The sequence below is a fragment of the Staurois parvus genome, unplaced genomic scaffold (genome assembly GCF_062004578.1).
Source record: "Staurois parvus isolate SC_StPar_1 unplaced genomic scaffold, SC_StPar_1.0 ptg000148l, whole genome shotgun sequence".
In the NCBI taxonomy this organism is placed as follows: domain Eukaryota; kingdom Metazoa; phylum Chordata; class Amphibia; order Anura; family Ranidae; genus Staurois; species Staurois parvus.
In genome coordinates, this window is record NW_028317944.1 from 2,457,132 (window position 1) to 2,529,220 (window position 72,089).

Genomic DNA, 72,089 nt, shown 5'->3' on the forward strand with positions numbered 1-72,089 from the left:
AAAGAAGCCAGGTATGAAATATAATTTGCTGGCAATTTTAAATGTGTTTTCTTTTGTAAGTGCCAGTGCTGCTGCAGTACTTTCTGTACATCATAAAAATGTGTCCCTTCATTGGCCAGATTATGGTACACCCCCCCTCCCCCTTTCCCCCCAGGTATGTTATTTAAAGGAATTTGGCATTTTTTTGCTTTAAACATTTAAAAAAAATACACTGCTCCTGGTTGAATATACTTTTTTATGATTTATATAGGTATATATTCCCTGGGGCACTGCCTATGAGCCCAGAAAATTTGAATTTTTAATTTGACTCCAATTGATATCAATGGGTTTCAGGTTCGACATCTGAACTTCTTTTAAGTGCGCCAAACCCAGCTTGAACAAAATCAGAGCTCATGCCTAGTTGGAGCATTTCCTGATGGAAGTAAAGATTCCTCTGGTGACCTCCACAACTCAGCTACTCAAGTCAGCTGTTTATGCATGGCTCTTCACAGCTTCTTTAAAGGGTAAGGACATTTTCGGAAAAAACAAAGTTTTCTAAACAGTTCCATACCTTTATAACTTTCCACTCTCCATTGAGTTTATCTAACCCAGGGGTAGGCAACCTGCGGCTCTCCAGCTGTTGTGGAACTACATTTCCCATGAGGCATTGCAAAGATTACAAAACTGACAGTTACAGCTATGACTTGCAGAGGCATGATGGAACTTATAGTCCTGCAAAAGCTGGAGAGCCGCAGTTTGCCTACCCCTGATCTAACCCATCCTCCCCCTTTTGCATACTTACCTAGTTTTTTTTTTCACCAATACCAGCCATGGGACTTTGATGTGACAGGCATGTGACTGCTATGAGCCAGACTTGCAACAGTTAATCACATGACTGCCATAAGACCATCATGTTACTGCCTTAAAATAGCTATTTGACTCACATGGGTCCATCATGTAACTGCGATGGACCTGCCATGTGACTGCCATGCCCAAGCTGTGTGACTGCCATGCCCCGGCTGATCATGCCCCAATGCACTTCCATGACTGTCATAAGCACGCCATGTGACTTCTATTAGCTAATCATGTGACTATCAACATGTCATGAGCGAGTCATGTGACTGACATAAGCTAGTCTAAATATAGTCTAGAGTCATTCGTTTTACTGCTGTGAGCCAGCATCATGATTCCCATGAGCCAAGCATATGACTTACATGAACCTGTCATGATCCAGTCATGTGACTGCCACGACCCAGCCCTGTGACTGCTATGTGTCATCTATGTGATGACTATAAGATAGCCATATGACTCCCATGAACCAATCATGTGACTCCCATCAACCTCTCACTTTACTGGCATGTGTCATCTTTGTGACTGTCATAAGCCAGCTTCTGTATGTGATGCCCATTTGCCAGGTATGTGACTCCCATGAACCTGCCATGAGCCAGCCAAGTGACTCCTATGAATCAATCATATAAGTCCCATGAATTTGCCATGAGCCAGCCATGTGACTGCCATGAGTTAATCTTATAACTTCCATGAGCAAATCATATTACTGCCAGCCATGTAATTCACTTGAGCCAATCATGGGATTACTATGAAACTGAGTGATAAACTCAAAAACAACTGCGTACACAATCACACCTAGAATACTGTATGAAAAAAGCCAGACAGCATTTAACAAGTGTTTCAAACCTAGTTTAAAAAAAATCTTAAAAAAAAGGTTGTATCAGAAACTATACACCTGTGTAATCCTTAATGTTGATAACATACATTTAAAAATGATATAGTATCAATCAATCCTGTGTATAATTATGTGCAAAGGGCCTTTAACACATGAATCAGCATTACGATATTTAACATAAATATGGATGACATATAATTGAAAAAATAATGTCTTGCAATCTAAATAAAACAAATATGTGAATTGTGGAAAATATACTATGAGCACCAATAGTGGATATTCCCAGATGAAATATTATACTGCAACATATCAAAAAGCCTATCAGGTGATCTTCTTTCCCACACACTTATCAAGTGCCACTGCAAACTGTCCCCTTCTTCACCTCATGGGAGACAAACTGCTCACCTTAGACAGAATTAGACCTCTAAAATTATAGGAGACCTACAAGGTCTAAAGGGTTAACAATCTTCTATAGCACTATTCCAAAGAAATAATCCATGATTGCAGCAAAGGGTTAACATATCTCGCTTTGAGGAACCAAACATAAATGTAAGGCAGCAGAGACCACAAACCATAGTGATTATTAAACGGATAAAAATGGTATAAAGTGAGCGCTCCTGACCAAGCAGCTATAGCACTAAAGGTAATCACAGTGTACCCATAAAAAACAGAATAATAACAGAGTGCAGCGCTGAGAAATAAGTGAAAAAAGCAAATAGTCCGTGGTTATTAACTGAATATAAATATATAGTCCCAAGAAATAGCTAATGAAGACCAGGAAGCAATGGCAAGAGTGCGCACTCACCGGACGCGCATGGAAAATGCGCATAAATGAATATCTCCTGGAATCCTAGAGTAGATGAAGAGAGTAAACTCCAATCTGTGGATCAATCAGCCTGGGAGGATATATCAGAGATCCGGAGGTCCCCTTAAAGGTGGTATAGTTATCAGCCAGAATCCAAAAGCTCCGTCCCTCTGGTGGTGATAGGTGAGCACTACAGGGATCCTGCAAATGGATTTAGCTCCCAATAGGAACCAAAAAACAGGTGCCCATAGTGTAGTATTTAAAACAGATTTATTGGATAAAACTGAAGTGACAAACAGGGTAGTAAGGCTGTGTACAGTACATGTATTAAAGCAGAGTACGCAGCAATGGTACTGACCCTTATTTAAAATGGCCGCGGGGCTGTCTCGTGGCTCCGGGCGGAAGATGACATCATGCTCTGTCGGTTCCTCCTAAGGCCTTTCGTGCCCAAGCACATCATCAGAGGGTATCCCCTCTGATGATGTGCTTGGGCACGAAAGGCCTTAGGAGGAACCGACAGAGCATGACGTCATCTTCCGCCCGGAGCCACGAGACAGCCCCGCGGCCATTTTAAATAAGGGTCAGTACCATTGCTGCGTACTCTGCTTTAATACATGTACTGTACACAGCCTTACTACCCTGTTTGTCACTTCAGTTTTATCCAATAAATCTGTTTTAAATACTACACTATGGGCACCTGTTTTTTGGTTCCTATTGGGAGCTAAATCCATTTGCAGGATCCCTGTAGTGCTCACCTATCACCACCAGAGGGACGGAGCTTTTGGATTCTGGCTGATAACTATACCACCTTTAAGGGGACCTCCGGATCTCTGATATATCCTCCCAGGCTGATTGATCCACAGATTGGAGTTTACTCTCTTCATCTACTCTAGGATTCCAGGAGATATTCATTTATGCGCATTTTCCATGCGCGTCCGGTGAGTGCGCACTCTTGCCATTGCTTCCTGGTCTTCATTAGCTATTTCTTGGGACTATATATTTATATTCAGTTAATAACCACGGACTATTTGCTTTTTGCACTTATTTCTCAGCGCTGCACTCTGTTATTATTCCATAGTGATTATTGTTGCATGTTTTTAAATTTTGCAGTTGCTCCATTTATTGCACTTACCAGGGGCGGACTGACAACTCATGGGGCCCCTGGGCAATAGGGGATCATGGGGCCCCTGTGTCCTTGCCCAAACTAAAAAAAGCCTATGAAAAAGGTACCAGGGGCATCTCATGGGGCCCCCTACTGACCCCAGACCCTCGGGCAGTGCCCGAGTTTCCAAATGGTCAGTCCGCCCCTGGCACTTACATAATAATGTTAAAAACAGGCAGCATTTAACCAAGTGACAGCATCCAAATAAATAAATAAATAGTCAATGCGTTACTCAGCCAGTCTTTGTGTCATGTAAGCCACTCCACTATGCAGAGATGGCTAAGGAAACATGCCAGTTAGCTTGATGACTTCAGAAGACTCCACCTTTACCTGTTATGCTCATAAGGGCTTCTTTTCCCGGGACCTGAAGCCAGCTCAAAAAATTCCCCTGCAACCTTATCCTCCGTAAAACTGGGGTAACTCATGAACAGAAAACCTTGTGAAGGGCATTTTTGGACTTGGCACCAACAGGATCATCTAGCGACCCAATGCCCTAAGTGGGATGATAGGATTAATAGACAAGTTAATAGACAAGAGGTTGTGGCAATCCTAAGCTCTTGGAATGTCTTAACCTTTCTGCAAACTCACAAGTTGCAGGAAAAGCTGATACCCAGAGGACGAGTGCATGTTGTCTTTGTGCATGGCGACATGGAGGACAATCCTGTAGCCCAGGGGTGTCCAAACTATGGCCTTCCGGGTGTTGAGGAACTGCAAGTCCCATGAGGCCTTGCAAGACTCTGACATCCACAGGCAAGACACCCAGAGGCAGAGGAATGATGGGACTTGTAGTACTTCAACAGCTGGAGGGCCATAGTTTGGACACCCCTGCTGTAGCCCATGTTACCTTGTCCAACTTCATGAGAACTGCCTCAATAAAGGTTGGAATGATTCCAGAGATGCAAAATGAACTGTTTAAAAGGAGCAAGATTAGTATTCCAGTACTTACATGAACAAAATTTGCAGGTCCCAGGAGCCTCCAATAACTTTGGATGAAATGTCTAATTTTGATTAAGAATAAGACTGATTTATTTCAGGAGGTTATCTGTTTCAGGAGCAATAGGAGACTGTAGATGTTGACCCAAGTCCACTGGATGTGTTTTTGAGGATTGTGAAGTGACTCCCCCCACTTTGAGCCAGATTTGGAGATCTTTTGAAAAATTTTGCTAGCATTCAGATGAGGGACCCCAGTCTGATCTCTGCCAGGGACCAAGTCACTTAGCTAAATGATGAGTGTCAGCAACCTTAAGCAAATGTAAGGTTCCTCTATTTTATTGTGGGTCATGATTTGTTGTACAGAGTCACCAAGGAGCACGACAAATTGGTTGAACAACTGGTGATAACCCAACTTTTTAGGTGCAATGTCGTAAATTTAGCTTGTTCTCATGTGCTTGGGGTCATCACAAGGGCTGCTATGACTCAGGAGCAAGTTTTTTTATTTTTTTTACTGGGGACTAAGGACTTCTGTGAGCCCTGCCTAAGCTGCCACTTATATGTCCTGATATGCCATTTCTAGAGTCCACTAGCACCATTTCCAATTACTAAGATACACTTTTATCACATAGTCATGGACCTGGTGGGTCGCTTAGCTAAATCATCTAGGGGACACCAATAATATATTTTATTAGTCCTTGGCCATCCACCCAAAATCTAAAGACTAATGGCTCTAAATACTTCATCCAAGGTCATCGTGCGGGCATTGTTTTAAATGTTCACGAGAATAGGGTTCCATAGTCAGGAAGCATTTGCCAGCTATACAAGAGGCTTAAAGATGATTGTACAATCAGTCCATCATGGTAAGAAACTTTCAAGTTGCTGTATTGGTGCCAGCTGTTGAGAGTAAGTCCCTAGAAAAATGTTGAGGACATTGCCTAATGAAATAGCTGATAATGTGGAAAGGGTTACATTTAAGGTCTACCAACCCAAAAAGATTAAAACCCTACCAGAACATTGCAGAACAAAGTGAAAGTTTTGTCAAGTTTTCCACATGTAACCAATGTAATTGAGCATGATATTCTCACAGACCATGTGAATGTCACGCTTTGCAGAATTGTGTAAGCCCACTAAGAAATTATAGCAGCTGACAAATGGATGTTAAATCTTGGGATCATTGAGGAGTCCTCCAGTGCATAGTCAAGGCCTTCTGCACTGGACCGCTAGCCAATTTGAACCTGGCAGTTCTGTAATGATTTCCAAAATTAAATTAAGTCTCCAATTTGAATGCATATCCAGTGCCTTGGCTGATGGATGAACAAATTAATTGAAAGGTTAGGTCTAGACTGGTACAACACCACTCTCAATTTAACAGAGTTACTGTCAGATTCCACTGTCCAAAGAGATTAAACTAAAAAAAAGGCAAAAGAGTTGTTTCAATATGTCCAAATACCATTTGGATTGGTATCCGTGGCCCCAGCTCCATTTTGGAGATCCATAAACAAAGTCCTGAATGACAGGAAGCACCAATGAGCTGCCTAGATCTCTTTGGATGTTTGGGGTGGAGAACGAAATTGCATGGGGAGGGGGCCTAAGAAAATGTTTGCCCAGGGTCCAATCAATATTAAACAAGGCCCTACTGACAATCTAATCCTGTCTGTCTTGCCCAAGTCTATTCACATGCTGATCTGACTGATGTCGGTTTAGGGGGTATTTGCACATTACTATTTTTCATCTTTCTGGGCTATGTAATTTGTGGGGTATGTTTTCTAGGGTTTTAGCTAATCTTCAGGTCTAAATGGGCATTTTATACATGCAAAAATGGCACTGGCAGCAAAAAGTGTTAAATAATAAACTTAGATTTAATATTTATTTTGAATTTGTGTTAACTAAAAAGCCATATAAATTTCAGAACAGAAAATGCTGTTTTTGTGTTAAAAAAGGTAGTTATTAGTAGCTGAATTTAAACACATTTGCTGTGCAACCCCAAGCATTGGTTCATGACAGCAATAACACTCGACTTGAGGGGAGGAGCCTGAACATGGCGGCTGTGGGGAGCGAGCGGCTCTAGCTCCTTGCTGGGTCCCGCTCCCCAACCCACCCAGTTACCCTCAATAGGAGTAGACTCACCGGAGTCTGGACGGGGTGGAAGGCGAACCCGGAGAGCCGGAGATGGGAGCTGATCTGAGGCTGCAGGGTCACGCCGGATCCCCCGGCGCAGTATGAGTGGGAGATCCGTGCGGCTGAGAGGAGAGGAGACGCTGCTGAGCACGTGACCTGCCGCGGAGCATCACTGGGGGAAAGAGGCGGCCGGCCGGCTTCCTGATGTGACAGGGAGCCGTTGGTCCACTGCTGCAAACACCCCCTGGCTGACTGTCTGATCCTGGGTCAGGGAGACCCTTGAATATCAAGAGATCCATCCTGCTTCCCTGGGACGAATCAAAATGAAATAAAGTATGGAAACCCAGAGGAATCCCCCCTCCAGGACTGTGCAGCAGTGAAGGCCCTCCACATAATCCTGGAGCCACAAGCCTGGAGTCACCGACCTGGGAAGGGTGAGTGAGTACTGCTGGGGGCTTATTGGTCCAGGTGTCTTAGGAGAGTAAAAACACATAGGAAAAACAGCAAGCCTGTCTGGTCCATGAATCATAAAGAAGCGGTAAAATCCCATCTTGAGAATATGAAGAATAAAGGTTCCAAGGGAGCAGGGCTCAAAGGGTCCCAAACAGGAACAATAAAGAAATTTACATCATATGGAAATATTACGCCAGAAAGGGCCCAAGGCGCAAGCGCAAAGGGGAAATGGACATTAGTCTAGGAAGCAGTCCTAGATTATCACTGGGCATGAATAGCAGTTGTAGCCAACAAATAGTAGATGGCTCGGGAAAAAAAGAATCTGATGGTGAACTACAAGTACCAAATAAGAAGGAGATGATAGAAATGTTTCAAAATTTGGAAAAAATGATAAAACATGAATTGACAGCTATACGAAAGGATTTAGGGCATCTGCTAACAAGAATGGAAGAATCAGAGGAGAAAGTCAAAATCCAGGCCCAAAACATAGATAATCTAAGGAAAAAAATAACCCATTTGGTAACCTCTCAGAAAAAATTGACCTATAGGATGGAAGCTCAAGAAAATAAAGAAAGAAGGTGTAATCTTAGAGTACGAGGAATCCCAGAGACTGCAAAAGGTGAAACGCTATACGAACTAGTTAAAAAAAATTCTGCACTCCATAAGAGACAGACCTGATACAGATGGGATCAAGTTAGACGGAGTGTTCAGAATAGGAAAGTTCAAACAGGCTACTGAGAAGGACAGGCCGAGAGACATAATTGTCCAGTTCCAAAAATTTGGGGCCAAAGATGAGATTTGGAAGAAAACTAAGGGAAGATCATCAATTAAGTATGGAGATTGAACTATCCAAATTTATGCGGACTTAACAGCAGAGACCCTAAGGAGAAGGAGATCCCTGAGACCCCTGCTGGAGCAAATGAGAAAACAGAATGTGCAGTATAGATGGGGTACCTCAGCAACTCTAATTGGCTGGAAAAATGGGGCCACAGCTTATTTGAGATTCCCGGAGGAACTAAGGGATTTTTGTGATAGACTGGACTTGCAAAGAATGGAGATTGTTGGGTGGGAAGAAGAGGATAAAGGAGATACAGAGAACACAAGAAAAGAGGACTGGCAGCGGGTCAGGGGAAGGGGGAGGGAGGCTCTGGGGCCGGGGAGGGAAGGGAGGGAGAATTAGGTAGAAAATAGTTTTTTTTTTATTTTTATTTTTTTTTTATATTATTTTTATTTATTTATTTTTTATTTTTTTTATTTTTTTTTTCTCTCCCTCCCTCTCTCTCTCTCTCTCTCGCCCCTGGTCTCCCCCCCCCCCCCCCCCCGAAAGTTGAGGCCCTCCGGGAAGCTCCGGTTAGGAGAGAAGTAAAGATACTTCCTGAGCCTGGCTGATAGAGAGAGGGGACCTGGGGTGGGGTCGGAGGAGAGGTGAGCCGTACATGGGCGGAGCTTACGCCCTAAATTTTAAATCAAAAGGTGGAATCAGATCCACAAATGATTTGTAGGCAGTTTATAAGCCTAAAACTGGGTAGGGGAAAAAGAAGAGAGGGTGGGGGGTGGGAGAAGGGGGTTGGGCGGGAGGGAGCTGAGGGAGGGGAGGTTGGGTTGATATGCTGCAAGATAGTAGGGGGGCCTAATAGGAAGAGACGAATCAGAAGAGAGATAGACAGAATCAAGAAAGATGGAAGAAATACAGTTTATAACATACAATGTGAATGGGTTGAACTGTCCTGGGAAAAGATTTAAGTTGTTTAAAGAGTTACACCACAGGGCAACGTCAGTGGTATTTTTACAGGAGACACATTTTGAGATAGAATCAAATGTGAAATTAAAATCCAAATATTATCCAACATGGTATTATGCTGACTCTCCAATTAAAAGAGCAAAGGGGGTGGCAATAGGATTGGCAAAGAATATGAGATTTGAGTTGGAAGATAGAAAGACTGACCCGGAGGGGAGATTCCTGTTCTTGAAAGGTAAACTACAGGGAATTGAGTGTACACTAGCCAATATATATTGCCCCAACAAGAAACCGGAGATCTTTTTGAAGGGTTTGTTGAAAAAATTGATAGATTTTAAAAAAAGGGCGTTTGATAATACCAGGAGATTTTAATTTTTGTATGGACCCACAAAAGGATGCAACCTCCCTTGTGCGGAGAGAGGGGGGTAGGTCTCTGAGAGCTTTGAAGAAGGTGATCCACGAGTACCAACTGGTGGACACCTGGAGAATGATGCATATGAAAGACAGAGACTATACCTTCTTCTCTAATGCACATGAGATATACTCGAGACTGGACTACATTCTAATAGATCATCAACTCATTGAAATGCTGGTTAAAATAGAAATAGAGACAAGAACTTTCTCGGACCATGACCCAGTTGTAATGAAAATAGGATGGGGAAAAAGGTGGACGGGAGGTTTAGGATGGAGGTTAAACGAGGCTCTTCTCTTGGATGAAGATATTGTGCAGAAGATCAGGGAAGAGATTAAGGTATTTTTCAAGGAGAATGAGACAGAGGAAGTAACGACAGCTACAGTATGGGAAAGTCATAAGGTATATATAAGAGGAATTTTGATTGCGATGGGAGCAAGGAAGAAAAAAGAAAGAACAGAGAGGGTTAGTGGACTCTTAAAGGAAATCCTGGATTTGGAGCAGATACATAAGAAGAAAATAACAATAGAAACAAGACAGAAGTTAATGGAAAAAAAAGACGAATTAGAGAGATTGATGGAAGAGGAGAGGAGAAGGGTATATAACAAAGTATTAAGTGAAAGATATAGATGGGGAGATAGACCAGGAAAATATTTAATGAGAGCCCTGAATAAAAAGAAAAACAGGAATTATATAGAAAAGATAAAAAGCCCTAAGGGGGAGTTGGTCCACTCAACTAAAGAAATCATTAAAGTATTCACGGAGTATTATAGAAAGTTGTATAACATCAGTCATCAAGGTTCACCAAAAGAAACTAGAGAAGGTATTAACGAAAAAAGGAAGATATATTTAAAAAATGCTGGATTACCAAAGCTTAGTGAAGCACAATTGAATTCCTTAGATGCGGAAATTTCCCTGGAAGAAATAGAAGTAGCATTAAGAAGTACAGGGGGAGGGAAAAGCCCAGGCCCGGATGGTTATACAGTTAAGTACTATAAAAAATTTTGTGAAGTACTGATACCAAAGTTAAAGAAGTATATGAATGACTTGGGAGGGGGGATGGAGGGGAGGAGGGAATCCCTTCAGGCCCATGTCGTTCTCATTCATAAAGAGGGAAAAGATCCTTCTCAGTGCTCTAGTTATAGACCAATTTCATTATTAAACACTGATACCAAGTTGTACGCAAAGGTCTTGGCAAACAGGCTAAAAGATCTAATGCCCGAATGGATCCATGGAGATCAGGTGGGGTTTGTCCCGGGGAGAGAGGGTAGAGACAATGGGTTGAGAACTTTGATGCTTATCCAGAAAAGTAGAAAAGGAAAAGCCCCGGTGGTGCTCTTGTCAATTGATGCTGAAAAGGCGTTTGACAGAGTGGACTGGGGCTTTATGATGGACAACTTGGAAGTGTTGGGGATTGGAAAGAGAATGCGTGAGTGGATAGGTAAATTATATAGGGAGCCCACCGCAATCATCACGGTAAACGGGGAGAGGTCGGAATCCATTGGGATGTCCAATGGAACAAGACAAGGCTGTCCATTGTCCCCCTTGCTGTACGTTTTGACATTGGAACCCCTGTTATCAATAATAAGGAATAGCGGAACGGTAAAGGGAATCCAGATAGAAAATATAGAACATAAAGTAGCGGCCTTTGCGGACGATCTATTGTTTTATGTAGGCAACCCCCGAATAACACTACCAAGTATAATGAAGACCCTGAAGGAATATGGTGAACTATCAAATCTAAAAATTAACCCAACAAAAACAGAGATTTTGAACATCAATATACCAAAGAGCGAAAAAGAGAAGCTACAAAAAGAATTCCCCTTTATATGGAGAGAAAAAGATATAAAATACCTGGGAATAAAACTTGCTACCTCATGTAAACAACTGTATAGATTAAACTATATTTCCCTGATAAATGAGATTAAGGACGAACTAAAAAGATTAGAAGGAGGAAATCCATCATGGTTAGGACGTATAAATCTAGTTAAAATGGTAATTATACCTAAAATACTCTATAGATTTCAAATGATTCCAATAAAACTCCCAGAGGCATTTTTTAAGATAATGAGAAGAATGATAACAAGATATATATGGAGGAATAAAAAAACAAGAATATCATATGAAACACTGAGTAGGACTAAAGAGAAAGGGGGGATGGGACTACCTGATGTCAAGAGATATTACAAAGCAGTAATTTTAGCAAGAATCTATGATTGGACTTTTAACCACAAGGGGAAAGGTTGGGTAAAAATAGAAAATGAACTGAGTGGAATTAATTTGAGTAAGATGATATGGGTTCCAGCACATTATAGAAGAATTAAAGAAAGCACAAGCACCTTCACTTTAAACGTTTTAAGGACATGGGATAATTTACACAAACACATGAAATGGGAATTCAACTCTATATTAATACCTCTTGCAAACACGGAGTTCTTCCCTCCAGGAAAAGATGAGATATCAGGGAGATGGTTTAAAAAGGAAGATATCCAACTGAGAGACGTATTGGTAGAGGGGGAATTGAGAACATTTAAAGAATTAAAAGAGAGGGGAGGAGATATGTTTACTAAAATAGATGAGTGGAAATATCATCAATTAAAATGTTTTATTGGAACTCTCCCAAAACCCTTGAGATTAAAAAAGGAGTGGAATATGTTTGAAAGGCTATTAGAAACACGTAGAGATGGGAAACACGGTGTTACAAAAATTTATAGAATACTCACAGAATTAGACACAGACACAAAGTTAATTTTTATAACAAATTGGGAAAGAGATATGGAGGTGGTGATAGATGAAGATCAACAGAATAAGATATTTAGATTAGTTCACGAGAGTGTTAGTATGAGAGACGTTGAGATTAATTATAAATGTCTGACACGATGGCATATTACACCGAGCACTGAGCACAGGATGAGGGGGGAGAATTCAAAAATGTGTTGGAGAGGATGTTGGGGAGGAGGGCACGGCGTTTCATATATGGTGGCAATGTCCAAAAATTCAGGTTTTCTGGAAGACAATAGTTAAATCAATAGAAATAATAACTGGAAATGACATAGGATTAGACCCAACCATGTGTCTCCTACATAATGTTGAGACAACCGTAAATAAATATAAAGAATCAGGAGTATGGTACTACTTAAGTGCTGCAAAAGGGTTGATTCCCAAGTTTTGGTGGAAGACGGAGGTGCCGACGGAGGAGGATTGGATCAATAGGGTAAACCAGATTAGTAGAATGGAAAAATCTTATTATACTCAGGAAGACAGGTTGGATCTATACTATTCGCGATGGGAAAAATGGGAAAAATCAGGATTGAAAGAGAAATATAGAAAACTTTAAACTAGGAAGTTATTTAAAGTTATTGGGCCTTGAGAGATTGGAGATCTTGCAGAGGGGAGGGAGGGGGGAAGGGGGGTAGAAGTGGGCTGGGAGGGTAGGGAAAGAAAAGAGGTAAAATAGAAGGGGCAAAGTAGAAATGTATTGATTATTTATATGTATTGTGTCTCTTCTTGTGGAATTTTTGTAATAACATGAAAAATTAATAAATATTTAAATTAAAAAAAAAAATAAACACATTTGCTGTGGTTATTAAAGTGTGAGCTAGCCCTAGGCTTTAGAGTCAAAATGCCAAATGATGCAATTGTAATGGGTCATTATCACTGCCATGCTCCAAATTAGCAACACAAAAAGGTTAGAGGATAGAAAGCCCACCAAAAATTAGTTTCAGATGAGGACAAACACTGTATAACCCAAAGATACACTTTATAACAACATTAATTACGTAACAAAAGTTTTCGAGTAAACCTTCACCATACACCATTAAAATAATGACAACATTGTCATATAAAACAAATAGTCCAGACTCCCATCTGCACACCCAGACAGGCACCGCACAGTCAAAGAAGTAAATAACAGTAACTGGTCATCTAGACATGTTGGTAAAGGTTATACTTCAAATTAACCCCAATATGTACCTTTGAATACAGAATCAACAGAGGTCAGGAGTAAGTAACGCAGGGGTCTGGACGTGGCTGGGATGTGAACCAGCGCGGATGTGTTCTCCTGAGGCTCCAAGTATCCTGCTCTTTTATCCTGCTTGGGGGGAGCACCTAGCTATCATCCAGCTCAGCCGACCTCCCCACTCTGCCTGAGGACCCGAGCCCTCTTTGCCCATGCCATCCCGAAAGACAACGGCAAATAACTATCCCTCTACTGGGTCTCAGAGCTCCCCTACTACTACTACATGCGGCATGGCCATCTTGCCTACACGTGCCGACGGGACACTCAGTGGCGGAGCAGACTGCCTAGAGGGACACGATGGATGGGGATGCTCAGGCCCAGGGATGTGTCCCCCTCTCCTGTGGAGGCTGTACCTAGGGATTCCGCTACCTCTAGAATCCTGGCAGCCATAGAGGCAATTAAATCATCCCTCATGTATAAAATAGACTTTTTGGCACTAAAATGTGGGCTTATCAGGAAGAACCTGGATAAGATTAGGGGCCGCCTGGGCACCGGGGAAACCCACATTTCTGAGGTTGAAGATACCACCTCCTCTCAGACCCGCACACTGTTACTCTCCTCATGGCCCGCTCTGAGGACGCTGAAAACAGATCGTACTGGAATAATGTAAGAGTGGTGGGGCTGCCTGAAGGTGCTGAAGGGGACAATCCTGCTGTCTTTGCAGAGGGCTTTTTTAAGCAAGTGCTGAATTTGCAATTGGTCTCTCCAGCCTACCAGGTGGAACAGTCACATAGAGTTCCACGGATCCAGGACCCCTGGGGCTCCTCCATGCTCCTTCTTGGTCCGTTTTCTGAATTTCCAGGATCTCATCTTGGCGGAGGCCAGAATACAACAATCCCTGAGGTTTGAAAATGCTGATCTGCACTTTTTCCCTGATTTTTCACCTGAGCTGCAAAAATGTTGCAGTTCCTTTGTTGATGTGCGAAAGAAGCTCAGGAAAAAGGGTCTTCAATACAGTATGTTGTACCCCAGCAAGCTTAGGGTTCAATATAAGGGTATCACTCACTATTTTGATACTCCTGCTTCTGCGTGAACTGGTTAGACTTCTGTTCCTGACTGAAGTCAGTGTTTTCTTCTCTCCAAGGATGTGGTCGGGGGTCCCCCCCCCCCTATTTTGCCACGTGGCCCTGGTTCAAGGACTGCAGTAACTTTTGTACCCCCCATTTTTATTTTATTTTCTTTTACAACTCTTTTGTACACCGTTGAGGCTGGTTCTGCATTCTGTTGGAGAGGGGAGGGGAGGGGAGGGTTCCCTTCCTCCCACCATTTCCCATGTGCTCTAATGTTTTACCTGTTCTGGGCGATAAAGTTTCCTGGCTGAGTTGGCTTGTTGGCTGGAGAAACAGGGATGCTGTTTTTATATTTTTGCTTTTTTCTTCATTTTTGTTTGAGAGAAACTCTCTTCTGAGTACTATGCCTGTGCAGTTAGTGGGGCGTCCAGTGTTGCTTGAGTTACACCTCCCACCACTTCCTCTATCCTTTTCCTGTCCTCTGGATTATGGCGACTGATCTTCATGTTATCTCCTGGAATGTCCTGGGGTTGAACTCAAAATTTGAAAGATCTCTAATTGTACAATACTTGAAAAAACTCACCCAATGGACAACAGAATCTGCTTGGGAGCAGCTTATACACTATAAATTTGTTTTGACTCCTTCTAGGTTAGCTAAAATATTTGGTAACAACTCATCCTCCTGTTGGCATTGCTCAGCCTATGGGGCAGATTTTATACATGTTTTCTGGGACTTCCCTGCCATACAGCGATACTGGTCTGGAGTGCTTCCGTGTGTCCAGTTAGTCACTAATATACCCCTTAGTCTGTCTGTACAGCATTGTCTCCTGATTTTGGTGGATGACTTGGCCCCCACAAAGGCCATTCGTACTTTTCTTACTCTCATTTTTTATTATGCACGGAAACTTATTGTACTGTCCTGGAAGAAGAGACTCCAACTGTTGCAGCTTGGAAAGCTCTTATAGATAAGGCCCTCCCAGGGGCGGACTGACAACTCATGGGGCCCCCAGGCAATAGGGGATCATGGGGCCCCTGTGTCCTTGCCCAAACTCAAAAAAGCCTATGAAAAAGGTACCCGGGGCACCTCATGGGGCCCCCTACTGACCCTGGGCCCTCGGGCAGTGACCGAGTTTCCAAATGGTCAGTCCGCCCCTGGGCCCTCCCATTATATAAGACTACTTATGCTAATAGAGGGGTACCCCATACATTTGATAAAGTCTGGGGTGGCTGGGTTGCTTCCCCACTTTCAGTGGCAGATTGAGGAGTACTGAACTTTGGTTCCCATAACAATTATATTGGATTGTTTGTGTATACTGCTTAGCGGTCTTATTGGCCAATGAATTCATGTTTCTGGACTATGTGGCAATATGTCTTTATCTGTGGAAATGGTGTGGAGCATGGTTCTTTGTAACCTGTAAGATGTATGTTTTTTGGGTAGGAGGGTGTCTTATATCTCCTGAATGTATATGTATACTGACGTTCCTTGTACAACACGGGCATGGTTTCTTCTCTTTTGTATTTTTTATTTTGTATTTTGATGACTACCTGGCTTGTTGTCTATAGCCATAGATTATTCTTTTGTTGTTAATTTTTATATTTTCTGAAAAATACCAATAAAAAGAGTTTTACAAGAAAAAAAAAAAGGAATGCAGGGGTCAGGTAACACAAAAGTTGCACAGCTGAGGAATAAGTAATCTATAGACTGCAGGGGTCAAGGGTAAGTAATGTACAGACTGGAATCCACATACATTTTAATAAAAATTTCCAAAAATCATTGTTCACCACAAATATGTGAGAGACATATAAAGAATGAGATCTGGAACAGCAGTAGCAATGCATATAAAAATTACTTTTAAGTTATCACTAAAATGTATATTAAACAAGAAAAAAATACTAACATCGATATAACAGAGGCCCAAAATATACAAAATAATTAAAAACATCAAAAATATAACAATAGAGAATATCCAGAGCATAATAAACAGGCTGACACCTTTATCAAAAAGCACTCGAGAAAGCAGCACATAGGATAAATAATAGGTGCATGTTTGCTAGATTGTCCAACACAGGGGCGGACTGACAACTCATGGGGCCCCCGGGCAATATGGGATCATGGGGCCCCTGTGTCCTTGCCCAAACTCAAAAAAGCCTATGAAAAAGGTACCAGGGGCATCTCATGGGGCCCCCTACTGACCCCGGGCCCTCGGTCACTGCCCAAGTTTCCAAATGGTCAGTCCGCCCCTGGTCCAACAGGTATTGCAATTGCATGCTTATCATACAATATTTGTAGCTAGCTTATACCCAAAACTGTGTGGAAAAGCAGCAAGGAATTGCAAATAAGATATAACAAGATATACTGCAAAGTCTTATAGTTACTCCTTTGAAAAAAAAAAGTAATCCAGATAGGTATAAGGTCTCTTGCATACTGGGTCTTCGGTGAATGAGATCATGGCAAATAGGCCCCCTCAAAACTAGAGCAACTGCTCTTGCATTGCATAGTATATTTGTCTTTAGTAAATCAACCCCATTGGGTTGCTGCTGTTGTATAGAAGCCAAGCAATTATGTAAAGTAATTGAATAGACATGCAAATTACGTGATTCGTGAATATTGTGTTGCTGACACTGTCCCCAAAACTCTTAACATTCTGTAAATCCACCATAGTTGTAACCACTTCCCATCCAAAGGATGTACCCATACGTCCTTGGATAGGAAGGGTGCCATCTTTGTCTCCGAGATATCATTTTTTAGAGCTGGCAATTCTGAACAAAGTGAAAGCAAACCAAGTGGCCAAAGAGCTGCTGGATTCAATTTTATGGATGGCAGAAGGGCCACCCCCACCTCCTGCCGATGCCACCTTTACTTGGCTATCCCAAGCACTCAGGGAGCCCGGCAAGGATGCAACGGTTGGCATGCAGTTCCTGATACACAGTAAGAGGAGTGAATTTCGTTCTTTCCACTGTGTGATGTCAGAAACCAGTAGCAACAAGGATTTAGTCACTTTGGGTTTTGGTCTCATGTAAGTAAACTTGCAAAAGCATTGGATCAAATCTATATTAGTTTGATCCAATGCTTTGGAAGCTATGCTAGCACAAGAGATGTTGTTCATCCCTTGTGATAGCAATAAAAGTGATCAAAAAAATTTACAGTTGCAGTGTAAATAAAGAATTTTAAAGCGCATGAAAACGCACACTTCAATCCTGCACACATACAGTATGTAAATGGTAATTGCACCATACATGTGAGGTAGAGCTATGAATGTCAGAGTGAGATCAATAACTCTAGCACCAGACTTCCTGCGTAACTCTAAACTAGTAAACTATAAAGACTTTCAAGCGTTGCCTATGGAAATTTTTAGGTACTGAAGTTTGGCACCGTTCCACATGCATACGCAATTTTAAAGCAAGACATGTTTGGTATCTATTTACTCGGTGTAAAATCACATTTTATATTTTACCAAAGAATTGGATATTATATTTCATTTTCAGGGTGAACCTGCTTTCATCTCTGAAAAGCCAAACGAGCTCTATGGTGCTGGTCTGTGAGAGGACGTTGGACCCTCAGGCCACCCCCATGAAGTCTGTTTCTGAATGTGAAACATTCTCACCAGTGGCCTGCTGGAGGTCATTTTGTAGGGCTCTGGAAGTGTTCATCCTGTTCTTCCTTGCACAAAGGAGCAGATACCGGTCCTGCTGATGGATTAGAGACCTTCTACAGTCCTGTCCAGCTCTCCTAGAGTAACTGACAATTAAATACAGTGTACCCTTCCCTTATTCACAAACTTCCCCAAAACGCATATAAACACTTTAAACCACAAAAAGTGTACTAATGTTATGAAGTATGCTTAGTATCCCAAGTATAAATGCAAATAAACCCCCCTAGTGCAAAATAATGACAATTAAATACGGCGTACCCTTCCCTTATTCACAAACTTCCCAAAACTGCATATAAACACTTTAAATCCCAAAAAGTGTGATAATCTTTTGAAATAAGACTGAACCGGAAGTGGTCGAGCGGCCATTTTGGATCCTGGAAATCTCTATTTGAGTCACAGGAGAGGATTTGCTGAGGATTTCCGGAGGTCTGGCTGGGCTGATTTCTTGTTTGATGGCAATTTGAAAGATGAAGATATATGTAAGCACCTAAATAAAGTATATTCTGTTTAAGTTTTTACGGAATTACGCTATTGTGGTTTCATTTGTGGTGGGCATTGTTTGGAGACTGATGTGGAGAGGAGTATAATACTGTGGCTGTGAAGATCCCTCTGGAGGAACTTATTATATATCAGTACCCTGCCTGGAGGATTACCAAGCTTGTGTTTATATATTTTTTTGGTAAGGGTATTTATTTTGCACACTCTAGAAGTGGACATGTTTTTCAAAGTTTTTTTATCACTAGATTGTTTCACGGGCACGTGTTTACACAGCTATTCACTTTACCATATAGTGATCACGAGTGTTTTTGTGTGAATCACATGCGTTATGGAATAATTAAAGTTGTTAAGGATAATACACTATGTGCGTTTTCCTTTCTTTCTTTTTTTCGAGGTTTTTTGGTTTCAGAAATTACTTTGAAGGCTGTCTTCACCTGGAGGTTGATTTTGAGATTTTGAATGACTTTGATATATTTTGAAGGACTAATTTATTATTTTGGAACTTGTGTGTTTTTTGTTTTGTTTTGAGCACTTATTATATTTGTATTTATACTTGGGATACTAAGCATATTTCATAAGATTATCACACTTTTTGGGGTTTAAAGTGTTTATATGCGTTTTGGGGAAGTTTGTGAATAAGGGAAGAGTACACCGTATTTAATTGTCATTATTTTGCACTAGGGGGGTTTATTTGTATTTATACTTGGGATACTAAGCATACTCCTAGAGTAACTGCCTGCCTCCTGGAATCTGCTCCATGCTCTTGAGTCTGTGCTAGGAGACACAGCAAACCTTCTGGTAATGGCACATATTGATGTGCCATTCTGGAGGAGTTGGACTGCCTGTGCAACCTCTGTAGGGTCCAGGTATTGCCTCAAGCTACCAGTAGTGACACTGACCCTAGCCAAATGCAAAACTAGTAAAAAAACATTCAGAGAAGATGAGTAGGGAAAAAAATGTCAGTGGCCTCCACCTGTAAAACCATTACCGTTTTGGGGGTCATCTCATTGATGCCCATCTAGTGAACCTGCTGTTAATTTCATTAACACCAAAGAAGCTGAAAGTGATTAACAACCCCCTCTGCTACTCAACTGACCAGATCAATATTCCAGGGGTTTAATTGACTTGATGCTATACTCTGATTAAAAAGTGTTCCTTTAATATTCTTGAACAGTATATATATATATATATATATATATACACATACACTAAATTGCCAAAAGTATTGGGACGCCCCTCCAAATCATTGGATTCAGGTGTTTCAATCACCTCCATGGCCACAGGTGTATGAAATCAAGCACCTAGACATGCAGACTGCTTCTACAGATATTTGTAAAAGAATGGGTCTCTCAGTGAATTCAAGCGTGGTACCGTGATAGGTTGCCACCTGTGCAATACGTCCATCTGTGAAATTTCCTGGCTACTAAATATTTCACCGGTCAACTGTTAGTGATATTATAACAAAGTGGAAGCAACTGGGAACAATAGCAACTCAGCCACGAAGTGGTAGGCCATGTAAAATGACAGAACAGGGTCAGTACATGCTGAAACGCACAGTGCGCAGAAGTCGCCAACTGTCTGCAGAGTCAATAGCTAAAGACCTCCAAACTTCATGTGGCCTTCAGATTAGCACAACAACAGTGCGTAGAGAGCTTCATGAAATGGGTTTCCATGGCCGAGCAGCTGCATCCAAGCCTTACATCACCAAGTGCATTGCAAAGCATTGGATGCAGGGGTGTATAACACATTGCCACTGGACTCTAGAGTAGTGTAGACATGTTCTCTGGAGTAACAAAACATGCTTCTCTGTTTGGCAATCCGATGGACATGTCTGGGTTTGGTAGTTGCCAGGAGAACAGTACTTGCCTGACTGCATTGTGACAAGTGTAAACTTTGGTAGAGGGGGGATTATGATGTGGGGTTGTGTTTCAGAGGTTGGGCTTGGCCCCTTAGTTCAAGTGGAGGGAACTCTTAAGGTGTCTACTAGGACATTTTGGAGAATTTCATGTTCCCAACTTTGTGGGAAGAGTTTGGGGATGGCCCCTTCCTGTTCCAACGTGACTGCGCACAGTGCACACAGCAAGGTTCAAAAAGACATGGATGAGTGAGTTTGGGGTGGAGGAACTTGACTGACCTGCACGGAGTCCAGATTTAACCTGATAGAACACCTTTGGGATGAATTAGAGCGGAGACTATGAGCAAGTTCAGTGCCTGAACTCACAAATGCACTTTTGGAAGAATGGTCAAACTTCCCGTAGACACACTTCTAAACCTTGTTTTATCAATGTTTTCTAGCAAAAAAAAAATCTTTTTACATGTAGGAGAGGAATGTCAGAATTGGCCCGGGTTGTAAGTGGTTAAGGAATCACCCAAACATTATTGTTATTTAACCACATTACACCTGCCCCAGAGTTCCATTAAACAGTTCAGAATGCCCAGGGGGCAGGAAGGATCATTGATCATGTGACCACTGTGACAGTGGTCACATGATCAAAAGCCAGTCTTTTCAGTCACTGATCAGTAGCCCAGACTGTTAGCTGTCTGCAACAGCTTAGTCTTTGTGCTAATTATTATTCAATTTGTTCCCCTTCTTCCTGTATCAGATACCACTACTAGAGATGAGCGAATCGAACCTGGCGAAGTGGAATTCGTTTCGAATTTCAGGAAAAATTCGATTCGCATCGAATCCGAATTTTAGCAAACTTCGGGTGCACGAATCAAATTTTTCCCGATCAGCCGGCAACAGTGTCACTGCAGAGAGCTCCGCTATTTCTGACAGTTCTGACAGTTCATTTACAGCAGTTGAAACATTGTATCTATTTGTTTCCATTTAGGATACAGATGTTTTTATTCGGAAATAAATAGATACAATGTTTCAACCGCTGTAAATGTGAAGGAACTGTCAGAGAACTGTCAGAAATAGCGGAGCTCTCTGCAGATACACTTTTTGCTGTACTTTAATTCTTCTTCTTTTCATTCTTCTTCTTCTTTTCATTCTTCTTCTTCTTTTCATTCTTCTTTTCATTCTTCTTCTTCTTTTCATTCTTCTTCTTCTTTTCATTCTTCTTCTTCTTTTCTTTCTTCTTTTCATTCTTCTTCTTTTCATTCTTCTTCTTCTTCTTTTCATTCTTCTTTTCATTCTTCTTCTTCTTCTTTTCATTCTTCTTCTTCTTCTTTTCATTCTTCTTTTCATTCTTCTTCTTCTTCTTTTCATTCTTCTTCTTCTTCTTTTCATTCTTCTTCTTCTTTTCATTCTTCTTCTTCTTCTTTTCATTCTTCTTTTCATTCTTCTTCTTCTTCTTTTCATTCTTCTTCTTCTTCTTCTTTTCATTCTTCTTCTTCTTTTCATTCTTCTTCTTCTTCTTTTCATTCTTCTTTTCATTCTTCTTCTTTTCATTCTTCTTCTTCTTCTTCTTCTTTTCATCTTTTCATTCTTTTTCTTCTTCTTTTCATTCTTCTTCTTCTTCTTTTCATTCTTCTTTTCATTCTTCTTCTTCTTCTTTTCATTCTTCTTTTCATTCTTCTTCTTCTTCTTCTTTTCATTCTTCTTCTTCTTCTTTTCATTCTTCTTCTTCTTCTTTTCATTCTTCTTCTTCTTCTTTTCATTCTTCTGTTCATTCTTCTTCTTCTTCTTTTCATTCTTCTTCTTCTTCTTTTCATTCTTCTTTTCATTCTTCTTCTTCTTCTTTTCATTCTTCTTCTTCTTCTTTTCATTCTTCTTTTCATTCTTCTTCTTCTTTTCATTCTTCTTTTCATTCTTCTTCTTCTTCTTTTCATTCTTCTTTTCATTCTTCTTTTCATTCTTCTTCTTCTTTTCATTCTTCTTCCTCTTCTTTTCATTCTTCTTCTTATTCTTTTCATTCTTCTTTTCATTCTTCTTCTTCTTCTTCTTTTCATTCTCCTTCTTCTTCTTTTCATTCTTCTTTTCATTCTTCTTCTTCTTCTTCTTCTTCTTTTCATTCTTCTTCTTCTTCTTTTCATTCTTCTTTTCATTCTTCTTCTTCTTCTTTTCATTCTTCTTTTCATTCTTCTTCTTCTTCTTCTTTTCATTCTTCTTCTTCTTCTTTTCATTCTTCTTCTTCTTCTTTTCATTCTTCTTTTCATTCTTCTTCTTCTTCTTTTCATTCTTCTTCTTCTTCTTTTCATTCTTCTGTTCATTCTTCTTCTTCTTCTTTTCATTCTTCTTCTTCTTTTCATTCTTCTTTTCATTCTTCTTCTTCTTCTTTTCATTCTTCTTCTTCTTCTTTTCATTCTTCTTTTCATTCTTCTTCTTCTTTTCATTCTTCTTTTCATTCTTCTTCTTCTTCTTTTCATTCTTCTTCTTCTTCTTCTTCTTCTTTTCATTCTTCTTCTTCTTCTTTTCATTCTTCTTTTCATTCTTCTTCTTTTCATTCTTCTTCTTCTTTTCATCTTTTCATTCTTTTTCTTCTTCTTTTCATTCTTCTTCTTCTTCTTTTCATTCTTCTTTTCATTCTTCTTCTTCTTCTTTTCATTCTTCTTTTCATTCTTCTTCTTCTTCTTCTTTTCATTCTTCTTCTTCTTCTTTTCATTCTTCTTCTTCTTCTTTTCATTCTTCTGTTCATTCTTCTTCTTCTTCTTTTCATTCTTCTTCTTCTTCTTTTCATTCTTCTTTTCATTCTTCTTCTTCTTCTTTTCATTCTTCTTCTTCTTCTTTTCATTCTTCTTTTCATTCTTCTTCTTCTTTTCATTCTTCTTTTCATTCTTCTTCTTCTTCTTTTCATTCTTCTTTTCATTCTTCTTCTTCTTTTCATTCTTCTTCCTCTTCTTTTCATTCTTCTTCTTATTCTTTTCATTCTTCTTTTCATTCTTCTTCTTCTTCTTCTTTTCATTCTCCTTCTTCTTCTTTTCATTCTTCTTTTCATTCTTCTTCTTCTTCTTCTTCTTCTTCTTTTCATTCTTCTTCTTCTTCTTTTCATTCTTCTTTTCATTCTTCTTCTTCTTCTTTTCATTCTTCTTTTCATTCTTCTTCTTCTTCTTTTCATTCTTCTTCTTCTTCTTTTCATTCTTCTTCTTCTTCTTTTCATTCTTCTTTTCATTCTTCTTCTTCTTCTTTTCATTCTTCTTCTTCTTCTTTTCATTCTTCTGTTCATTCTTCTTCTTCTTCTTTTCATTCTTCTTCTTCTTTTCATTCTTCTTTTCATTCTTCTTCTTCTTCTTTTCATTCTTCTTCTTCTTCTTTTCATTCTTCTTCTTCTTCTTTTCATTCTTCTTTTCATTCTTCTTCTTCTTTTCATTCTTCTTTTCATTCTTCTTCTTCTTCTTTTCATTCTTCTTTTCATTCTTCTTTTCATTCTTCTTCTTCTTTTCATTCTTCTTCCTCTTCTTTTCATTCTTCTTCTTATTCTTTTCATTCTTCTTTTCATTCTTCTTCTTCTTCTTTTCATTCTTCTTCTTCTTCTTTTCATTCTTCTTTTCATTCTTCTTCTTCTTTTCATTCTTCTTTTCATTCTTCTTCTTCTTCTTTTCATTCTTCTTTTCATTCTTCTTTTCATTCTTCTTCTTCTTTTCATTCTTCTTCTTCTTCTTTTCATTCTTCTTTTCATTCTTCTTCTTCTTCTTTTCATTCTTCTTCTTCTTCTTCTTTTCATTCTTCTTCTTCTTTTCATTCTTCTTCTTCTTCTTTTCATTCTTCTTTTCATTCTTCTTCTTTTCATTCTTCTTCTTCTTCTTCTTCTTTTCATCTTTTCATTCTTTTTCTTCTTCTTTTCATTCTTCTTCTTCTTCTTTTCATTCTTCTTTTCATTCTTCTTCTTCTTCTTTTCATTCTTCTTTTCATTCTTCTTCTTCTTCTTCTTTTCATTCTTCTTCTTCTTCTTTTCATTCTTCTTCTTCTTCTTTTCATTCTTCTGTTCATTCTTCTTCTTCTTCTTTTCATTCTTCTTCTTCTTCTTTTCATTCTTCTTTTCATTCTTCTTCTTCTTCTTTTCATTCTTCTTCTTCTTCTTTTCATTCTTCTTTTCATTCTTCTTCTTCTTTTCATTCTTCTTTTCATTCTTCTTCTTCTTCTTTTCATTCTTCTTTTCATTCTTCTTTTCATTCTTCTTCTTCTTTTCATTCTTCTTCCTCTTCTTTTCATTCTTCTTCTTATTCTTTTCATTCTTCTTTTCATTCTTCTTCTTCTTCTTCTTTTCATTCTCCTTCTTCTTCTTTTCATTCTTCTTTTCATTCTTCTTCTTCTTCTTCTTCTTCTTTTCATTCTTCTTCTTCTTCTTTTCATTCTTCTTTTCATTCTTCTTCTTCTTCTTTTCATTCTTCTTTTCATTCTTCTTCTTCTTCTTCTTTTCATTCTTCTTCTTCTTCTTTTCATTCTTCTTCTTCTTCTTTTCATTCTTCTTTTCATTCTTCTTCTTCTTCTTTTCATTCTTCTTCTTCTTCTTTTCATTCTTCTGTTCATTCTTCTTCTTTTCATTCTTCTTCTTCTTTTCATTCTTCTTTTCATTCTTCTTCTTCTTCTTTTCATTCTTCTTCTTCTTCTTTTCATTCTTCTTTTCATTCTTCTTCTTCTTTTCATTCTTCTTTTCATTCTTCTTCTTCTTCTTTTCATTCTTCTTTTCATTCTTCTTTTCATTCTTCTTCTTCTTTTCATTCTTCTTCCTCTTCTTTTCATTCTTCTTCTTATTCTTTTCATTCTTCTTTTCATTCTTCTTCTTCTTCTTCTTTTCATTCTCCTTCTTCTTCTTTTCATTCTTCTTTTCATTCTTCTTCTTCTTCTTCTTTTCATTCTTCTTCTTCTTCTTTTCATTCTTCTTCTCATTCTTCTTTTCATTCTTCTTCTCATTCTTCTTTTCATTCTTCTTCTTTTCATTCTTCTTCTTCTTCTTCTTTTCATTCTTCTTCTTCTTCTTTTCATTCTTCTTCTTCTTTTCATTCTTCTTCTTCTTCTTTTCATTCTTCTTCTTTTCATTCTTCTTCTTCTTCTTTTTTTCATTCTTCTTTTCATTCTTCTCCTTCTTCTTTTCATTCTTCTTCTTCTTTTCATTCTTCTTTTCATTCTTTTTCTTCTTCTTTTCATTTTTCTTTTCATTCTTCTTCTTCTTCTTTTCATTCTTCTTCTTCTTCTTTTCATTCTTCTTTTCATTCTTCTTCTTTTCATTCTTCTTCTTCTTCTTCTTCTTTTCATTCTTCTTTTCATTCATTCTTCTTCTTCTTCTTTTCATTCTTCTTCTTCTTCTTTTCATTCTTCTTTTCATTCTTCTCATTCTTCTTTTAATTCTTCTTTTAATTCTTCTTTTCATTCTTCTTCTCATTCTTCTTTTCATTCTTCTTCTTCTTTTCATTCTTCTTCTTCTTTTCATTCTTCTTCTTCTTCTTTTCATTCTTCTTTTCATTCTTCTTCTTCTTCTTTTCATTCTTCTTCCTCTTCTTTTCATTCTTCTTTTCATTCTTCTTCTTCTTCTTTTCATTCTTCTTCTTCTTCTTCTTTTCATTCTACTTCTTCTTCTTTTCATTCTTCTTTTCATTCTTCTTCTTTTCATTCTTCTTCTTTTCATTCTTCTTTTCATTCTTCTTCTTCTTCTTCTTCTTCTTCGTCGTGCCCCGTGACTGCCCAAATGAGTGAAGTGTGCGGTGATTCTAAGATCGACGGCACTCATCTGCATGTCATACTGACTGACAGTATTATTTCTCTTCCCCAGCAGACTCCAAGGGCATTTAAATTAAAGGTACAGTGTTCTGCACTAATATAAAGGCTCTCTGAAGCCTAGAAACCCTTTAAATAAGTTAAATTCGCGGCTAATAAATTTGCATCGAATCGAATTTCTCCCGCAAATTTGGCGAATCAGCCGAATCGAATTTTTGAATAATTCGCTCATCTCTAACCACTACCATAACCATTATCAAGACATGTACACCAGGTTTCTTAGCCTTGCTATTAGGGATGAATGACTTGAGGAGATACATTATACTCCATCAGGGGCAGACTGACCATTTGGAAACTCGGGCACTGCTCGAGGGCCTGGGGTCAGTAGAGGGCCCCATGAGATGCCCCTGGTACCTTTTTCATAGGCTTTTTTGAGTTTGGGCAAGGACACAGGGGCCCCATGATCCCCTATTGCCCGGGGGCCCCATGAGTTGTCAGTCGCCCCTGTACTCCATACACAGTTGATATTATAGAATATAATTTACCATATTGTACAAATATTATCCCAATATCCATATTAATGGATAATGAATGCATTTTGGGCAATATTGGCAAATCCATTTTTCTGCTTAAGACAATATACTCAGCAGTACTAATCTCTAATTTCCGGTATATTGCTTTCTCATTATCTCCACATATTTTGTTTTATCCCTTGTGTAAAAGGTTTGAAGATGCTCTTTACACTTGTTACTACAATGGTGGAAACACAGTTTGTTTGTTTTTTTTTCTCTGGCAAGCAATAATAGACAAATAATCAAATACATTTCTATGTAAAAGAACAAATTGTTGGGAATGTGACCAAATATTATCTAAGAGGCACAGGAAGGATTTGTTTTTCAAAGAATGGGCACCATGATTTTACAAACAAGTTCTGATGAACACTTTGATTTTCTTTTTTTTTTGTTTTATTAGATAAAGGCAAGTGAAGAAGAGCCAATATTTTTGAAAAGAATAGGTAATGTCCCAATTCTTTATGAGAGAAAAGAAAAAAGAGACTAGTTAGCATAAGAATTTACTAACATAGTGCTTTAATCTATAATTATAATTACATATTTATACAAGATGCATAATAAATGTTAGAAAAAACAAAGGAAAGCTACAAATGAAACAAACATTTATACTAATGTGTATTAATTCTTTGAAAAGAAAGTATAGTATTTGAAAAGTATAAACATAACGTTCACATACAATGAATGGGGTCAGCATGTGCTAGCTGGTATTAACAGTAAATTTTTTCATAACTGTAAGTTAGCAATACTGAACACAACTGTAGATTTCTGCATAGTTTAAAGTGATTAAAGTGGTTATAAACCTGAGATATGAAATATGAACAAAGCATATCCCTCTATAATGTGTACTTGTCTCAATCCACGATACAAAGCGTAATTTCTGTTTGCTGCCTTGTTCCTCTGCTATCAGCATGAGTCACTTACAATGAGTTTCCTTGACACTAAGAAAAAAATGTTGACAGGGGAGGGACCTCCACCAGATCGACAACCTCAGCTCTGTTCCTGTGTGCTGTGTGAAGGGGAGTATGTCCCTTCCATCCAATCAGCTATCAGAGCTCTCCTCACTGATGTAACTTCAGCTCCCCATCCCCTGCTGTTCAGAGCTGAGAGATCCTGTGCAAATTCTGCACTTTAAATAAATGTAAGGGAAAGACGGCTGCAGATAAACAGGTACAACTTATGTAGGAGGATTTGTTTAATCTCTGTGTCTCACCTGAGGCCAGCCACTTCACTGGGTATATGTAAGGGTTTACAATTGCCACTACAGCTCAGATTTACCCCACCTTCCTGACTAGGCCATTTTATTGTGATACAGTGCTGCGTTATTTTAACTGACAATTGCGTGGTCATGCAACACTGTACCCACTGTACCCAAATGAAATTTATGTCCTTTTTTCCCACAAATAGTGCTTTATTTTGGTGGTATTTGATCACCTCTGTGTTGTTTACTTTTTGCATTATAAACAAAAAAGACCAACAATTTTGAAAAAAACACAATTTTTTTATTTTCTACTGTAAAATATATCCAATAAAAAAATTAAAAATGAAATGTCTTCATAGATTTAGGCTAAAATGTATTCTACTACATATTTTTGGTACAAAAAAATCACAATAAGCGTATATTGATTAGTTTGCCCAAAAGTTATAGTGTTTACAAACTATGGGACATATACTAGAGGTTTTTTTTTTCATTTTTTAATACTAGTAATGATGGTGATCAGCGACTTATAGCGGGACTGCAATATTGCAGTGGATATTTTTACACTAACACTTTGTGGGAACCAGTGACACTAATACAGTGATCAGTGCTAAAACAATATACACTGATTACTGTACTAATGACACTGGTTGGGAAAGGGTTAACATCTAGGGTGATCAAAGGGTTACCTGTGTGCTTAGCTATGTGCTTGGTGTACACTAGATAGCGCTGGTACAAGGAGAAGTGATGGATCATGTTGCCAGCTCTACAGGGATACACAATCCATCACTTTCCCCTGTCACAACAGAACTGTTCCGATGTAAATATAGGCACAGCTCTGTTTTTCCTCCCTGCCCAACAATCTGTGAGTGCCGGCGAAGATGCGTTTGCCGGGACTTGCAGATTGGCTTCTGCTGTGTCCGTTCACAGCAGAAGCAATCCACCTCTACCCCTTGAGGCGGAAATGTAAAATCACTTATTTATATGTGATTTTGCACAGGAGAGCCAACCTGTAGCAGTATTATTATTATTACATTACATTGAGTTTATATAGCACCAAAGGGTTTGCTCAGCGCTGTACAATAGAGGGGGGGACAATACATGAAACATTACAGCAGCTACAAACAGCACACGAGGGGTTATAGGGCCCTACTCTTTCGAGCTTACAATCTAGGAGGGAGGGGGTAGTGGTACAGGAGGAAGTGGCTGTGGGGGATGGAGTGGTAGGAGGAATGAAGGAGAGCAGCAGTTAGGTGAGGGTGGGGTAGGCTTCCCTGAAGAGGTGGGTTTTCAGGGAGCGCCTGAAGGTGAGGAGGGAAGGTGACAGTCTGATGGATTGGGGTAGTGAGTTCCAGAGGATGGGGGAGGACCTGGAGAAGTCTTGCAGACGTGCGTGTGAGGAGGAGACCAGGGAGCAAGATAGAAGGAGGTCCTGTGAAGAGCGAAGGGTACGGGTAGGGTGGTACCTGGGAATCAGGTCGGTGAGGTAGTTAGGGGCAGTGTTGTGAATGGCTTTGTAGGTCAGAGTGAGTAGTTTGAATTTGATGCGTTGGGCGATAGGGAGCCAGTGGAGGGAGAGGCAGAGGGGGGTGGCAGAGGTGGAGCGGGTGGTGAGGTGGATGAGTCTAGCCGCTGAGTTGAGGATGGTCTGAAGCGGGGAGAGCCTGCACTGGGGTAGGCCGGTGAGGAGGGAGTTGCAGTAGTCAAGGCGTGAGATAATCAGGGAGTGCACAAGTAGTTTAGTGGTGTCTGGGGTAAGGAAGGAGCGTATTTTGGCGATATTGCGGAGGTGGAGTCTGCATGTGTTTGTGAGTGATTTGACATGAGGTTGGAAGGAGAGGTTAGAGTCCAGAATGACTCCAAGGACTTTGGCTTGCGGGGCGGGATTGATGGTGGTGATGTTAGTAGTGATGGATAGGATGGGGGGGGGGGGCGCAGGCAGGAGGGAAGACGAGAAGCTTGGTTTTGGAGAGGTTGAGTTTGAGGAAATGGAGCGACATCCAGTCAGAGATGTCGTTTAGGAGGTGAGTGATGCGGGCGGAGAAAGTGGAGGTGAGGTGAGGGGTGGAGAGGTAAATTTGAGTGTCATCAGCACAGAGATGGTAGTTGAAGCCGTGGGAGTGTATGAGTTTGCCAAGGGAGGAGGTGTAGATGGAGAAGAGAAGGGGTCCAAGGACAGAGCCCTGGGGGACCCCAACAGAGAGGGGGAGTGAGGGGGAGGTGGCACCATTGTAGGTGACACTGAAGGAGCGTCGGGATAGGTACGAGGAGAACCAGGAGAGAGCGGTGTCTCTGATGCCAAGGGAGAGTAGTTTATTAAGGAGGAGGGGGTGGTCAACTGTGTCGAAGGCCGCGGAGAGGTCCAGGAGGAGGAGGACAGAGTAGTCGCCTTTGGCTTTGGCGGTAAAACTGCTATAGGACTGATCTAAAGGGGTTAAGGACTACTTTTCTGCTGCTACTGTATTCGTTTTATGTACAGTATTTTAGAATCCAGGCATCAAAGATTTTGGTGTCCGTTTATGAACCAGCGGTAAATGATTGCTGCTCAGTTCTCCGGCATTCTCAGAGAACACAGTTCTCCTGTGAATGCCTTTTATGAAGCAGTGTAGATCAGTTCTCCGAATGAAGGGAGAACGGTGTACAAACACTGGAAAACGGCTGATTTTACTATAATCTCGCGAGATTACAGTAAAAGATCAGTTTACTAAGCAGAGGTAAATTATCTCTGCTTAGTTTGCGGTCCCTCTGATTCTCCAGCTCTGGGCTGGAGAATCTGGAGGGAGAACACAGATCTCCAGTGAAGGGCTGAACATGTTCTCCGCTGATCTCCTGAGTGTCATAAACTGTGAATGACCAGAGAGTTGCTGCGATCCTCTGAATCACAGCTATTCTCTGTGTCATAAACGGACACCTTTATATTTTTATGAATAAACTCAATACATTTTTAGTTCTTGATTCTGTTTTAATTGCTATTGACTATGAAGTATTTTTTTTTCCAAAGACTTTAAACCAATACAGGTGAACTATATTTAAATTTATATAGGTTGCAGTGGTAAAGATATTATTCTGGCAGCGTTAGTCACACAAAAATGTAAAAAGCATGTTCAAACCTGAGTAGCATGTCAAAGTAGGAGTATTTTGGTGAGAGATGAGTTGTTTCATTGACATCTAAAATAGCTAGTATTCCTGTTAACATGGAATTAGACATAGATTTAGCAGTGTCAATCATGAAATCCTTGTTGAAAACATACTCTGGGCAGATAAAAATATACTCAGTGAAGGCGGGTTGAAATAAATCCATGGTATATCCTGATGAAGTCACGTGTAACCAATCGTGACGAAACGCGTAGATACACCAGTGGGAGGAGCCTAACGGACTGCGTGGTGACGTCATATCCGGCGTCGGCGCCATCTTGGTTCACCTTGTGAGGATCCACACAGATAGTACACCCATGGTGTGGTGAAATGCGATTATTGAGCTGCACAAATGTGAGTAGTACTTTGGAGTGTGGCTTTTATTAAAAGTATGCAGTTTTACACTATGTTGGATCTTTTTGCCTTATGTGGGACATGTATGGAGAGGTGTTCGTACTAATATCCGGAGGTATTCGTTGGATATATACTTATCAGAGGAGGAAGTACCACCGTTATTGCTGAGGAGGTTCCCACGGTGTCTTGGGAGGATAACAAAAGAGGCATTTATCTGGGTCAGTGGTCCTGAGGGGCCTGGGCAGGAAGGTGAGGGGGCACCCCTGTCACTGTGGATTCATTATCCAACTGGGAGCACTTGCATGAAGATTGCTGTGTGTTTTTTTCACTTATTAATATTGAGAGCAATCACAGCACTATATATTAAATTCTTCCTAGTAGATGTGATGTGAGATATTTTGCATATAATATATATTTATGCGGATGAGGTATTTATAGCGCTGCACTTTTTTTATATCTGTAATTCTTTGAAATAGATCCAAACATCTTCTGGACCTACTGTACATATTGTAAAGGATATTGTGAAGTTGTCGTACTTCATGGAGCCAAAAAACTCCTTATGAAACAATACACTCAAGTAAAGAAATTGAGTTATTTACATTCAGCCACAAATAAGCTTTAGACCTGATTCGAATGTCAGTGGAAGAAATAACACTGGTTATTAGCAAAAACTTACTGACACACAGTATTATGTAATACATATGTTGCTGATACCAAAAGACAGAGACAGATTAAAGCACAAAGGGACCATAGCACACCATCCCTTGAATTGGCCTGGAAAAGAATTATAATGGACACATAGAAGCTGCTCGTCTTTGCTGGCATGGCCTTCTCCATCAGACACTAACAGCCTACTTGCAAAGTAAAAATAAACGAGCGCTGGGAAATGGTGGTGTTTAGATAGCTGCCAGCGTAGAGAGGAAAAACCTCTAAGATCTCTAATTATAATGTATATAAGTATAAAATATGCAGCGCTAGAAGACAGTATGTGATCGCAAATAACCGTGATAATAAAATAAACATATAAAGCAAAGTTTCAATGACGTTCAACAACGCTGAAGAGCATACAGAACAGTCTCATGTGTAAATCCTGGAAAGGTGCATATAGTGACAATTGTGATAAAATCAATAAAACCATATAGTGTAAACATCCGTGACTCCTGTGGCTGTGGAAAATGGATATATATTGCACTAACCAGATAGTGCAATCACTTGCGCATTGGAGTATATAAGACCTACTCCTAGGTGCTCAGGATCTGGAAATACGGCAAACGGATGAAGTCATCAGGTCAGAAGCAACCACCAGGTGTCATACATCCAGGACAGGTTACCAGTCTCTAGCTACACAAGTCTCAGCCACCAGGGGGATCATGCACATATGTATACGTCTGGTCGGCAATCACCTTCAAAAAGGGGGGCTCGAAGGAACAAAACAAGCCCAAGAGAAGAAAGGCTCCAATGGTGTAGTAATTGTATTACTCAAAATAAAAGTGACATCAAAGGCAAATGATCATACACTTACATTTAAAAATCCAAGATGGCCGCCGGCCGTCCATTAGGGCCGTGCGGTGTGCTAGCAATGGTTAGTGGCACCTCACTAACGCGTTTCGTGTACACACCCTACTAGTGATCAATCCTTGTTAGGTGACAGGTAGATGCACAGCTTTGTAGGTATGTCAGATATGTCATATGCTATTCAGATTTGTTGCAAATAATTATCAAAATTGTGTATGTATGTATAGCCTTGAAATGTAAACAATCTAGCATTTTCATTTTGCTGTTAAAGTGCCACAAATATATTGTACATTTAATAAATTGGGATGATATTTTCACTACACAAGACTGGATTCTTATAGAACAGATAGTGGAGAATGAGGGCACCCAACATCATTGTATTTAGTAGACCAGATCTTTGAAGGATGGGCAAACACTGGCACCATTTGTAAGCCTTTACTACCTGAGTTCTTCTGCAAAAAGTGTCTGATAATAAATATACAAAGAGGGGTTTAGAAATTAATTGCTATTTGCCATGGTCTCAGCACCTATGCTGTGGCAAAGAAATATGAAGCAAGTTCTACAAGCCATCCCATTTAAAACTGCGATCAGGATGATATACTGTATCAGTGACGCAACCATTACCAAAGCTTGAAATTCAAGCAAGACTAAACCCACCTGTCTTTTAACCACTTCAAGTCCAGACACTTTTACCCCCTTCCAGTCCAGGCCAGTTTTTAGCTTTCAGCATTTTCACACTTTGAGTGACAATTACTGTACCCATATTAAATTTTTATTTTTTTTGAGACAGATAGAGATTTCTTTTGGTGGTATTTGATAACCACTTGTTTTTTTATTTTTTGTTATATAAATAAAAAAAATACAGAGAATTAAAAAAAAGAATTCTTTGCTTATTTTTTGTTATAAAGGTTTGCAAATAGATAATTTTTCTTCATAAATTTAGGCTAAAATGTATTCTGCTACATTTTTTTGGGAAAAAAATAACCCAAAACAGTTTATATTATTTAGTCTGTGAAAGCTATAGAGTCTACAAACTATAGAATATATATTTGAAAATTAATAAGTTGAGATCCTAAAATGCCATATGGCATATGGCAGTGATCAGGACGCTGGTATGGGTATGGTGATGATCAGGACATTAGCACGAGGTATGGCAGTGATCAGGGTGCTGGTATTTCAGCACCCAGTACGTTGTTATGGGGTAGGGGGGTGATCAGGGTGCTAGTATGCGGTATGGCGGTGATCAGGATGATGGTAAGGCGGATGTTGGTGATGAGGAATCTGATATGGAGGTGATCAATTCGCTGGTATGGTGTATGGACGTGATCAAGATGCTGGTATTGGGCATGGTAGTGATCGGGATGCTGGTATGGGGTATGACAGGGATCAGGATGCTGGTATGGTGGTGATCAGGGCGCTGGTATGGGGTATGGGGGTGATCAGGGTGATGGTATGGTGTATGGAGGTGATCAGAGTGCTGGTGTGGTGTATGGAGGTGATCATAGTGCTGGTATGGTGTATGGAGGTGATCAGGGTACTGGTGTGGCATATGGCAGTGATCAGGATGTTGGTATGGTGTATGGAGATGATAAGGATGCTGGTATGGTGTATGGAGGTGATCAGGGTGCTAGTAAGGGGTATGGCGGTGATCAGGATGATGGTAAGGGGGATGTCGGTGATGAGGATTCTGATATGGTGTATGGAGGTGATCAGTTCGCTGGTATGATGTATGGAGGTGATCAAGATGCTGGTATTGGGCATGGTGGTGATCGGGATGCTGGTATGGGGTATGACAGGGATCAGGCTGTTGGTTGGTGGTGATGAGGGCGCTTGTATGGGGTATGTCGGTGATCAGGATGTTGGTATGGTGGTGATAAGGGCGCTGGTATGGGGTATGGCGGTGATCAGGGTGATGGTATGGTGTATGGAGGTGATCAGAGTGCTGGTATGGTGTATGGAGGTGATCAGAGTGCTGGTATGGTGTATGGAGGTGATCAGAGTGCTGGTATGGTGTATGGAGGTGATCAGAGTGCTGGTATGGTGTATGGAGGTGATCAGGGCGCTGGTATGGGGTATGTCGGTGATCAGGATGTTGGTATGGTCTATGGAGGTGATAAGGATGCTGGTATAGTGTATAGAGGCAATCAAGGGGCTGGTATGGCATACGGCAGTGATCAGGGTGTTGGTTTGGGGTATGACAGCAATCAGGACACTGGTATAGCAGGGATCAGAACATTAGTATGGTGTATGGGGGTGTTTTGTGTGCACTAGGACAGGTGACAGGGGCTGGCTGCATTATTTATTATGGGAATGGTGAGGCAGTGATCAGGGACACATAGGGCACTAAATTGGGGCACTGCGGTGACTTGCACTGTATTGTGTGAGTGTAAACGCAGCCTGACAGGCTACTGTACACTCACATACTGCAGGATTGCTTCTCTTTGCTCTCACACTGAGAACAGAGAGAAGCGATCTTTACTTTCACTTTCCATTGTTTAATATGTGACTGCTGTGATTGGTCACAGCAGTCATATGGTAAACCATCACGTGAACACTGGAACACAGCGGTAATGTGATCTGCTGTGTCTGGGCGACACACCGATTGCCGGGCTCCGGGGTGCACGTTCTATGAGCTGCGCATGAGCCATCGTTCACAAAAGCTTCCTCCCGTCCGCTGTCTGTGTGCAATGGGCGGATGGAAAGAGGTTAAAGCCAAGGAAGCAGCTGTTTTAGCCTCATTCAAATGTAACTGCTTTGGGAAAAACTGATGGGTTTAGTTCCTTTTCATCTTTAGCATACCTGAACAAATAGAGTTTACGAGATTAAAAATAAAAATGCAATGTAAAGTAATGTAAACACATGCTATGTGCTATGCATGCTCTTTGCTATACATTATTCATCCATTACTAGAGTGCTGTCATTCACTATTTTGCTTTTTGGACATTATGCGTTCACTTGGGGAATCAAGAAACAATTTTATCGATAGTCCTTCTGAAAAGGACTTCCTGTACCGCAAGCACCAAGCTACTATATTCAGTTTCCTGTCCCACTCAGAGCCCCCAAAATATGACACTCCTATGAAGAATAAACACAATATTAAGAGGATCCTGTGTAGGAGAAACACACAGTTCATTTTAAAAACAAGACCATTCAGCCAAGACTTCTGGTTGGCAAATATGATATGGGACTGTAGGCAGTATTTTTTATTCTATAACAATAAAAGATCACAACTCTTATTGTTTGGGGCTAACTTGGCCGTAGCCGTTTTATTATTGGTGTAAATATCATTCTTTATAATAATTCTTTATTTTTCCATATTCGCTTACTAATTCTAATACTAAATTATAATTGTAAAACATTTTTACTTAAATTAATTTTACTCAAAACCCCAGCTTAGTTACTACGACAAGCTGTACAGGCAGGAACAGCTACTTTGTTATTTATTTTAAACCCTATTTACAGATTTGCATTTCTGAAGTTGTGAAGTTTTATTTTTTTAAATGTTTTTGGGCTTTTTTTATGCTCAAAGCCCTCCCTGCCTTGGTCAAGAAAACATGGTGTCTAAGATCAGCAAGACTGTAAATAAAACGCTTACAAGTGACCATATCCATGAACTATTCTGTGTCACATTGGACCATTGGCTGGATGTGTCCCAGTATGCACTTGTGGTACTAGCCAGCTCAAGCTGCATGTGTCATTTCTGAAAGAACCTGGGGGATGTGTTCTTTTTGTGCACACTGTTTTAGCAATCACATTCATGAATTATCGGGTGTCCAGTTTTGAGCACTGGCTAGATCGGGCCAAACATAATCTTCAGGTACTAGCCTGCAGTGCTGTATATGAGATGCCAGAGTGGGCCTTCACTGCAGTGGGGTGAATTTGTGCGAGGTAGCATTCCATTTACTATGCTGAAGAGAAAAAATTGTGACCAAATGCTATTTTGATGGCAATCCAAAGCTCATCCCTTATTGCAGCCAAAACAACCTAAAAAAGATATTTCTTTCAAGTTAAAAATAATTGTATGGTGGTGCTTCAGCTGAATTTAAGCCAAGTTAAAAAAAAAATCTTAAAAAAAAATTAAAAGGATTTTGGTTGGCTCTAAATTACCCAGAATTATTAATTAAGTCAGTCAAATTATTTTATAAATTATTGCTATATTTGCAAGCACCTTTAGCTGACTAAATTAATTCTCCAGGCATTACCTGGCAAAACATATTATTTTTGGAGGTACTGCTGGATAAATAATTCATAATTCATACAAAGCACAACATTCAGTATGTGATAGATAAAAATATCAAAGCACAAATTTGGAAGTGGATACTTTCTCTAGGTGATAGCAATACAGTATTTCACTCCCAGCTGTTACCCAGGAGAATATTAGACGCAGAATTATCAGAGGGATCTCTTAACTAGGCAATAGCAATGAATTGTTTCATTCCCTGCTAATTGCCGATCTCCTCCACTCTTCCTACTACTCCATCCCCCACAGCTTTTCCTCCCGTACCACTATCCCCTCCCTCCTAGATTGTAAGCTCCAAGGAGCAGGGCCCTCTAACCCCTCGTGTAATGCACTGTATTGTTATTGTACTGTCTCATGTATTGTCTCCCATTGTAATGTACAGCGCTGAGCAAACTGTGGGTACTATATAAATACTGTATAATAATAATAATAATTCCCAGCTGTAGACCAGCAGACATGTAAATAGAATGGAACAATCTGTGTTTCCTGCAGCTGATGACCACAGGATAGGTTTGGACAGTTATTAGGAACAGACTGGAACAGTCTGAGTTCTTGCGGCTGAAGACCACAAGATGGATTGCACACTAGGCATAATGGAGCAGTTTGTAACATCCCCAGCTGAGGACCATAGATACAGTGAACTGCAGTTCGGGAATCCCAGTAGAAGCAAAGCCAAGGGCTACATCCAGGGGATGAAGTAGTCCAACAGCCAGTCAGGAAGACTTCAGGGCATAGCAGCCCTCTGAAGCACACAGTTCCCCTTCCTCCAGGGGAAGAACAGATCTCTATGGACTCCCAGCTACTTACCTGTCTCCCACCCACCATCTGGGCACACCTCCCCAGGATTGGCTGGGGCAAAATAAGACCCCAGGCTGGGAATTTTATTTTCCCCACCCTGAGTTCTCAACAAGCTCAGGTGGAATCAATCAAATGCCAAGACTGTGGAGCCAGAACAAACCAAACCAGCAGATCACAGCTCCTCTGGCTACAGAGCAAACCACACTCGATTTACCTAGCATTCCTAACCTTGATGGATGCTACATCTGACATCACTTATTGTACTTAATGATGGACCTACATTGCTGGATGACATGTCTGACATTGAATTTTTTTCTTATTAAAATCTTTAAAATGTTCACATTTTCAAGATAGAACATTTCAGACATTCCCAAAATGAAGCTTTAAAATCATAAGGTAAATATTACTTCTAGAAGTATACAATCTAAATTAAATGGTTATCTCCATTATCAAACATGAGAGACAAAAAAGTACACCTCTAGTGATAGAAACAACTTTGTTTCATTAGTATTCTACTAGCTAACCGGAGCAGTCTGATCACGACCTCCACGCAATTTCCCTACAAATAAGAAGCACTTAACATGAAAGTGGAGAATAGAGAATGAACTATAGGAAGGGGGGGGGGGTATGGGAAAGGAAAGTGTAGGAAGGAAAGGGGGGGATGAAGTTAAAGTTTTATAATGGGGGGAGTAGGGAGGGCAAAATAACCTTCCCATCTGTTGTGGAAAACCAAAAATTAATATAAGAACCAATGTACATCTGAATTGTTCTCCAGTTGACTGGTACTGGTCACTGAATAAAAAGCTATAGGTTTAAGGCTCAGATATGAAGTCTCACATAGACATTATATTAATACTTTGTAAAAGTCAGAGGAGGTGAAATCTATCCATAAGGCCCAAATATTATAAAATGTAATGTAGTTATCAGTAAATTGATGCCTCCGCTCTTCAGCCTCCTTTATTTCTTGCACTTTCAGTAGTCATTTTCTAACTCTTGGAACTACTGTAGACTTTCAGTAGATTGGCATGAGGCACTTGCCATCATTAACCTCCCTGGTGGTATGATTCTTTCTGATTTTTTGTGCTGAAAGCGGTACCATTTTTTTGCATGGAAATATGTAGTTTTTTTATTGTAGGCTGTAATTTTTAGGAATAACTCACTGAAATCTGTCCGAACAAGAGTCTAGTAAACATTCCGGATATGATAAAACTTGAAACACGAAATCATAAATTATAATTTAATAAATAATCATAAAAAATAATAATATAATAATAAATTTAATTCAATAATATAATCAAACCAAAAACACTGAAATTTGAAATACAGAGGCAAATTCGCACATCGCTGAGCAAAGTCGCAAAATCGTTTTCAGTCTCTGATGACGAATTTCCCCCACGAATCATTATCACTGAATTCTGCAAGTGGTTCTGATTTACTATCACTGTTCTAAAACCGCTTTTGACGTAAAGGGACGCTTTTTGGACGCCATGGACTTTTCTAAGTTTCCAGGCAGAAAGAACAGTCAAAATGCAGGCAGGGCACAGGACAAAGCAGTAGGGACAAAATATATGTGAAATGCATTGAAACAGCAATGACAGCAAAAATTACATTTTTTTAAAATTTCAAATTTCCCGCCGGTTCCGGCGCCCGTACGTCCCGACGTCACAGGGACCGGAACACAGAAGCCGGATGCCGGCATCGGCTGGAGGAGATGGCCGGGGACACTGCAGGGGACACATCGCGGGAGCGAAGGACAAGGTAAGTGCTGCAGGGACCCCCTGAGCAACGCCGCATGGTAAGCCTGAGTGTAGCTCGGGGTTACCGCTCTTGGTATTGAAATTTTACCCCGAGCTACACTCGGGAATACCGCTAAGGAGGTTAAGGAGGTGAGGTATCAGGGATCATTTGTAGATACCTAATGAAATTATATAACAAGAGGGTCCTCTGATGTTGAGTAACCCTAGCAATCAGGTTATAGATCTCTGCCCAGAAGGGTCTAATGAGGGGGCATTCCCACCAGAGAAGTAGGAATGTCCCTTTCTGCCCACAACCTCTCCAACAGTGCACAGAGATTGTCGCTGACATTGAATTTACTTTGATTTCTGGCTGCAGCAGCCAAAGTGTAACCTGTACTACAAATGACAGTCCTTTACCCAAGGTACATTACAAAAAACAGCAGCTACTGCTGTATGTCAAGGTATGCTGCACAGCATTGGATAATAATGTCACAATGTTATAGTATCCCATGGCTTGGCAAGGATGAACAGATGTCAGATCAAACAACTTACAGTGCACCTCTGGCTGCAAAAATTAAAAAAAAACATAAACATGCATAGAATCCCAACCCAAGATTACATCATTGGTTATGTCTCTTTGTCAATGCCATTTTACAAATCATAACCAAACCACTTGCATTTCCTAAAAGATAAACACAGAATACATCGGCATGGTGGGCTAAAATAGAAGTGGATTTATTAAAGAAATTGTAAAGGCCGTTTAAAAAAAAATCGTCCTCCTGCAAGTTAAGAGCATAGTGTGTTGGCATGCATTGCATACTAGCATATTACGAAAGACTTACCTTAAAACAAAGCTATTGACAGGGTTTTTCCATCTTCCTACCAGTTTGGTGGGCTGAGGCCATTTGAATGGCCAAGCTGTGATGAGTTCACTCCTGGGCATGAGCACAGGAGCTGCGATCACGGCACAGAGCTATAAAGGGACAGCATGCTATCCTTTCAGAGCACAGTGGGCATGCGCCAGTGACATTACTGGCTGCAGAAGTAGTGAAATCTTTTAACCGCATGCCGCGCAGCCACTGTACATATACGGCGGCCGGGGCGGCACTCACAGGCAAAACCACGTTTTAAGACGTGTGTTTTGTAAACAAATAGGGGGCGCGCGCGAGGGGCGCCGCCGCCCTATTTGTCCCGCGGATCACCGCCGCAGATGTGAGTCGCCGGGTCACAGCCGCTCGTTAGCAGCTATGTTCCGGCGATCGGCGGCAAACAGTGACAGACAGCACAGCTGCAGTAGCTGTGCTGTCTGTCACTTCCCTGTCAGCTCGAGGATGAGCTGATCGAGAAAGAAGAGTTTCTCTTTCTCGATCAGCCTTGTCCCGCCCAGTACACACCCCCACCCCCTAGTAAAACACTCCCCTCACTCCTATAACCCTTCCCTGCAAAATAAAGTTAACCCCTTCCTCCCCATTGCCATTAGTACAGTGTCAGTTTTTTTTTTTTTGCACTGATCACTGTATTAGTGTTTTTGGGGATGTCAGTGACCCCAAGTCAGTACCCCCCAATGTCAGAATGTCCGCCGCAGTCCCGCAGTCCCGCCATAAGTCGCTGGTCGCTGCCATAAGTCCCTGATCGCCGCCATAATTTGCTGATCGCCGCCATTATTAGTATGAAAAAAAACTAAAAATCCCAGTATCTTTCCCGCCATTTGTAAACGCTATAACTTTCATGTAAACCAATTAATTTACAGGTATTGGGTTTTTTTTGTAGCAAAGACATGTCGCAGAATGCATTTTGGCATTATGACTAAATTTGATTTTTGCATTTTTTTTACTGGACATGTTTTATAGCAAAAAGTCCAAAATATTGTTTTTTTTCCTCAAAATTGTCAGCCTTTTTTTTTATAGCGCAAAAAAAAAAAAACGCACAGGCGGTTTTTTTTAGCAAAGACATGTCGCAAAATACATTTTGGCAGAAATTTATGACTAAATTTGATTTTTAAATTTTTTTTTTTTACTGGACATGTTTTATAGCAAAAAGTCAAAAATATTGTTTTTTTTTTCCTCATAATTGTCCGCTTTTTTTTTTTATAGCGCAAAAAATAAACGCACAGGCGATCAAATACCACCGAAAGAAAGCTCAATTTGTGGGGAAAAAAAGGATGTAAATTTCATTTATGTACCGTATTGCATGACCGCGCAATTGTCCGTTAAACTAGCGCAGCGCTGTATAGCAGAAAAATGGCGTAAATTGCAGTATTTATACCATAGTTTTGTAGACACTATAACTTCCACACAAAGCAATCAATATACACTTATTGGGATTTTTTTTTTACCAAAAACGTAGCAGAATACATTTTGGCCTAAATTTATAACCAACTTTGAGTTTACTATATATTTTTTATAGCTGAAAGTAAAAAATATTGTTTTTCTTCAAAATTTTTGGCATTTTTATGTTTATAGCGTGAAAAATAAAAGGCGCACAGGTGATCAAATTCCACCGAAAGAAAGCTCTATTTGTGTGAAAAAAGGACGTAAATTTCGTTTGGGTGCAGCATTGCATGACCGCGCAATTATCAGTTGAATTAGTGCAGTGCCGAGTAGCAAAAAGAGGCGTGGTCATTAAGGGGGGTAAATCCTCTGGAGCTCAAGTGGTTAAACCAGGGCTCAAAATTTCAAGTCCTGAGCTACTAGCCAGGCCTTAAAAGTTACTCCCCAACCGTTGCTCCAACCAACCCCTACTCTGCCCCGCCCTTAATTCCACCCCTAAACATGCCCTCGTGAATTATCTCATGAAATGATTCTGTTAAATGTTACCGACATTACATCAGGGTCCCCAGAGTCCCCCTACATTACATCGGGGCCTCCAATGTCCCCCTAAACACTCCATAATACTTAGACCATGCACCGCATACAACCCCCCATAATCTTTCATTCACAAAACCATAACTCTACCAAGCATATCCTACCTTCTATCAAACCCAGCAGTACCTCAAATGCCCCATTCTCAACCACCCATAATAACCACATGATCCTGAACCTGTCCAAACCACCCATCCATGTATGTTTACACACAGACACATGTACACACACAGGCACATGTACATACACACACACCCACACAAAGAGAAACACCTGTACACACACACACATGTACACATACACACGTACACAGCCCTATAAAAAGTTGTAGTACTTTGTTACCTTCACTCACAGAGCTGGCTACTGCACTCTAGGGGGAGGCAGAGAGCACAGCACGCACTCCTTCCTTTGCTTTCTCTTTGCTCAACTGTTGACGGCTCCCAGTGCGAGTGACAGAGTCGGCCCTGAGTTACGAGCCTCAGCAAGAAAGCACTGGGGTACACACTCACCCCACCTTATTTCCATTCACCAATGCGAGCAGGCAAGTGGGATTTTCTAGGCCTGTCCTAAACGATGCACATTTAGGAGATTTTCCTTGTACCTATGGGTAGGCTTTATTATGAGCTGACCTGTAGGTGCAAGTGAGCAAGTGGTGTTTACTACCACTTTTAAGAGTAAAATATCCTATTATTAGCCTTCCCCATAAGGGATGCAGATGGCACTGTTCATAGTCATCAGTAAATGATCCTTGAGACAGGAATAGGAAAAATCTGCAGTGGGAAAATTTGGTGAGGATGGACTTCTGGAAACCTGTCAGATCAATAAAGCAAAAGTGTTCTCATGGCAAATTTCAGTGTGTACAAGTTTTGGGTATTTTAACCGCATTCTGAACACAGTTTAACACAGTTTAAGTTTGAAGTATGCGTTAAAATGCAAAACCAGTAATCACATTCTATATGCAGATACAAAGTTATTGACAAAGTTTATTAAACAAATCATGCAGGATATTGCATGACGAATAAAGATCTTAATGATAAAAGGGAAATATATATATGATTTTGTTGTTACTGAAATCGTGGATGTAAGTTGCTACAGACTATGCTTAAATAAAATTGATTAACTCTAAACTTATAACATTATTGTTTATTATTCCCAACAGCTTTCTAGAAATGAGAACACAAAAGACTAAAGTGTGAACTGCTAATTCAAGACATTTATTCATAAAATGATGTTCACGGTGTGCACTGATTACCACTGAATTTCTAATGCCTTTCACACAGCACTGTGCTTAATCTTAAGTCATCTTTATGAATAAACTATGATTAAATGCATTACAGGTCCTGTGGTACTCATAGCATGCTGTGGCCAGATTTTTCTGAATAAACATCTTGTGTTGGAGGCTCCTTATAGTGTAAATATTGTATTCTGACATTTGTTTAAACCTTGCCACACTTCAATCTGTTTTTTTTTTTAATAAAAACATTTTTATATGTACAGTGTATACATTTTTTAGATAATTACATTTCTCACTCTTAGAACATTTGTGCACTTACTATATTATGTAGTTGTATTGATTTACTGTGTCCATGCTTTGATCGCTACCTCTTGCAGAATATTGGGCATGGCTTACAGGGGTTAAATATGGTTAAACAGAGTCTGAACCAGGGGCGGACTGACCATTTGGAAACTCGGGCACTGCCCGAGAGCCCGGGGTCAGTAGGGGGCCCCATGGGATGCCCCTGGTACCTTTTTCATAGGCTTTTTTGAGTTTGGGCAAGGACACAGGGGACCCATGATCCCCTATTGCCCGGGGGCCCCATGAGTTGTCAGTCCGCCCCTGGTCTGAACCTACTTGCATTACATAATGCACACAGTATCCATGGGATGCCCCTGGTACCTTTTTCATAGGCTTTTTTGAGTTTGGGCAAGGACACAGGGGCCCCATGATCCCCTATTGCCCGGGGGCCCCATGAGTTGTCAGTCCGCCCCTGGTCTGAACCTACTTGCATTACATAATGCACACAGTATCCATGGTCCTTGTAAACACACAATACTGCTTACAGCTAAAATCTAGCTTTACATTTAGTCTTGCACAGTTGTACAGGTTCCTCTGCTGCAATGAAATTGCATATTCTAATTTCACTGCATAGTGTGCATTAGAAGTTGTCAGAAAAAGCCCTCCTTGTTTCCTTGGTTGAGGATGTCTGGAAAAATCTAGCCGTTTCCACTCCAGCCTTGCTACCCCTGGCTCACTCCTTTTATTTTTTTAATTTAAACTCTTTCAACCACGGAGTTTCAGCATCGCATATACTGTAGACATTACCTAGGGCAGTCTGCCTGAGCAAACAAGGCAAAGGTCAGTTCTTTGGAAATATGTGAACCCTGAACTTAGCACCAAACCCTAATGTCTATGGATGATGAATTTTGCTATTTTTCTGTCCTTTTTCAATGCTAATTTGAAATCCATTGTTAAAAATTTGGTATGGATAGCTTCCACGAAAGGATATATAGCAGTTCAAAAATTTATTTTTTAGAAAATACTTTTCAGCAAGGAGAGAATCTTTTCATGTTGCTTAAAGTCCAACTCCATTCAAACTGAAATTCCTCCCTTTCAGTGTGGCTGTGCCTATACTGCAAGGGAAAACTGCAAGGGTAAGGGGCTGGTAAAAATGATTTATCCTCTGCTCCCTTGTCAAGCAATGCTTCCCTAAGCTCAAGAAGTTGACTGTCTCTCTGCATCATCACCTTGATGGTCCAAGGTTCCCTGACATCATCAAGAACAATGCACGATCCATACATGACACATGGATTTACCTCCATTATGGCCTACAACACTGGGGCTTTGGTCCTCATTTCCTTGGTTGGGTCTCATAACTTTATGCCAACCCTAGAGCATACCTGAAATATGCTGGATATAAGTCAGATCCTGACTGTGAATCCCCATACAGTAAATCTATGGTGTTAAATGTCTTTCCTGTGATCACCTCACAACCTCCCCTATATAAGTGGACTGCCAACCCTACTGACCTATATACCACCAACTATCCCCCCATGTTGCTTCACCTTATTAAACTGTTGACCCAGTGGTCTGCCCTTCTTCTGTCTTGGATAGGTGGGATAAATGTAGTTAAAGTGTCCATTCTACCTTAAATACTGTATCTATTTTGTGTTTTACCCATTCCTGTCATGTCACATTTTCTGAGGAGTCTGCAGTGTCGGGTGACCACTTATATCTGGGGTATGCTTAAACTTCACCTTCTTAAATCCACTTTATATGTCCAAAGGCTTCAGGGGGCCTTGGGCTACCCACCTATGCTAAGTATTACTCTGCAGCTCACCTAGCGCAGTTTCCAAAATATCACTTAAGGAAACTCCACTTTGGGTGGCACAGGAACCTGGGGATTGAGATCCCCTATCTATGGTAATTTGCTTTGGCTATGTCCACCAGAAAGTAGATCTTTACTAAATCCTGGCCCTATGGGATAGGCTTGGAATGTGTCATAGTTTGCAATCTCCTCACAACCCCCTATTTTCTTTTCTCAAGAATCATTAATTTTACCCAGCTTGGACCTTTCCCACTTCTTTCCAAGCCTGGTCAGATGTTAATCTTCTTGCAGCCTAAAAATTTACAACTTCCACATCCTTTAAACAATTCACAACCCATGGGCTCCCTGAGTTTTGAACTCTTCTGATATCTCCAAATAAAGCACTTTTATACTCCTTACTTACAAGATGGCACATTGTTAGATCACATGACACATTTAGAACTGATTTGTAATTGGGATTCCCAAGCTAAGGGCCTTATTTCAACCTTGTACGCTCAATTACGTGTTACGACCAATAGGCATAGGATAGGGAGCCTCTAGCATCTCGACCTCTGGAAGATTTACCACCCTTTATGACCAGACCATTTTTTGCACTGCGTTAATTTAACTGCCAATTCCATGGTCATGCAGTTAAATTAACTTTTTTAATTTTTAATTAAATTTTTTTCCCACAAATAGAGCTTTCTTTTGCTGGTATTTGATCACCATTGGGTTTTCAATTTTTTGCACTAAAAACAAAAGACCAACAATTTTGAAAAAAAAAACAATATTTTTTGCTTTTTGCTATAAAACATATTCAATAGAAAAAAATCAAATTTCTTCATAAATTTAGGTCAATATGTATTCTGCTACATATTTTTGGTAAAAAAAATCCCAATAAGCATATGATGCACAAAAGTTATAGTGTCTACAAACTATGGTATATATCCTTTAAAAATAGCTTTTCAAAATCAGAAGCAATTTAATATATTTTTTACCTGTTTGTGATTATATTTGGTTTGGATTAACACTGTAAGTGACACAAAACACATCCACCTTAATTGGATAAATAAAAGAGATTTTAAAAGATAGCACGATAAATACTTTGAAAATGAGATTTAAACAATTTCTCATTAATTAATTATCTAGAAAAATCTAAAGACTTTAAAGATAGCAATGCAATAAAAAAAATACAGCCTGCATGTGTTTACCGGAGGTTGTATTGCACTTTTTTTTAAAAGGGATTCTACCATTTGATATTTGTTCTAATGAAATTGAAATTGCTCTAGATTGAAGTAGAAAGGATTTGATATAGATCTTTGCTGTCAGAATAGATCTTTTTGGTGTTATGTACTTTTGAAGCATCTCTGAGTTCTTCTTTTAAAACCTTTCATGCTTCACTTAACTTGAACCTTTTGAACGGATTACCTATTTTAGAATTTTAATTGCATGTCAGCAAGCAATGGAATCCTGCTAGTACAGAGAAGTGATTTTGATATATGCTATGAAATAGCCCTCTACATATTAAAGGTCATTTACTGGCTAGACATTGAAAAAATATCAAATTCGAGGTGTGCTTTTTCTTATGCAATTCAAACACCAAAGGCATATCCCATGCCAACCTGTGAATGTGGCTCAGGAAAAAAATATCAGTAGAAAATAACCACGTAATTATGTACTTAATGGCACCTCAAAATAAAACAGCTTGATATTTGATAGCACTTAATAAATACATGTCTCCTAGTTTACAAAAATGCCTATTTACTCTTCTCTGTAGCTTAAATTCAGCATACAGCAGCATCCGTTATAACTCAAGAATTCTTTTATTTAAATGTATAACGTCTGCACTTGGAAAGAATGTTAAAAATATGTTTGATACTGTCAGGGAATGGGAAGATCGTCGCGGCGATCGAATCTGCACATGCGTAGAATCCTGACAAAACGTACAGCAGGCGGGCACTAGGACCCAGGCGCACCTGTCACCAATGATGGCGCCGGGCAAGCACTAGGACCCAGGAGCGCCTGTCAGGAGTCGGGCGGGCTATTTAAACCCGGCTCTTGCAATGCTCAAGTGCCATATGGTCTTATCTGTGTTCCTGAGTTCCTGTGAGTAGATTGTTGCCGACCCTGCCTGACCCTGATTTGCTGTCTGTCTCCTGCTCTGATCCCTGGCTTTGTCTGATCATTCTCCTGCTTAACCCCATATGTTCTGACCTCCTGTTGACGAACCCGGCTTGTGACCTGTTTATCCCTCTGCCTGCTGATTCTGTACTACACCACCACCACTGTTACCGACCCGGCCTGCCCGACGCTGCTTCAGTTACCTCCTCACATCAGACTCTTAACCGCTATACACCTTCAACGGTGCCTCTACCACAGCTGGGTGAACCCAGGGGCCACGACCTGGTCTCGGCCTGCTCCAAGTCCATCCCCACCATCAGGGGCTCTGGTGAACAAGCAGGTCGGAGCTTAGATTTCGCGCCTTGGGGGATTCCGGTCTGTGGAGTGCTAGAGACTACCACAGTTGGATTCCTGACAGATACAGTGCGATTTTAGTGAGGAATATAGCCACATATCGTTGAATGTTTAGCATGCATAGTATGAATCAGGGGTGGACTGACAACTCATGGGGCCCCTGGGCAATAGGGGATCATGGGGCCCCTGTGTCCTTGCCCAAACTAAAAAAAGCCTATGAAAAAAGTACCAGGGGCATCTCATGGGGCCCCTTACTGACCCCAGGCCCCTCGGGCAGTGCCCGAGTTTCCAAATGGTCAGTCCACCCCTGGTATGAATAAAAGTTTATGGAATGTCTTAGAAATTTTGCTAGAACATCAGGAATCTCAGGAATAGGTCTGAGTGAATCTACCTTGGCTTGATTTGTGGACGGGTTTACAAATCTTGTTTGAAACCCAAACTTATTGGAAAATCCAAGTATATGAGGCTGGCCTTCAGACCTAAACAAACAAAAACCACAGTGATAGTGAAAAAGTGGCGCGCACACTTAACAGTGATAAGCTAATAATAATAATGTCAAATAGCAGATATTCCAAAAAATTAAATCAACCAATAAAATTTAAAAAAAACTCATTAATGTCTGAGAAAGAATTGATGTGAATCCAAAACCAACTTCACATATCTTAGAATCCACTATGTGATCAAAAAAAAACTTCCAGTGACAATTTTATCATAAAGGCAGGTCTGAAGGCCAAATAAAAAAAAAAGAGTGTTTCAAAACAATAGTGAAATACACAATATCGCACTGGATGCAAAAATTAAATTAAATGAATGAATATGTATGAAAACAAATAAAAATATCAATCTCATAACTAGAGATGAGCGAAGTATTCAAAAATTCGATTCGACTGATTCGGCGAATTCGTAGAAAAAATTCGATTCGAGTCGAATATATTCGCTGTGAATTTAACTTAAAAAAGGGTGTTTCTAGGCTTCAGAGAGACTTAATATTAGTGCTGAACACTGTACCTTTAATTTAAATGCCCTTGGAGTCTGCTGGGGAAGAGAAATAATACTGTCAGGCAGTATGACATGCAGATGAGTGCCGTCGATCTTAGAATCACCGCACACTTCACTCATTTGGGCAGTCACGGGGCCAAAACCAGAGTGTGGAGCCACAGTGTGGCGGTGGAGGCAGCAGCAATGGGAGGCCATGCAGCACCCTATGACAAAAATGGAAACCACCAGCAGTGTGAGGAGACCTGAAAGTGGCACATGGCAGAGTGTGGCGATAGAGACAGCAGCAATGGGAGGCCGTACAGGGACCCATGACACACTCTGGACCTGGCAGCAGCATGAGGAGGCGGTACAGGGGCCCATGGCAGATTACGGGCCTGGCAGCAGCATGAGGAGTCGGTAGGGGGGCCCATGGCAGATTACAGGCCTGGCAGCAGCAATGGGAGGCCGTACAGGGACCCATGACACAATCTGGACCTGGCAGCAGCATGGGGAGGCGGTACAGGGGCCCATGACAGATTACGGGCCTGGCAGCAGCATTTGGAGTCGGTACGGGGGCCCATGACACACTCTGGACCTGGCAGCAGCATGAGGAGGCGGTACAGGGGCGCATGACAGATTACAAGCCTGGCAGCAGCAACTTGGACAGGAGGACGTTCAGTTTCTGCACCGTCTGGTGCGTGCTCGCAAACTGTTGTCTCTTGGAAACGGATTCCAAGAAAGACTGCTGACGGAATCCGTGAAGAGGAGTAGCAGGAGAAGGAGCATCTGAACGAGCGGAATATGCCAACAAGCGACAACAGGGGCCCATGACAGATTACGGGCCTGGCAGCAGCATGAGGAGTCGGTACGGGGGCCCATGGCAGATTAGGGGCCTAGCAGCAGCTATGGGAGGCCCGTAATCTGCCAGCACCCTATGACAAAAAATGGAACCCACCAGCAGTGTGAGGAGACCTGAAAGTGGCACATGGCAGAGTGTGGCGATGGAGACAGCAGCAATGGGAGGCCGTACAGGGACCCATGACACACTCTGGACCTGGCAGCAGCATGAGGAGGCGGTATAGGGGCCCATGGCAGATTAGGGGCCTGGCAGCAGCTATGGGAAGCCCGTAATCTGCCAGCACCCTATGACAAAAAATGGAATACACCAGCAGTGTGAGGAGACCTGAAAGTGGCACATGGCAGAGTGTGGCGATGGAGACAGCAGCAATGGGAGGCCGTACAGGGACCCATGAGAGACTCTGGACTTGGCAGCAGCATGAGGAGGCGGTATAGGGGCCCATGGCAGATTAGGGGCCTGGCAGCAGCTATGGGAGGCCCGTAATCTGCCAGCACCCTATGACAAAAAATGGAACACACCAGCAGTGTGAGGAGACCTGAAAGTGGCACATGTTTGGGGCATGATTCATGGCGGATTTAGTCAGTTGTGTCAGGAACTGGTGGTTTGAAATCCAGACTAATCCACGCCTGATTCATTTTCACAAACGTCAGTCTCTCCACACTTTGGGTGGACAGTCGTGTCCTCCGCGGAGTAGCAATACCTCCTGCCGCACTAAACACGCGCTCCGATGCCACGCTACTGGCCGGGCATGACAGCCTTTCAAGGGCAAATTCAGCTAGTTGGGGCCAAAGGTCAAGTTTCGTTGCCCAGTAGTCAAGGGGATTGTCTACCTCGGTTGGCAGGGTGCTGTCCAAGTAGGCCTAAGCCTGTTGTTTGAGGTCCTGCTCCAGGTCCACCTGATGCTGCTGCTGCTGCTGCTGCTGCTGGTTAGTAGTTTCCTCACTGCGCTGGTGAAGAAAGCTACTCATCATCGACTGCAGACTGAGGCAGCCGCTGCTGGTGGAGCTGCCACTGCTCCTACCACCCCACCCCTCCCCTGCTGCCATCGCAGCGGAACGCGAGCGCACAGGGCCCACAGTGTCTGAGGATGGACGTTGGCGCAGACAGGCAGAGACCAGCTGACTACATAGGTGGTTTTTATAGTACGTTATTTTGGCCTCCCTCTCAGCAGGTGTGAAAAAGGCCACCATTTTGGAACGGTAGCGAGGGTCCAACAAGGTGGACAGCCAAAAGTCATCCCTCTGTCTGATGGTTATTATTCGGCTGTCGCTACGCAAGCAACCGAGCATGCTATGGGCCATTTGTGCCAAGGAATGCGAGGGACTCCCTGCCTCCATCTCCACAGCATACTGCCACGGTGCGTCTGGGTCCTCTGTCTCCTCCTCCTCCTCTACCAGATGCTCCTGCTCCTCCACTCCTGTCCGCTGAGTGGAAAAACCACCCATTTCACTCAATAATTCCTGAGCACCAATGTCCTCCTCTACCTCCTCCTCTTCTTCCTGTCCGGCCCCCACAGGGGTCATGTGGCGTTGAGATCTGTGCGCCACGTCTACCGCACCCTGACCAGCCATTGTTAACAGCATTTGTTCCAGGACGTGCAACAGAGGAATGACGTCGTTCATCCCATAGTCCTGCCGACTCACGAATAGCGTGGCCTCCTCAAAGGGCCTGAGCAAGCGCAGGTGTCACGCATGAGCTGCCAATGGCTGACATCTAAGTTACACAGGGAATACCTTTATCCGCTTTTAACATCAGGAAATCTGTGATGGCCTTTTGCTGTTCGTAAAGGCGGTCTAACATATGTAGGGTTGAATTCCACCTTGTTGCAACGTCACAGCATGAGGAGTCGGTATAGGGGCCCATGGCAGATTAGGGGCCTGGCAGCAGCTATGGGAGGCCCGTAATCTGCCAGCACCCTATGTCAAAAAATTATACACACCAGCAGTGTGTGAGGAGACCTGAAAGTGGCACATGGCAGAGTGTGGCGATGGAGACAGCAGCAATGGGAGGCCGTACAGGGACCCATGACAGACTCTGGACCTGGCAGCAGCATGAGGAGGCGGTATATAGGGGCCTATGGCAGATTAGGGGCCTGGCAGCAGCTATAGGAGGCCCATAATCTGCCAGCACCCTATGTCAAAAAAATTCTACACACCAGCAGTGTGAGGAGACCTGAAAGTGGCACATGGCATGAGAGACTCTGGACCTGGCAGCAGCATGAGGAAGCGGTATATAGGGGCCTATGGCAGATTAGGGGCCTGGCAGCAGCTATAGGAGGCCCATAATCTGCCAGCACCCTATGTCAAAAAATTCTACACACCAGCAGTGTGTGAGGAGACCTGAAAGTGGCACATGGCAGAGTGTGGCGATGGAGACAGCAGCAATGGGAGGCCGTACAGGGACCCATGACAGACTCTGGACCTGGCAGCAGCATGAGGAAGCGGTATATAGGGGCCTATGGCAGATTAGGGGCCTGGCAGCAGCAATGGGAGGCCCATAATCTGCCAGCACCCTATGTCAAAAAATTCTACACACCAGCAGTGTGTGAGGAGACCTGAAAGTGGCACATGGCAGAGTGTGGCGATGGAGACAGCAGCAATGGGAGGCCGTACAGGGACCCATGACAGACTCTGGACCTGGCAGCAGCATGAGGAGGCGGTATAAAGGGGCCTATGGCAGATTAGGGGCCTGGCAGCAGCTATGGGAGGCCCTTAATCTGCCAGCACCCTATGTCAAAAAATTCAACACACCAGCAGTGTGAGGAGACCTGAAAGTGGCACATGGCAGAGTGTGGCGATGGAGACAGCAGCAATGGGAGGCCGTACAGGGACCCATGAGAGACTCTGGACCTGGCAGCAGCATGAGGAGGCGGTATATAGGGGCCTATGGCAGATTAGGAGCCTGGCAGCAGCAATGGGAGGCCCATAATCTGCCAGCACCCTATGTCAAAAAATTCTACACACCAGCAGTGTGTGAGGAGACCTGAAAGTGGCACATGGCAGAGTGTGGCGATGGAGACAGCAGCAATGGGAGGCCGTACAGGGACCCATGACAGACTCTGGACCTGGCAGCAACATGAGGAGGCGGTATATAGGGGCCTATGGCAGATTAGGGGCCTGGCAGCAGCTATGGGAGGCCCTTAATCTGCCAGCACCCTATGTCAAAAAATTCTACACACCAGTAGTGTGTGAGGAGACCTGAAAGTGGCACATGGCAGAGTGTGGCGATGGAGACAGCAGCAATGGGAGGCCGTACAGGGACCCATGACAGACTCTGGACCTGGCAGCAGCATGAGGAGGCGGTATATAGGGGCCCATGGCAGATTAGGGGCCTGGCAGCAGCTATAGGAGGCCCATAATCTGCCAGCACCCTATGTCAAAAAATTCAACACACCAGCAGTGTGAGGAGACCTGAAAGTGGCACATGGCAGAGTGTGGCGATGGAGACAGCAGCAATGGGAGGCCGTACAGGGACCCATGAGAGACTCTGGACCTGGCAGCAGCATGAGGAAGCGGTATATAGGGGCCTATGGCAGATTAGGGGCCTGGCAGCAGCTATGGGAGGCCCATAATCTGCCAGCACCCTATGTCAAAAAATTCTACACACCAGCAGTGTGTGAGGAGACCTGAAAGTGGCACATGGCAGAGTGTGGCGATGGAGACAGCAGCAATGGGAGGCCGTACAGGGACCCATGACAGACTCTGGACCTGGCAGCAGCATGAGGAAGCGGTATATAGGGGCCTATGGCAGATTAGGGGCCTGGCAGCAGCTATGGGAGGCCCATAATCTGCCAGCACCCTATGTCAAAAAATTCTACACACCAGCAGTGTGTGAGGAGACCTGAAAGTGGCACATGGCAGAGTGTGGCGATGGAGACAGCAGCAATGGGAGGCCGTACAGGGACCCATGACAGACTCTGGACCTGGCAGCAACATGAGGAGGCGGTATATAGGGGCCTATGGCAGATTAGGGGCCTGGCAGCAGCTATGGGAGGCCCTTAATCTGCCAGCACCCTATGTCAAAAAATTCTACACACCAGCAGTGTGTGAGGAGACCTGAAAGTGGCACATGGCAGAGTGTGGCGATGGAGACAGCAGCAATGGGAGGCCGTACAGGGACCCATGACAGACTCTGGACCTGGCAGCAGCATGAGGAGGCGGTATATAGGGGCCCATGGCAGATTAGGGGCCTGGCAGCAGCTATAGGAGGCCCATAATCTGCCAGCACCCTATGTCAAAAAATTCAACACACCAGCAGTGTGAGGAGACCTGAAAGTGGCACATGGCAGAGTGTGGCGATGGAGACAGCAGCAATGGGAGGCCGTACAGGGACCCATGACAGACTCTGGACCTGGCAGCAGCATGAGGAAGCGGTATATAGGGGCCTATGGCAGATTAGGGGCCTGGCAGCAGCTATGGGAGGCCCATAATCTGCCAGCACCCTATGTCAAAAAATTCAACACACCAGCAGTGTGTGAGGAGACCTGAAAGTGGCACATGGCAGAGTGTGGCGATGGAGACAGCAGCAATGGGAGGCCGTACAGGGACCCATGACAGACTCTGGACCTGGCAGCAGCATGAGGAGGCGGTATATAGGGGCCCATGGCAGATTAGGGGCCTGGCAGCAGCTATGGGAGGCCCTTAATCTGCCAGCACCCTATGTCAAAAAATTCTACACACCAGCAGTGTGTGAGGAGACCTGAAAGTGGCACATGGCAGAGTGTGGCGATGGAGACAGCAGCAATGGGAGGCCGTACAGGGACCCATGACAGACTCTGGACCTGGCAGCAACATGAGGAGGCGGTATATAGGGGCCTATGGCAGATTAGGGGCCTGGCAGCAGCTATGGGAGGCCCTTAATCTGCCAGCACCCTATGTCAAAAAATTCTACACACCAGCAGTGTGTGAGGAGACCTGAAAGTGGCACATGGCAGAGTGTGGCGATGGAGACAGCAGCAATGGGAGGCCGTACAGGGACCCATGACAGACTCTGGACCTGGCAGCAGCATGAGGAAGCGGTATATAGGGGCCTATGGCAGATTAGGGGCCTGGCAGCAGCTATGGGAGGCCCATAATCTGCCAGCACCCTATGTCAAAAAATTCTACACACCAGCAGTGTGTGAGGAGACCTGAAAGTGGCACATGGCAGAGTGTGGCGATGGAGACAGCAGCAATGGGAGGCCGTACAGGGACCCATGACAGACTCTGGACCTGGCAGCAGCATGAGGAGGCGGTATATAGGGGCCTATGGCAGATTAGGGGCCTGGCAGCAGCTATGGGAGGCCCTTAATCTGCCAGCACCCTATGTCAAAAAATTCTACACACCAGCAGTGTGTGAGGAGACCTGAAAGTGGCACATGGCATGAGAGACTCTGGACCTGGCAGCAGCATGAGGAAGCGGTATATAGGGGCCTATGGCAGATTAGGGGCCTGGCAGCAGCAATGGGAGGCCCATAATCTGCCAGCACCCTATGTCAAAATATTCTACACACCAGCAGTGTGTGAGGAGACCTGAAAGTGGCACATGGCAGAGTGTGGCGATGGAGACAGCAGCAATGGGAGGCCGTACAGGGACCCATGACAGACTCTGGACCTGGCAGCAACATGAGGAGGCGGTATATAGGGGCCTATGGCAGATTAGGGGCCTGGCAGCAGCTATGGGAGGCCCTTAATCTGCCAGCACCCTATGTCAAAAAATTCTACACAACAGCAGTGTGTGAGGAGACCTGAAAGTGGCACATGGCAGAGTGTGGCGATGGAGACAGCAGCAATGGGAGGCCGTACAGGGACCCATGACAGACTCTGGACCTGGCAGCAGCATGAGGAGGCGGTATATAGGGGCCTATGGCAGATTAGGGGCCTGGCAGCAGCTATGGGAGGCCCTTAATCTGCCAGCACCCTATGTCAAAAAATTCTACACACCAGCAGTGTGTGAGGAGACCTGAAAGTGGCACATGGCATGAGAGACTCTGGACCTGGCAGCAGCATGAGGAAGCGGTATATAGGGGCCTATGGCAGATTAGGGGCCTGGCAGCAGCAATGGGATGCCCATAATCTGCCAGCACCCTATGTCAAAAAATTCTACACACCAGCAGTGTGTGAGGAGACCTGAAAGTGGCACATGGCAGAGTGTGGCGATGGAGACAGCAGCAATGGGAGGCCGTACAGGGACCCATGACAGACTCTGGACCTGGCAGCAGCATGAGGAAGCGGTATATAGGGGCCTATGGCAGATTAGGGGCCTGGCAGCAGCTATGGGAGGCCCATAATCTGCCAGCACCCTATGTCAAAAAATTCTACACACCAGCAGTGTGTGAGGAGACCTGAAAGTGGCACATGGCAGAGTGTGGCGATGGAGACAGCAGCAATGGGAGGCCGTACAGGGACCCATGACAGACTCTGGACCTGGCAGCAACATGAGGAGGCGGTATACAGGGGCCTATGGCAGATTAGGGGCCTGGCAGCAGCTATGGGAGGCCCTTAATCTGCCAGCACCCTATGTCAAAAAATTCTACACACCAGCAGTGTGTGAGGAGACCTGAAAGTGGCACATGGCAGAGTGTGGCGATGGAGACAGCAGCAATGGGAGGCCGTACAGGGACCCATGACAGACTCTGGACCTGGCAGCAACATGAGGAGGCGGTATATAGGGGCCTATGGCAGATTAGGGGCCTGGCAGCAGCTATGGGAGGCCCTTAATCTGCCAGCACCCTATGTCAAAAAATTCTACACACCAGCAGTGTGTGAGGAGACCTGAAAGTGGCACATGGCAGAGTGTGGCGATGGAGACAGCAGCAATGGGAGGCCGTACAGGGACCCATGACAGACTCTGGACCTGGCAGCAACATGAGGAGGCGGTATATAGGGGCCTATGGCAGATTAGGGGCCTGGCAGCAGCTATGGGAGGCCCTTAATCTGCCAGCACCCTATGTCAAAAAATTCTACACACCAGCAGTGTGTGAGGAGACCGGAAAGTGGCACATGGCAGAGTGTGGCGATGGAGACAGCAGCAATGGGAGGCCGTACAGGGACCCATGACAGACTCTGGACCTGGCAGCAGCATGAGGAGGCGGTATATAGGGGCCCATGGCAGATTAGGGGCCTGGCAGCAGCTATGGGAGGCCCTTAATCTGCCAGCACCCTATGTCAAAAAATTCTACACACCAGCAGTGTGTGAGGAGACCTGAAAGTGGCACATGGCAGAGTGTGGCGATGGAGACAGCAGCAATGGGAGGCCGTACAGGGACCCATGACAGACTCTGGACCTGGCAGCAACATGAGGAGGCGGTATATAGGGGCCTATGGCAGATTAGGGGCCTGGCAGCAGCTATGGGAGGCCCTTAATCTGCCAGCACCCTATGTCAAAAAATTCTACACACCAGCAGTGTGTGAGGAGACCTGAAAGTGGCACATGGCAGAGTGTGGCGATGGAGACAGCAGCAATGGGAGGCCGTACAGGGACCCATGACAGACTCTGGACCTGGCAGCAGCATGAGGAAGCGGTATATAGGGGCCTATGGCAGATTAGGGGCCTGGCAGCAGCTATGGGAGGCCCATAATCTGCCAGCACCCTATGTCAAAAAATTCTACACACCAGCAGTGTGTGAGGAGACCTGAAAGTGGCACATGGCAGAGTGTGGCGATGGAGACAGCAGCAATGGGAGGCCGTACAGGGACCCATGACAGACTCTGGACCTGGCAGCAGCATGAGGAAGCGGTATATAGGGGCCTATGGCAGATTAGGGGCCTGGCAGCAGCTATGGGAGGCCCTTAATCTGCCAGCACCCTATGTCAAAAAATTCTACACACCAGCAGTGTGTGAGGAGACCTGAAAGTGGCACATGGCAGAGTGTGGCGATGGAGACAGCAGCAATGGGAGGCCGTACAGGGACCCATGACAGACTCTGGACCTGGCAGCAACATGAGGAGGCGGTATATAGGGGCCTATGGCAGATTAGGGGCCTGGCAGCAGCTATGGGAGGCCCTTAATCTGCCAGCACCCTATGTCAAAAAATTCTACACACCAGCAGTGTGTGAGGAGACCTGAAAGTGGCACATGGCAGAGTGTGGCGATGGAGACAGCAGCAATGGGAGGCTGTACAGGGACCCATGACAGACTCTGGACCTGGCAGCAACATGAGGAGGCGGTATATAGGGGCCTATGGCAGATTAGGGGCCTGGCAGCAGCTATGGGAGGCCCTTAATCTGCCAGCACCCTATGTCAAAAAATTCTACACACCAGCAGTGTGTGAGGAGACCTGAAAGTGGCACATGGCAGAGTGTGGCGATGGAGACAGCAGCAATGGGAGGCCGTACAGGGACCCATGACAGACTCTGGACCTGGCAGCAGCATGAGGAGGCGGTATATAGGGGCCCATGGCAGATTAGGGGCCTGGCAGCAGCTATAGGAGGCCCATAATCTGCCAGCACCCTATGTCAAAAAATTCAACACACCAGCAGTGTGAGGAGACCTGAAAGTGGCACATGGCAGAGTGTGGCGATGGAGACAGCAGCAATGGGAGGCCGTACAGGGACCCATGAGAGACTCTGGACCTGGCAGCAGCATGAGGAAGCGGTATATAGGGGCCTATGGCAGATTAGGGGCCTGGCAGCAGCTATAGGAGGCCCATAATCTGCCAGCACCCTATGTCAAAAAAATCTACACACCAGCAGTGTGTGAGGAGACCTCAAAGTGGCACATGTTTGAGGCATGATTCATGGCGTATTTAGTCAGTTGTGTCAGGAACTGGTGGTTTGAAATCCAGACTAATCCACGCCTGATTCATTTTCACAAACGTGAGTCTCTCCACACTTTGGGTGGACAGTCGTGTCCTCCGCGGAGTTACAATACCTCCTGCCGCACTAAACACGCGCTCCGATGCCACGCTACTGGCTGGGCATGACAGCCTTTCAAGGGCAAATTCAGCTAGTTGGGGCCAAAGGTCAAGTTTCGTTGCCCAGTAGTCAAGGGGATTGTCTACCTCGGTTGGCAGGGTGCTGTCCAAGTAGGCCCAAGCCTGTTGTTTGAGGTCCTGCTCCAGGTCCACCTGATGCTGCTGCTGCTGCTGCGGCTGGTTAGTAGTTTCCTCACTGCGCTGGTGAAGAAAGCTACTCATCATCGACTGCAGACTGAGGCAGCTGCTGCTGGTGGAGCTGCCACTGCTCCTACCACCCCACCCCTCCCCTGCTGCCATGGCAGCGGAACGCGAGCGCACAGGGCCCACAGTGTCTGAGGATGGACGTTGGCGCACAAAGGCAGAGACCAACTGACTACATAGGTGGTTTTTATAGTACGTTATTTTGGCCTCCCTCTCAGCAGGTGTGAAAAAGGCCACCATTTTGGAACGGTAGCGAGGGTCCAACAAGGTGGACAGCCAAAAGTCATCCCTCTGTCTGATGGTTATTATTCGGCTGTCGCTACGCAAGCAACCGAGCATGCTATGGGCCATTTGTGCCAAGGAATGCGAGGGACTCCCTGCCTCCATCTCCACAGCATACTGCCACGGTGCGTCTGGGTCCTCTGTCTCCTCCTCCTCCTCCTCTACCAGATGCTCCTGCTCCTCCACTCCTGTCCGCTGAGTGGAAAAACCACCCATTTCACTCAATAATTCCTGAGCACAAATGTCCTCCTCTACCTCCTCCTCTTCTTCCTGTCCTGCCCCCACAGGGGTCATGTGGCGTTGAGATCTGTGCGCCACGTCTACCGCACCCTGACCAGCCATTGTTAACAGCATTTGTTCAAGGACGTGCAACAGAGGAATGACGTCGTTCATCCCATAGTCCTGCCGACTCACGAATAGCGTGGCCTCCTCAAAGGGCCTGAGCAAGCGGCAGGTGTCACGCATGAGCTGCCAATGGCTGACATCTAAGTTACACAGGGGAGTACCTTTATCCGCTTGTAACATCAGGAAATCGGTGATGGCCTTTCGCTGTTCGTAAAGGCGGTCTAACATGTGTAGTGTTGAATTCCACCTTGTTGCAACGTCGCAGATCAGGCGATGCTGTGGAATTCCGTTCTGCCGCTGCAGCTCAATGAGGGTGTTCTTTGCGGTGTAGGAATGGCTGAAATGCATGCACAGTTTACGTGACATTTTAAGGATGTCTTGCAGTGGGATGGTGGATTTTAAGAACCGCTTGACAACCAGATTGAACACGTGAGCCATGCATGGCGCATGGCACAACCTTCCTTGACGCAGAGCAGACACCATGTTCTTTCCGTTGTCGGTCAACATGGTTCCGATTTTCAGTTTGCGCGGAGACAGCCATCTGTCGATTTCTCTGTTCATTACACTCAGAAGTTCCTCCCCTGTGTGACTACGTTCGCCAAGGCATACCAGGTGCAGAACAGCGTGACACCGTTGCGCCCTGCACATGTGATATGCCGGTCGGGTAATGGGACTTGGCACGGGGGTGGCGGCTGAGGACACGGCGGAAGAAGAGGTGGTAGAGGCGGACATCTTTGCCGGACCAAGGACGTGCAAACGTGGAGGCAAAAGCGGCGTGACCTGTCCAAGTTGCTGGTGCGGCTGTGACGGCACCACGTTCACCCAGTGGGCCGTAAATGACATGTACTGTCCCTGACCGTAGTTACAGCTCCACACGTCGGCGCTGCCGTGCACTTTGGCAGAGACCGACATGCTCAAAGACTGGCCCACCATGTCTTCTACATGTGAATGCAGGGCTGGCACTGCCTTTTTGGCGAAGAAATGACGGCTTGGCACTCTCCACCGCGGCGCGGCACAAGCCATCATTTCTCTGAAAGGTGCTGAGTCCACCACTTGGAAAGGGAGGGACTGCAGCACCAGCAACTTGGACAGGAGGACGTTCAGCTTTTGCACCGTCGGGTGCGTGCTCGCAAACTGTTGTCTCTTGGAAACGGATTCCAAGAAAGACTGCTGACGGAATCCGTGAAGAGGAGTAGCAGGAGAAGGAGCATCTGAACGAGCGGAAGATGCCAACGAGCGACAACTCCCCTCAGCAGAGGTGTTGGAGCCTTGACTGGCTGATGGAGGGCGATTGACGTCGGGTGACGGAGCAAGTAACGGAGCGGGTGATGGAGCGGGGGCTGGGGCGGGCAGAACCGCCGTATCTTTATCACGGTTTTCCCAGGCCACCAAATGGCGACGCTGCATATGCTGCCGCAACGCTGTAGTCCCAACATGGGCCCCCTGGCCACGCTTGACTTTCTGGCCACATAGTCGACATACGGCTACGTTTACTTCCTCGGGCGGCTTGACGAAAAATTGCCACACCGCCGAGTAGGAAACTTTGCCCCCGATACTCCTCACTGGCTGACTGCTGCTTCCTCCGTGCACACCGGCACCACTACTGGCCGTGGTGGTAGGCTGCAGTGGAGCTGGTGCTCTACTCCGTGGCCGTTTGGCTCCACTGACACTGCTGCGACCCTGCTGCTGTCTCCTGGGCAACCCACCGACTGTTTTGCTCGCTGCCAAGCTGCCACCCTCTTCTCCTGATGATGCGGAAGAAATTGCCTGATGACGACGAGGCTGCCAAGTGCGATCAACCTCCTCATCATCAAGTAGGGTCTCCGCCTCACTACTAGCCCCCTCGGCTGCGTCTGGGTCAGGAGACAGACCTGTCTCTAGACCGGCTACCGAGCCACTCTCCTCGCCACTACTTCTTCGCCTGGCTGCTGAAAAGGCGGATGTCTCCCCCCGTTCCTGACCGCCCTCTGTTAGCTCTTCCTCACTGTACAGTGGGGCTGAGCCCACAGCATGCGATACTTCGCTTGGTGAGGGAACACCAAAGGACAGGGGCAGGTAGAGGACACGTGATTTCAGTGGGCTTGGTCCCGGGCCATGCCAACTAACGGTTGTGTCTGACGTACCCACCGACCGTTGGCTGTAGGTGTCAGAGGTGACCTGGGAAGAGGAAGACGACCGAGCCAACCAATCGATGACGGCAGGGTTGTCGGTGGAGACACGACCGCTGGATGACACCGGGAGCACTGGCCTCTGGCTGCGAATAGTGCTGCCTCGACCCCTTCCTCTGCTGCCACGTCTGCTCGCTCCTAAAACATTGCCTCCTCTGCCACTCCTCTGCATGTTGTCTGACATACTCTTTAATTAAACGATTATGTGTCCCTGAGTAACAATTCTGTGTCCCTGAGTAACAATTCTGTGTCTGTGCGAGTAACAATTCTGTGGCCCTAAGTAACAGTTCTGTGGCCCTCAGTAACAATTCTGTGTCCCTGATTAACGTTTCTGTGGCCCCAAGTAACAGTTCTGTGGCCCTCAGTAACAATTCTGTGTCTGTGCGAGTAACAATTCTGTGTCTGTGCGAGAAACAATTCTGTGGCCCTAAGTAAAGTTTCTGTGGCCCTAAGTAACAATTCTCTGGCACTCAGTAACAATTCTGTCTGTCCCTGAGTAACAATTCTCTGGCACTCAGTAACAATTCTGTCTGTCCCTGAGTAAAAATTCTGTGGCCCTAAGTAAAGTTTCTGGGGCCCTGAGTAACAATTATCTGGCACTCAGTAACAATTCTGTCTGTCCCTGAGTAACAATTCTCTGGCACTCAGTAACAATTCTGTCTGTCCCTGAGTAACAATTCTCTGGCACTCAGTAACAATTCTGTCTGTCCCTGAGTAAAAATTCTGTGGCCCTAAGTAAAGTTTCTGGGGCCCTGAGTAACAATTATCTGGCACTCCGTAACAATTCTGTCTGTCCCTGAGTAACAATTCTCTGGCACTCAGTAACAATTCTGTCTGTCCCTGAGTAAAAATTCTCTGGCCCTAAGTAAAGTTTCTGGGGCCCTGAGTAACAATTCTCTGGCACTCCGTAACAATTCTGTCTGTCCCTGAGTAACAATTCTCTGGCACTCAGTAACAATTCTGTCTGTCCCTGAGTAAAAATTCTGTGGCCCTAATTAAAGTTTCTGTGGCCCTAAGTAACAATTCTCTGGCACTCAGTAACAATTCTGTCTGTCCCTGAGTAACAATTCTCTGGCACTCGGTAACAATTCTGTCTGTCCCTGAGTAACAATTCTCTGGCACTCAGTAACAATTCTGTCTGTCCCTGAGTAAAAATTCTGTGGCCCTAATTCAAGTTTCTGTGGCCCTAAGTAACAATTCTCTGGCACTCAGTAACAATTCTGTCTGTCCCTGAGTAACAATTCTCTGGCACTCAGTAACAATTCTGTCTGTCCCTGAGTAAAAATTCTGTGGCCCTAAGTAAAGTTTCTGGGGCCCTGAGTAACAATTATCTGGCACTCAGTAACAATTCTGTCTGTCCCTGAGTAACAATTCTCTGGCACTCAGTAACAATTCTGTCTGTCCCTGAGTAACAATTCTCTGGCACTCAGTAACAATTCTGTCTGTCCCTGAGTAAAAATTCTGTGGCCCTAAGTAAAGTTTCTGGGGCCCTGAGTAACAATTATCTGGCACTCAGTAACAATTCTGTCTGTCCCTGAGTAACAATTCTCTGGCACTCAGTAACAATTCTGTCTGTCCCTGAGTAACAATTCTCTGGCACTCAGTAACAATTCTGTCTGTCCCTGAGTAAAAATTCTGTGGCCCTAAGTAAAGTTTCTGGGGCCCTGAGTAACAATTATCTGGCACTCCGTAACAATTCTGTCTGTCCCTGAGTAACAATTCTCTGGCACTCAGTAACAATTCTGTCTGTCCCTGAGTAAAAATTCTCTGGCCCTAAGTAAAGTTTCTGGGGCCCTGAGTAACAATTCTCTGGCACTCCGTAACAATTCTGTCTGTCCCTGAGTAACAATTCTCTGGCACTCAGTAACAATTCTGTCTGTCCCTGAGTAAAAATTCTGTGGCCCTAATTAAAGTTTCTGTGGCCCTAAGTAACAATTCTCTGGCACTCAGTAACAATTCTGTCTGTCCCTGAGTAACAATTCTCTGGCACTCGGTAACAATTCTGTCTGTCCCTGAGTAACAATTCTCTGGCACTCAGTAACAATTCTGTCTGTCCCTGAGTAAAAATTCTGTGGCCCTAATTAAAGTTTCTGTGGCCCTAAGTAACAATTCTCTGGCACTCAGTAACAATTCTGTCTGTCCCTGAGTAACAATTCTCTGGCACTCCGTAACAATTCTGTCTGTCCCTGAGTAACAATTCTCTGGCACTCAGTAACAATTCTGTCTGTCCCTGAGTAAAAATTCTCTGGCCCTAAGTAAAGTTTCTGTGGCCCTGAGTAACAATTCTCTGGCACTCCGTAACAATTCTGTCTGTCCCTGAGTAACAATTCTCTGGCACTCCGTAACAATTCTGTCTGTCCCTGAGTAAAAATTCTGTGGCCCTAATTAAAGTTTCTGTGGCCCTAAGTAACAATTCTCTGGCACTCAGTAACAATTCTGTCTGTCCCTGAGTAACAATTCTCTGGCACTCGGTAACAATTCTGTCTGTCCCTGAGTAACAATTCTCTGGCACTCAGTAACAATTCTGTCTGTCCCTGAGTAAAAATTCTGTGGGCCTAATTAAAGTTTCTGTGGCCCTAAGTAACAATTCTCTGGCACTCAGTAACAATTCTCTCTGTCCCTGAGTAACAATTCTCTGGCACTCAGTAACAATTCTGTCTGTCCCTGAGTAAAAATTCTGTGGCCCTAATGAAAGTTTCTGTGGCCCTAAGTAACAATTCTCTGGCACTCAGTAACAATTCTGTCTGTCCCTGAGTAACAATTCTCTGGCACTCGGTAACAATTCTGTCTGTCCTTGAGTAACAATTCTCTGGCACTCAGTAACAATTCTGTCTGTCCCTGAGTAAAAATTCTGTGGCCCTAATTAAAGTTTCTGTGGCCCTAAGTAACAATTCTCTGGCACTCATTAACAATTCTGTCTGTCCCTGAGTAACAATTCTCTGGCACTCGGTAACAATTCTGTCTGTCCCTGAGTAAAAATTCTGTGGCCCTAAGTAAAGTTTCTGGGGCCCTGAGTAACAATTATCTGGCACTCCGTAACAATTCTGTCTGTCCCTGAGTAACAATTCTCTGGCACTCAGTAACAATTCTGTCTGTCCCTGAGTAAAAATTCTCTGGCCCTAAGTAAAGTTTCTGGGGCCCTGAGTAACAATTCTCTGGCACTCGGTAACAATTCTGTCTGTCCCTGAGTAACAATTCTCTGGCACTCAGTAACAATTCTGTCTGTCCCTGAGTAAAAATTCTGTGGCCCTAATTAAAGTTTCTGTGGCCCTAAGTAACAATTCTCTGGCACTCAGTAACAATTCTGTCTGTCCCTGAGTAACAATTCTCTGGCACTCGGTAACAATTCTGTCTGTCCCTGAGTAACAATTCTCTGGCACTCAGTAACAATTCTGTCTGTCCCTGAGTAAAAATTCTCTGGCCCTAATTAAAGTTTCTGTGGCCCTAAGTAACAATTCTCTGGCACTCAGTAACAATTCTGTCTGTCCCTGAGTAACAATTCTCTGGCACTCCGTAACAATTCTGTCTGTCCCTGAGTAACAATTCTCTGGCACTCAGTAACAATTCTGTCTGTCCCTGAGTAAAAATTCTCTGGCCCTAAGTAAAGTTTCTGTGGCCCTGAGTAACAATTCTCTGGCACTCCGTAACAATTCTGTCTGTCCCTGAGTAACAATTCTCTGGCACTCCGTAACAATTCTGTCTGTCCCTGAGTAAAAATTCTGTGGCCCTAATTAAAGTTTCTGTGGCCCTAAGTAACAATTCTCTGGCACTCAGTAACAATTCTGTCTGTCCCTGAGTAACAATTCTCTGGCACTCGGTAACAATTCTGTCTGTCCCTGAGTAACAATTCTCTGGCACTCAGTAACAATTCTGTCTGTCCCTGAGTAAAAATTCTGTGGGCCTAATTAAAGTTTCTGTGGCCCTAAGTAACAATTCTCTGGCACTCAGTAACAATTCTCTCTGTCCCTGAGTAACAATTCTCTGGCACTCAGTAACAATTCTGTCTGTCCCTGAGTAAAAATTCTGTGGCCCTAATGAAAGTTTCTGTGGCCCTAAGTAACAATTCTCTGGCACTCAGTAACAATTCTGTCTGTCCCTGAGTAACAATTCTCTGGCACTCGGTAACAATTCTGTCTGTCCTTGAGTAACAATTCTCTGGCACTCAGTAACAATTCTGTCTGTCCCTGAGTAAAAATTCTGTGGCCCTAATTAAAGTTTCTGTGGCCCTAAGTAACAATTCTCTGGCACTCATTAACAATTCTGTCTGTCCCTGAGTAACAATTCTCTGGCACTCGGTAACAATTCTGTCTGTCCCTGAGTAACAATTCTGTGGCCCTAACTAGCGTTTCTTTGTCCCTAAGTAACAGTTCTGTGGCCCTCAGTAACAGTTCTGTGTCTGTGCGAGTAACAATTCTGTGTCTGTGCGAGTAACAATTCTGTGGCCCTAAGTAACAGTTCTGTGGCCTTCAGTAACAATTCTGTGTCTGTGCGAGTAACAATTCTGTGGCCCTAAGTAAAGTTTCTGTGGCCCTAAGTAACAATTCTCTGGCACTCAGTAACAATTCTGTCTGTCCCTGAGTAACAATTCTCTGGCACTCAGTAACAATTCTGTCTGTCCCTGAGTAAAAATTCTGTGGCCCTAAGTAAAGTTTCTGTGGCCTTGAGTAACAATTCTCTGGCACTCAGTAACAATTCTGTCTGTCCCTGAGTAACAATTCTCTGGCACTGAGTAACAATTCTGTCTGTCCCTGAGTAAAAATTCTGTGGCCCTAATTAAAGTTTCTGTGGCCCTAAGTAACAATTCTCTGGCACTCAGTAACAATTCTGTCTGTCCCTGAGTAACAATTCTCTGGCACTCAGTAACAATTCTGTCTGTCCCTGAGTAACAATTCTGTGGCCCTAATAACGTTTCTGTGGCCCTAAGTAACAATTCTCTGGCACTGAGTAACAATTCTGTCTGTCCCTGATTATGAATTCTGTGGCCCTAACTAGCGTTTCTTTGTCCCTAAATAACGATTCTGTGGCCCTCATTAACAAGTCTGTGTCCCTGAGTAATGGTTCTCTGTCCCTAAGTAACTTTTCTCTGTCCCCAATTATCGTTTCTGTGGCCCTAACTCTGTCCCTGTCCCTAGTACAGAGCGGTCTGCCTCTGTTCAATAACTGCAGGCAAATGAAGAATTCCAAAATGGCCGCTATTTATAGCTCGACCATTACACAGTGCTGGCTGGCTGGCTGCTGATAGGCTGATGCGATCACATGTAGTTGAGGCATGCATTATGGGTCAGCGCGCCTTGTCTGCGCGCCTTCCCAGACATCCCCGCTCCGTCGCCGCACATGTCAGCCGCCATTTTCTGAAAAATTTCGATTCGCGCGTCCGAATTAGGCTATTTTTCGGATTCGGCACGAATCGAAATTTTTCAGATATTCGACTCGAATTCCACTTCGGATACTTCGATTCGCTCATCTCTACTCATAACGTCCCATGCTGCCACTATGTGAAATAATCAGATACAAACAAAAACCACAGTGATAGTGAAAAAGTGGTGCACACACTTAACAGTGATAAGCTAATAATAATAATAATGTCAAATAGCAGATATTCCAAAAAATGAAATCAACCAATAAAATTTCAAAAATGTAATTAATGTGTGAGAAAGAATTGATGTGAATCCAAATCCAACTTCACATATCTTAGAATCTACCACGTGATCAAAAAAAAACTTCCAGTGATAAAAAAAACCCTATGAGTAAGTCGGAAATGATGAAACGTGTCAGGGTGTGATGGTGCGGCAAACTGTAAGTGACGCGGGACCGTAACCAGAAGTGACGCAACGGCGTCAGATGTTGGTTGTTCCTGTGGTGGTGAGAGCACCTAAGCGGTCTCTGCTTTCCACACTGCATTTGGGCTTGATTTTTTTGTATATATTGTAAGTGCAACTATTAAGAGCAATAAAGAATTTGGTATATTTCTACTACACCATTGGAACGGGTCTTGTTCCTTCTTCTATTTACATGATATGGTTGTACATGGAGTGACATCGGATACCTTGTGAGACCCTTGTGTACAGGTGGCTGAACAAGTGGATATTGGGGACTCTTTTCACCTCCTGCATTAACGCATTGTCCTCTGCTTTGGCAGGTGAGAAAAGAGGGCTTTAACTGGTAAGCGTTAATGCAGGAGGTGAATGGAGTCCCCAATATCCACTTGTTCAGCCACCTGTACACAAGGGTCTCACAAGGTATCCGATGTCACTCCATGTACAACCATATCATGTAAATAGAAGAAGGAACAAGACCCGTTCCAATGGTGTAGTAGAAATATACCAAATACTTTATTGCTCTTAAAAGTTGCACTTACAATATAGACAAAAAAATCAAGCCCAAATGCAGTGTGGAAAGCAGAGACTGCTTAGGTGCTCTCACCACCACAGGAAAAACCAACATCTGACGCCGTTGTGTCACTTCTGGTTACGGTCCCGCGTCACTTCCGGTTTGCAGCACCATCACGACTGACGCGTTTCATCATTTCCAACTTACTCATAGGGGTTTTTTTATCACTGGAAGTTTTTTTTGATCACATGGTGGATTCTAAGATATGTGAAATTGGATTTGGATTCACATCAATTCTTTCTCACACATTAATTACATTTTTGAAATTTTATTGGTTGATTTCATTTTTTGGAATATCTGCTATTTGCCATTATTATTATTAGCTTATCACTGTTAAGTGTGTGCACCACTTTTTTTTTTGTGGTTTTTGTTTGTATCTGATTATTTCACATAATGGCAGCATGGGACGTTATGAGATTGATATTTTTATTTGTTTTCATACATATTAATTAATTTAATTAAATTTTTGCATCCTGCGCGATATTGTGTATTTCACTACTGTTTTGAAACACTCTTTTTTTTTTTTATTTGGCCTTCAGACCTGCCTTTATGATAAAATTGGATAGGCCTTGTCATATATAGGAAAGATCAAAGCAAAATAATCCATTTAATTCAAGGTTTATATTGGGACTCAAACATATTCCATGACTACACCCACCCTTTATGCTTATGTTGTAAAGCTTGCCATAAACAGCTCACACCCAGGAAAATCCAGTGTTTCTGTGTGATGCTCAAGCGGCATGTAGCTTTTTATGTGCAGCCCTAGAAAATAGAAATGAGTGCTTCAGATGTTAGAATTGCTTGTTACTGCTCCCAGAGATTGTTTGGAAAACTCCCTAGTGACCTATATAGAGTGAAGCATGAGTGCCATTTCATTCCATCCTTTGAAAAGGAGAGGTAGGTCTCAATACTACAAAAATGGGTAGATATCCCCCAGTCTGTCATCCTCAAGGAGGCATCTGCACACGTATGACTAGCCCTACTAAATTATTGAATATTGAAAAATTTTATTTATATTATATGAAAATCTAAGACAATGAGGTATAAATGAAGCAGTTTTTAATTCCCTAGTTTAAAACTCTTATATCAAATGTCTTGAAGATAAAAATGTTGGAAAGTTGTTTAATTGTTATTATACAGTATTTATATATCGCCAAAAAGTTTGCTCAGCGCTGTACATTATAGTGGGAGACAGTATATGAGACAATACAGTAACAATACAATACACGAGGGGTGCGAGGGCCCTGCTCCTTGGAGCTTACAATCTAGGAGGAAGGGAATAGCGGTTCAGGAGGAAATGGCTGTGAGGGATGGAGTGGTACGAGGAGTGGAGGAGATCGGCTGTTATGTGAGGGCGGGGTAGGCTTCCCTGAAGAGATGGGTTTTCAGGGTGCGCCTTAAGATGAGGAGGGTAGGTGACAGTATGATGGATTGGGTTAGTGAGTTCCAGAGGATGGGGGAAGACCTGGAGAATTCCTGGAGTTGAGCATGGGAGGAGGAGACCAGGGAACTAGAAAGTAGGAGGTCTTGTGAGGAGCAAAGAGTACGTGTTGGGTGGTATTTGGGTATCAGGTCGGTGAGGTAGTTTGGGGCAGTATTGTGAATAGCTTTGTATGTCAATGTTAGTAGTTTGAATTTTATGCTTTGGGCAATCGGAAGCCAGTGGAGGGAATGACAGAGGGGGGTGGCAGAAATGGAGTGGTTGGTAAGGTGGATGAGTCTGGCCGCTGCGTTCAGGATAGACTGAAGCGGGGATAGTCTGTGATGAGGTAAGCCAGTGAGGAGGGAGTTGCAGTAGTCCAGTCGTGAGATAATAAGGGAGTGAATGAGTTGTTTAGTAGTGTCTGGGGTTAGGAACAAATGTATTTTGGAGATGTTGCGGAGGTGGAGCCTGAATGAATTTGCCAGCGATTGGACATGGGGCTGGAAGGACAGATTGGAGTCTAGAGTGACACCTAGGACTTTGGCTTGGGGGGTGGGACTGATGGTAGCGTTATCGGTCGTGATGGAAAGGATGGGGGGGGGGCGCGGGCTGGGGGGAAAACTAGGAGCTCGGTTTTGGAAAGGTTTAAATTGAGGAAGTGGAGTGACATCCAGTCTGATATGTCGTTCAGTAGGCAGGTGATTCGGACGGAGACTGAAGGGGTGAGGTGAGGGGTAGAGAGGTAGATTTGCATGTCATCGGCGTAGAGGTGATAGTTGAAACCCTGGGAGTGTATCAGTTGACCAAGGGAGGAGGTGTAGATGGAGAAGAGAAGGGGCCCGAGGACAGAGCCTTGGGGGACTCCAACAGAGAGGGTGAGACCTCTCTAGGACCATCACACAGTAATTTGTCAGAAAAAATAAAAAGTATGACAACAGTGTTCTTATGAAAGCTGAATTTCACCATGAGTTCCACAGTCAGACTAGACTTGTAATTTGATGAGCTAGTAAATAAAACATCTTTGAAGAATGCATAATTGAACTAACCAAATATATACCTTAAAGTGCATACAAAGGCAAATTTGGATGGAATGGGGAAGGTTCATACTCTATGTCCAATTTTTTGTGCTGTTAGTGTCCCCTCCGGGCATATTCACCCCTCCATTGTCACCAAGAGAGAACATAAGGGGGAATCCAAAATTTCAGAGTTGTCATTAGAGCAAGAAAGGTAACATTTTCCATTAGGAATATCTGTTCCTTTGACAACTTTCTAGGATGAATATTGTATTTATTTTGGAGCGATTATCTTTTCCTTTTTAGTTCCATCTCCAAAACAGGAAATTTCCCAGGGGACACAGACAGCAAAATATAACAAAAAAATTGTTTTATCCCTGCCCTATTTTATCTAATACTAAACTACATTTTGGCTTTACGCATGCTTTAATTTCTTAGTCAAATGACAGTTACACAATAACAATCCAAACATTAGGTGTTCTTTAACCACTTGCCGCCCAGCCACCGCCTATAAACGGCGGCAGGGCGGCGCTCGTAGGCAAAACCACGTTTTAAAACGGACCTCCGCAAAACAGGTAGGGGGCGCACGTGAGGCGCGCGCCTGCCCTGCCTGTCCCGCGGGTGTCCGCAGCGGGTGTCAGCCGCCAGGTCACGGCCGGTTTTTACCGGCCGTTTTCCCGCAATGAGCTGTTATCACTGACACAGAGCAGAGCTGCATTGTTTACACACAGCCCTGCTCTGTGACAGTTCCCTGACAAGCTGAAGAGGGAGAGAAGAATTTCTCTCCCTCGATCAGCTCCCCCCTTCCTCCCCCCATCCAGCACACACCCCCGACCCCTAGTAAAACACTCCCCTTACACAGTAAACTCTAAATATGTTAACCCCTTCCTCCCCAGTGACATTAGTACAGTATCAGTGGGGTTTTTTTCACTGATCACTGTATTGGTGTCACTGGGGATGTCAGTGACCCCAAGTCAGTTCCCCCCCAGTGTCAAAATGTCCGCCACAGTCCCGCAGTCCCGCCATAAGTCGCTGATCGCCGCCATAAGTCCCTGATCGCCGCCATATGTCACTGATCGCCGCCATTATTAGTATAAAAAAAACTAAAAATCCCAGTATCTTTCCCGCCATTTGTAAACGCTATAACTTTCACGTAAACCAATTAATTTACACGTATTGTGGTTTTTTTTTAGCAAAGACATGTCGCAGAATGTATTTTGGCAGAAATTTATGACTAAATTTGATTTTTGCATTTTTTTTTACTGGACATGTTTTATAGCAAAAA